This window comes from Zea mays, chromosome 5 (assembly GCF_902167145.1).
Source record: "Zea mays cultivar B73 chromosome 5, Zm-B73-REFERENCE-NAM-5.0, whole genome shotgun sequence".
In the NCBI taxonomy this organism is placed as follows: Eukaryota; Viridiplantae; Streptophyta; class Magnoliopsida; order Poales; family Poaceae; genus Zea; species Zea mays.
The window spans coordinates 32,420,224-32,492,312 of record NC_050100.1 but is presented as its reverse complement, the minus strand read 5'-3'; the positions used below and the strand labels follow the sequence as shown (position 1 = coordinate 32,492,312).

The 72,089-nt window shown below is 46.2% G+C and overlaps 1 protein-coding gene across 2 annotated transcripts; it reads left to right on the top strand.

Moving 5' to 3' along the window:
* Window positions 1–29,857: 29,857 nt before the first annotated feature.
* On the top strand, window positions 29,858–33,978 carry LOC100274263 (uncharacterized). 2 transcript variants are annotated; one of them, XR_004858143.1, is made up of 14 exons: window positions 29,858–30,318; window positions 30,472–30,548; window positions 30,920–31,004; window positions 31,118–31,244; window positions 31,338–31,436; window positions 31,522–31,589; window positions 31,694–31,801; window positions 31,926–32,003; window positions 32,121–32,253; window positions 32,335–32,431; window positions 32,650–32,773; window positions 32,862–32,970; window positions 33,416–33,607; window positions 33,722–33,959. XR_004858143.1 is itself a non-coding variant. In NM_001349932.1 (14 exons), the coding sequence occupies exons 1-14, from the start codon at window positions 30,232–30,234 to the stop codon at window positions 33,829–33,831; spliced, it is 1,386 nt and encodes a 461-aa protein (NP_001336861.1). In that variant the 5' UTR covers window positions 30,037–30,231; the 3' UTR covers window positions 33,832–33,978. The 2 variants fall into 2 exon arrangements, 1 of the variants encoding a protein (NP_001336861.1); NM_001349932.1 differs by having other exon boundaries at window positions 30,037–30,318; window positions 33,524–33,607; window positions 33,722–33,978.
* Window positions 33,979–72,089: the final 38,111 nt, after the last annotated feature.

Genomic DNA, 72,089 nt, shown 5'->3' with positions numbered 1-72,089 from the left:
ACTAGATGGAACTCTACATACATCATGATTAGAGATGCCATTTACTATAAGAATGCTTTTGATCGTATTGCTAAAAAAGATAAGGACAAATATGTTCATATCAATCCTTCAAGCATTGAGTGGTTGAATGTTGCAAATATCAGTAAGTGTTTGAAAATTTTTTATGATGTCACGTTGCTTTTTTCTGGCACTTCATATCCTACTGTAAATCATTTCTTTCGCAAGTTTTCTGAGATTAAAATGGCTATTGCAAGATGGTGTCATAGTAGTGATCTGATGATTTACACAATGGCATTTTCTATGAGAGCAAAGTTTGATAAATATAGGAAAATGAACAATGTAGCTTTTGCAGTGGGGGCATTTCTTGATCCTAGATATAAACATAGGATGGTTGAGCTATATATGTCTAAGATGTATGATAGTGATAAAGCTGAGTTAGAGTGAAAGGAAAATGTGTCCTTGGGCAATTTCTATTATGTTTTGGTGATTAAATGCCCAACACATTTAAATAAGTTCTTATGTTCTAAATGAAGAGAGAAGTGCAAATCAAAGAGAAGGTATAAAAGGTGACCGTCTACAGTGACTGTCCGGTGGCGCACCGGACTGTCCGGTGCGCCACCCGACAGAAGGCAAGGATAGCCCTCCTTGTTGGCCTCCAATGGCTCCTAGCTGCCTTGGGGCTATAAAAGGGACCCCTAGGCGTATGGAGGAGTCACCTAAGCTTTCACTAATCATTCTAAGGCATCCAGACTCTGCTCCCACACATTCGCTTTGTTGTGTTAGAGATTTGAGCTCCATTCGAGTCGAGAACTCCCTGTGTGTCATTTGAGCTCAAGTCTTCACTTGTGTGCGTTGGTGTGCTGCATTTTTGAGTCTTGTGTGCATTTCTCTTCCCAACCTTACTCTTGTGCGTTCTTTGTGATCAATCTTGTAAGGGCGAGAGGCTCCAACTTGTGGAGATTCCTCACAAACGGGAAAAGATATAAGGAAGAAAAGCCATGGTATTCAAGTTGATCATTAGATCACTTGAAAGGGGTTGAGTGCAACCCTCGTTCATTGGGACGCCACAACGTGGAAGTAGGCAAGTGTTACTTGGCCGAACGACGAGATAAAATCGCATGTCTCTTATGATTGTTCCTTCTTTAATTGTCTGTGTTCGCAAGAGCTCGTCTCATTGACTTGATTAACCCGCACTAATATTTTTATAATCAAGGTTGTTGGAATTTAGTGTTGAATTTTACAGGATCACCTATTCACCCCCCTCTAGGTGCTCTCAATTGGTATCAGAGCTGTTCTCTTCATCTAAGGGACTAATCGCCCGAAGAAATGGATCATAAGGGAAAGGGGATGGTGGTCAACGACAAGGAGAAGGAGTCCTTCCTCAATGAGCCTAGAGACGACAAGCCTACCGACTCAGGCTCAAGTCACAAGAAGAGAGATGGGAAGAAGAGGCACATCAAGAAAATCGTCTACTACGACAGCGATGCTCTTCATCTTCACCAAGAGACGACGATGACGACGACTCTTCATTGAAAAAGAAAACGGTTAATCAAAATTATTCATTTGATTATTCTCGTATTCCATTCAATTCTAATGCTCATTTACTATCAATTCCACTTGGGAAACCTCCACACTTTGATGGAGAAGACTACTCATTTTGGAGTCACAAAATGCGTAGTCACCTATTTTCTCTCCATCCTATTATTTGGGAGATTATTGAAAACGGAATGCATTTTGATAATACTGACAATCTCGTTTTCATAAATGAGCAAATTCATAAGAATGCACAAGCTACCACTGTTTTGCTAGCATCTTTGTGCAGGGATGAATACAACAAGGTGAGCGGCTTGGACAACGCCAAGCAAATTTGGGATACCCTCAAGATATCACACGAGGGAAACGACGCCACCATGATCACCAAGATGGAGTTGGTGGAAGGCGAGCTAGGAAGGTTCACGATGATCAGGGGAGAGGAGCCAACACAAACATACAACAGGCTTAAGACCCTGGTCAACAAAATTAGAAGCTATGAAAGCACAAGATGGACGGACCACGACGTCGTTCGACTAATGCTAAGGTCATTTACGGTAATTGACCCCCATCTTGTCAACCTTATTCGTGAGAATCCCAGGTACACCAAGATGACGCCCGAGGAGATCCTTGGGAAGTTTGTGAGCGGACGCATGATGGTGAAGGAGGCTCAATACGTGGACGATGCTCTAAACGGTCCACTACCCCTCCACGAGCCTCAAACCATTGCCCTCAAAGCAACTAGCAACAGGGAGACGCTACCAAGCAAGGTGGCACAAGTGGAGGCCGCGGGCCTCAACGAAGATGAGATGGCGCTTATCATCAAGCGCTTCAATACCGCATTGAAAGGACGCAAGGAGTACCCCAACAAGAGCAAAGCAAGGGGAAAGCGCTCCTGCTTCAAATGCGGTAAAACTGGTCATTTCATAGCACAATGCCCTGATAATGATGATGACCAGGAACAAGAAAAGCATGGGAAGAGGGAGAAGAAAAAGGTTTACAAGAAGGCGAAGGGCGAGGCACACCTTGGCAAAGAGTGGGATTCGGACTGCCCTTCATCCGACTCCGACGATGAAGGACTGGCAGCCTCGGCCTTCAACAAGTCTTCGCTCTTCCCCAACGAACGCCACACTTGCCTCATGGCCAAGGAAAAGAAGGTGAGTGTTCGAGATTCCCCTAAGTATACTACTTCTAGTGATGATGATTCTAGTGATGATGAAGTAGATTACTCTAGCTTATTTAAAGGATTAGATAGAGCTAAAGTAGAAAAGATTAATGAACTAATTGATGCTTTAAATAAAAAGGATAGACTTTTAGAAAAGCAGGAGGATATTTTGTATGAAGAGCATGATAAGTTTATTAGTGTTCAAAAAATCTCTTGCTCTAGAAATTAAGAGAAATGAAATGCTATCTTCTGAGTTATCTGCTTGCCATGAAGCTGTGTCTAGTTTAAAAAGTGTAAATGATGATTTAAATGCTAAGCTAGACAAAGCAAATAAATCTAGTTCATGTGCAGAGCATGTTAGTATTTGTAATAGATGTAAGGATTTTGATGTTAATGCTTGTAATGAACACCTTATGTCTATTACCAAATTAAATGATGAGGTGGCAAGTCTTAATGCTCAACTTAAGACTTGCAAAACTAATTTTGATCAATTAAAGTTTGCTAGGGATGCCTACACCGTTGGTAGACACCCCTCTATTAAGGATGGACTTGGTTTTCGAAAGGAAACCAAGAACTTAACAAGCCATAGGGCTCCCGTTCTCAACAAGGAGAAAGGAAAGGCCCCTATGACTAGTAGTCCTCAAAGGAACCATGCCTTTATCTATAATGAAAAGTTGCTAGTCGTTCTCATTATAATAGAAATTATGCTCATACTACTTATAATGATTCACATGCTATGTTTGCATCAAGTTCTACTTTTATGCATAGTAGAAGTAGGCCTAGGAGAAGTAATGTTGCGCATCATGTGTCTAGGAGAGTACGTAATGAACTTTCTACTATTTACCATGCTTGCAATACTTCTTTTGCAATTTTTTGTAAGAATGAAAAAGTAGTTGCTAGGAAGTTGGGATCCAAATTCAAGGGAGATAAGGCTTGTATTTGGATTCCAAAGACTATTGTGACTAATCTTGTAGGACCCAACAAGAGTTGGGTACCTAAAACCCAAGTGTAAATTACCTTGCAGGTTTATGCATCCGGGGGCTCAAGCTGAATTATCGACAGCGGATGCACAAACCACATGACGGGGGAGAAGAAGATGTTCACCTCCTACGTCAAGAACAAGGATTCCTAGGATTCGATCATCTTTGGAGATGGGAACCAAGGCAAGGTTAAAGGATTGGGGAAGATAGCCATTACATCCGAGCATTCTATCTCAAATGTGTTCTTAGTTGAATCGCTCGGGTACAACTTAATGTCTATGAGTCAATTATGTAACATGGGTTATAATTGTCTATTTACAAATATAGATGTTTCTATCTTTAGAAGGAGTGATGGTTCATTAGCGTTTAAGGGTGTATTAGACGACAAACTCTACTTAGTTGATTTTTTGAAAGAGGAGGCTGATCTAGATGCATGCTTAATAGCTAAGACTAGCATGGGCTGGCTGTGGCATCGCCGTCTAGCACATGTTGGGATGAAGAACCTTCATAAACTTCTAAAGGGAGAACATGTGTTAGGACTAACCAATGTCTGCTTCGAGAAAGACAGACCTTGTGTAGCTTGTCAGGCAGGGAAACAGGTGGGAAGCACTCATCACAGCAAGAATATGATGACAACATCAAGACCTCTGGAGCTTCTTCACATGGACCTCTTCGGACCCGTCGCCTACCTTAGCATCGGGGGAAGTAAGTATGGTCTTGTAATTGTAGATGACTTTTCCCGCTTCACTTGGGTGTTCTTTTTGCAGGATAAATCAGAAACCCAAGGGACCCTAAAGCGCTTTCTAAGGAGGGCTCAAAATGAATTTGAGCTCAAGGTGAAAAAGATAAGGAGCGACAACGAATCCGAGTTCAAGAACTTACAAGTTGAGGAGTATCTTGAGGAGGAAGGTGTCAAGCATGAGTTCTCCGCTCCCTACACACCACAGCAAAACGGTGTGGTAGAGAGGAAGAACAGGACGCTTATCGACAAGGCGAGGACGATGCTTGGAGAGTTCAAGACGCCCGAGCGGTTTTGGTCGGAAGCTGTTAACACAGCTTGCCACGCCATAAACCGGCTCTATCTGCATCGTCTCCTCAAGAAGACCTCCTATGAACTCCTTACCGGTAACAAACCCAATGTCTCTTACTTTCGTGTATTTGGGAGCAAATGCTACATTTTGGTGAAGAAAGGTAGTGTCACACCCGGCTTTAAGGAACAAAGCCAGGTGCATCTCATACATGCGCCAAGAAGACAACATATATAATAACAGAGTGTATAGAGAAAAATGTCATAAAACATCAGAGTATTTATTACATAGCGGAAGACTTATTACAAAATAAAAGAATAAACATAAAACGAACTAAGGATCGTCGGCGCCAATGTCAACTGAGAAACGCCACCTAGATTAGATCATACTCCTCGCCTTGTGGCTCCTCCTGAACCACCTGCTCTTCTCCTGTGGGGGGTGTGAGACAGCAAGGGTGAGCTCACACATGATCATCGCTCAACAAGTTGTGGGGAATAATGTGACATGAACTCACCAAAGGTGGGAGCTCATGGAGTGTAAGGCTTATCAAAGAGAATGGTTAAAGCTGAGCATTGCTTTTAATGTTGGTCAAAATTTTATTAGCAATTACTAGATGTAAGTAAATACCAAACCTTAATAAATAATAGAACAAAATTAATAATAAACCCATGCATATGCAAATGACAAAATTGAATTTAAGTTCCATAATTTAATCATCAGAGAGTCCTGAGCTGCTCATGACCGTGAGCTCGGCTAGTATACCAGTTTTACACTCTGCAGAGGTTGTACCCTTTACCCACAAGTCATGTTACCCATCTACCAAGGGGTCGCGACTCCCATACACCTCTACCTATGAAGCGCGGCAGGGCAACACTACGAGGCCTTTACAAAGTTCCACTAGCTTCCGAAAACCCGCTACAGTTTATAGGAAGCTCCAATGCAGGGTTCTTGCCTGACCGCCATCGCAGCAAAATCAACCAAGGACCTCCCTACACTAACCACTCCCCTACTGCCCTTGCCCCTTTCGGGTAAGGTAGTCTTCCACTAGCTTTCCTAATTAGTCAGCCAAGGGCGTCCCATTAAACCCTTGTGGTGGCACGTGTTTCTCAAGTTAAGCTCTATGTTCCAATTAACATTAATGATCTTAACATGAACATAAATAGAATAACAAAAGAATTGGAACATAGATATGATAAATGATTATCCCAAAACCATGTAAAGCAATAGCAAACTACCCAAGTGATTCAGGGGTAAACAAGGTAATGAAATAAACAATCTAGGGTAACCTATTGGGTCCCATCAAAATTAACCTATGCATGAATAAATGATATTAAAGAACATTATTGGGTAAAAAGTGGTCAAGGGCACAACTTTCCTTCAATGAGCTCATGCTCAGCTACTTCTATCTGCTGCTCACCAGGATCCTCAGGCACGGGCTCTTCTACTCGCCACAATACAAACAAGCACAATACGCAGGGAAAAATTAACGTCACACCAAGCATGTGAACAAAATACACAGAAATATTCTACATATTAAAATAAAAACCTAGGAACAGGAATCATAATTTTTCGAGTTATATATTTTAAGTTATGGATTTTCAAAGGTTTTATGTGTTTAAAATAGGATTAAGTGTGGGATTAAATTTCTTACTGTTGTCATGATAAAACAGAGGCTCTAAGTGATAGAGAATTAAATTACAAGAATTTATAAAGTGGAATGGATTAATTTGGACTAAAAATGGATTTTCTATGATTTAAACAAGTTCTAGGGTTTATTTTCATATTAAAAATCCAATTTTTAATTCATTTAATCCACTTAATTCAATACTAGACTGGGCCTCATTTACAAAGAAGTGCAGGGGCGCTTGTGAAAAAGAGTCCAAGACTCAGGCTGACACAGGTCTGGACCGCGGGATCTATTTTGTCACTTAGTAAGGGCTCGTTAACAAAAGTGACCCGCGAAGGGGTATCGCGAGATCCTAGCCGTCCGATCAAGTACGAATGGCCCAGATTAGATCCTCTCTCGCTAAAATCCCGCGCGCAATCGAGAGCCCACCGATGCAATACCAACGCTCAAATTTTAAATACCAGAAGTCCACCCCGAGCCATCCGATCGACATCTAACGGACGCGGACGATGCGCTACCCAGATCTAATCCTATGCGTTGGCAACAGATCCAATGGCCAGAAGCATTTCCCCCAATCCCAGTCAGTCCGCGGCTGCGCCCAGGCTTCCAGCGGCGGTGCCATTGCCGGCGCACCTCCCACTTCGTGAACAGGTGCACAACTCCGAAATATTCTCGGTTCGAAACAATGTGGAGGCAACTACGAACACGATAGAGGGGTTACTTTGTGAGGATTATGGTGACTACCATGCCATCCGCGACGCGAAGCGGAACTGCGGCGAACCAAAGCTCCGGTGAGCAATTCCTGGGCACATGGGCATTATCTTTGGTTCGAGTAGATGCTACACGATGAGCGTATGGAACTAACACGAGGAGTGTGGTATTTACCGAGGATTCGGCTGTGTTGAGTCTTGCCCACGGCGAGTCACGTCCACGGCGGCCCGCGAATGTGCGACGGCGGAGGCAAATTGGGCGCGCTCCGGTCACCCTCCTGCCCCGCAACCGCCACCAACGCGAACCGGAGACCCGGCGAAGCCTCCTGGCCTCACGCAAGGCTCCAATTTAGCGCCGAGCTCTACGGACGACGGTGGTACACGGATCCGGTGCAGCGGCGGGTTACAGCTCCCACGGCTCACGGCGATTGTGCTCAACGAGGTAGGGAAAGGGCGGAATAGTGGATGGGCGAACGAGTCCACGGCCACATAGGCTTTATACTCGCGGAGGCGGTCAACCGAGCTGGCAGGATGCGCGACAATGGCGGAGCGCCCCGCCAAGCGCGGAGGTTCGTTCGGGATGTGCAACAGCGACTGCGCGGTTGGGCCCACACGTCAGTGCGCGTGAAGAAACTGAGGCGCGAATGGGAGACTGACGACCGGGACCCAGGTGTCGGCGCGGAAGCACCACGACAGCGCAGTGGCCGGTAAGCGAGCGCGCGCGGGTGGGCTGCGCGGGGTATATTGGCTAGGTGGGCTGAAATGAACGTCTGCGGCCCATGTAAGGTTTTATTCTTTTCTCTTTTATTTTCTGTTTTCTTTTTTCATTCATAATTATTTTGAATCCAACTTTGAATTTGAATATGAGTTTCAGCTTTGGGTTAATTATACAAATTCAAAATCTAGTCTTGGAATAATATATTTTTAATTACTTATTTTATCCACACAATACTTATTTTCTTTTCCCTTCTAAATTCTAGAATTTCTTTCAAATCTTAAATTCCCATTTGGGTATTAATATATTTATTTTTCACATTATTCTATGTTGTCACAAAATGCACACAAAATAAAATACCGGCATGATGCATGTATTATTTGAGTGTCTTTTGTTAACTATTTATTTGTTTAAATGTTATTTTCACATGAAATGACGAATATAGGTGACACACATATATGTAAGGGAAAACTCTTTTCTCCTTTTACACCTTCTTACAATTTGAGTATTACAAATCCTACCCCCTTAAAAATAATCTCGTCCTCGAGATTTAGGAAGATCTAGGGAAAAGGTAGGGGAAATCTATGCGAAGCTCTTCTTCTCTCTCCCACGTAGCTTCATCTTCTCCGTGGTGACTCCATTGTACTTTAAACATCTTTATCACCTTATTTCTTGTAACTCGAGTCAATGTATCCAGAATCTTGATCGGGTACTCCGTGTAAGTCAGATCACCTTGAACACTGAGCTCTTCCATTGGTAACTGTTGCTCGGGGACACGGAGACACTTCTTAAGTTGAGACACGTGGAACACATTATGCACATCTGATAGAGTAGCAGGTAACTCGAGTTGGTATGCCATCTCTCCAATACTCTTAAAGATCAAGAATGGTCCAATATAGCGAGGTGACAATTTGCCCTTAACTTTGAATCTCCTCATTCCACGAAGTGGTGACACCTTGAGGTACACATAATCTCCTTCCTCAAATTCCAGTGGCCTCCTTCTATTATCAGCATAACTCTTTTGCCTGGTTTGAGCCACCCTCAAATTCTCTCGAATTATACGGACTTGTTCTTCTGCTTCTTGAATCAGTTCAGGCCCAAAGAACTGTCTTTCTCCAGTCTGATCCCAATATAGAGGAGTCCTGCACTTCCTTCCATATAGAGCCTCGAACGGTGACATCTTCAGACTGGCCTGATAACTATTATTATATCAGAACTCAGCATAAGGTAGACTCTTGTCCCACTACTACCATGCTGAAGGGCACAAACTCTCAACATGTCCTCCAATACTTGATTAGTCCTTTCAGTTTGTCCATCAGTCCGACGATGGTAAGCCGAACTAGAATTCAACTTCGTATCCATATTCTCATGAAAACTTTTCCAAAATCTGAAGGTAAACTGTGATCGTCTATCCAAAATGATCTTCTTCGGTACTCCATGTAAACACACAACCCGAGCCATATATAACTCAACCAATTGAGATCACTTATAAGTAGTCTTGACCGGAATGAAATGAGCCACTTTGGTCAGTTTATCCACAATAACCCATATAGAATCATATCCTTTCGGGGTGCGAGGCAATCCAGTAATGAAATCCATACCAATCTCTTCCCACTTCCATTCGGGTATGTTTAATGGGTGCAGTAGTCCAGCTGGCCTCTGGTGTTCAGCCTTAACTCTTTGACACACATCACACATAGCCACATGTGCAGACACATCTCTCTTCAATCCATACCACCAATATTTTTGCTTCAAATCTTGATACATCTTGGTACTACCAGGATGAATAGAATAATCTGAGTCATGGGTTTCCTTCAGCATAGTCTCACGAAGGCTTTCAATATCAGGAACTCATATCCAATCCTTGAACCATATTGTGCCTTGTTCATCTTCCGTGAATTCCGGACCTCGACCTTCAGTAATCAAATCCTTAATCTCTTGTATTTTAGCATCACCAATCTGTCCTTTGCGGATTTCTTGCTCCAAAGTAGGCTCCACATCAATAGTAACTCCTTCAGTGTGAGCAACTATCCCCAGGTTAAGTCTCCTGAAATCCTCAACAATCTCATCAGGTAGCTGGGCAACAATAGCTGAATGAACATGCTCCTTGCGCTCAAGGCATCGGCAACCAAATTTGCCTTGCCCGGGTGATAGTGAATCTCCAATTCATAATCCTTAATAAGCTCCAACCAATGGCGTTACCTAAGGTTGAGATCCTTCTGAGTGAATATATACTTCAAACTCTTATGATCCGTGTACACTTGACACTTGGTCCCCATGATATAATGTCTCCAAATCTTAAGCGCATGTACAACGGCTGCCAGTTCTAAGTCATGTGTGGGGTAGTTCAATTCATGTTTCCGTAACTGACGAGACGCGTAGGCAATCACATGTCGTTCTTGCATGAGCACACATCCTAAGCCTTGGCCACATGCATCACAATAAATATCAAATCCTTTCTGTAGGTCTGGCATAACCAACACTGGTGGCGACATCAATCTCTTCTTCAATTGATCAAAGCTGTCTTGGCACTTCTCGTCCCACTTAAATTCTCTTCCTTTCTCCAAAAGCGAAGTCATAGGTTTAGCAATCTTAGAAAATCCTTCAATAAATCTCCGATAATAGCCTGCTAATCCCAAGAAACTCCGAATATCAGTAACTGTAGTGGGTACTCTCCACTCCATTATCTCCTTAACCTTAGCAGGATCCACTAAAATTCCTCCATTAGAAATGATATGACCAAGAAATGGCACCTCGCCAATCCAAAACTCACACTTGCTGAACTTGGCATATAGTTGATTATCTCGTAGCTTCTGTAGCACCAATCTCAGATGTTCTTCATGATCACTTTCACTCTTAGAATAAATAAGAATATCATCGATGTACACCACAACAAATCTATCCAAATACTACATAAACACCTTATTCATCAAATTCATAAAATAAGCTGGTGCATTGGTTAGTCCAAACGACATAACAGTGAACTCATATAATCCATATCGGGTTGAGAAAGCTGTCTTAGGAATATCTGATGGTCTAATCTTCATCTGATGGTATCCCGATCGGAGATCAATCTTCGAGAATACCCGTGCACCTCCCATCTGATCGAATAAATCCTCAATACGGGGTAACAAATACTTGTTCTTCACAGTAACATCATTAAGAGATCTATAATCCACACACATCCGTTGTGAACCATCCTTCTTCTGTACAAATAGAACTGGCGCTCCCCCAAGGTGAAGACTCGGACGAATGTACCCAGCCTCTTGCAACTCCGTTAAGTGCTTCTTGAGTTCTTTTAACTCTTCTACAGACATCCTATATGTCCATTTAGAAATAGGAGCAGTTCCAGGTAAGAGATCAATGACAAACTCAACTTCCGTATCTGGTGGCATCCCTAGTAACTCCTCTGGAAAGACATCCGGAAAATCCTTAACCACACAGATGTTGTCACCAACGAACTTCCCATTGACTAAGAACGCCGCTAGTCTGGTGGCGGTAGTTACTGCAATTCCATCTTCAAATCTTTCTCCTTTGGAACTGGTGAGTTCTATGGTTCCTTTAGCATAGTGTATAAACTGCATTTACCTTTCTTAACCATGACATACCAAGGATCACATCTATAGTGTTCCCTTCTAACACTATAGGGGTAGCTCATCTGGGTTAGAAATACAGGGTAAGAAAGGAAGAATTGTAGACAAGGCGAGTAATTACGAGAAATGTTACTGCGGGGGATTTATTAACTAAGTAGATTAGTGTGTCACCTACTAAAGTTAATTCATTACCTTATGGTGGTACATGCTAAGATGCCCGTCTATACTATTTCAATCAATCAAAGAAGCAAATCAGGCATTGATCATCAGAACAATCAACCAACATTTTTAATAGAGAAAATAATTTTAATTTCGTCTTAGGTTCCCTATCTCTTAAGAATGTCATAAAGGTAGGATTCCAAGGTGCGAAATCCATCTTGTCTTAGAGTAGAAAAGATAAGAGTAATCAGAGTAGAATAGCAAAAGGTGAGACAAGATCAAGATGAGATGAGTATGGAATGAATCAGAGTAAGGTAAGTAGGAAAGGTTTGTCCATTTCTATCTAGGTTTCGTCCTACAGTCAACATTTCCTCTGATACCACTTCTGTCACACCCGGCTTTAAGGAACAAAGCCAGGTGCATCTCATACATGCGCCAAGAAGACAACATATATAATAACAGAGTGTATAGAGATAAATGTCATAAAACATCAGAGTATTTATTACATATCAGAAGACTTATTACAAAATAAAAGAATAAACATAAAACGAACTAAGGATCGTCGGCGCCAATGTCAACTGAGAAACGCCACCTAGATTAGATCATACTCCTCGCCTTGTGGCTCCTCCTGAACCACCTGCTCTTCTCCTGTGGGGGGGTGTGAGACAGCAAGGGTGAGCTCACACATGATCATCGCTCAACAAGTTGTGGGGAATAATGTGACATGAACTCACCAAAGGTGGGAGCTCATGGAGTGTAAGGCTTATCAAAGAGAATGGTTAAAGCTGAGCATTGCTTTTAATGTTGGTCAAAATTTTATTAGCAATTACTAGATGTAAGTAAATACCAAACCTTAATAAATAATAGAACAAAATTAATAATAAACCCATGCATATGCAAATGACAAAATTGAATTTAAGTTCCATAATTTAATCATCAGAGAGTCCTGAGCTTCTCATGACCGTGAGCTCAGCTAGTATACCAGTTTTACACTCTGCAGAGGTTGTACCCTTTACCCACAAGTCATGTTACCCATCTGCCAAGGGGTCGCGACTCCCATACACCTCTACCTATGAAGCGCGGCAGGGCAACACTACGAGGCCTTTACAAAGTTCCACTAGCTTCCGAAAACCCGCTACAGTTTATAGGAAGCTCCAATGCAGGGTTCTTGCCTGACCGCCATCGCAGCAAAATCAACCAAGGACCTCCCTACACTGACCACTCCCCTACTACCCTTGCCCCTTTCGGGTAAGGTAGTCTTCCACTAGATTTCCTAATTAGTCAGCCAAGGGCGTCCCATTAAACACTTGTGGTGGCACGTGTTTCTCAAGTTAAGCTCTATGTTCCAATTAACATTAATGATCTTAACATGAACATAAATAGAATAACAAAAGAATTGGAACATAGATATGATAAATGATTATCCCAAAACCATGTAAAGCAATAGAAAACTACCCAAGTGATTCAGGGGTAAACAAGGTAATGAGATAAACAATCTAGGGTAACCTATTGGGTCCCATCAAAATTAACATATGCATGAATAAATGATATTAAAGAACATTATTGGGTAAAAAGTGGTCAAGGGCACAACTTGCCTTCAATGAGCTCATGCTCAGCTACTTCTATCTGCTGCTCACTAGGATCCTCAGGCACGGGCTCTTCTACTCGCCACAATACAAACAAGCACAATACGCAGGAAAAAATTAAAATCACACCAAGCATGTGAACAAAATACACAGAAATATTCTACATATTAAAATAAAAACCTAGGAACAGGAATCATAATTTTTCGAGTTATATATTTTAAGTTATGGATTTTCAAAGGTTTTATGTGTTTAAAATAGGATTAAGTGTGGGATTAATTTTCTTACTATTGTCATGATAAAACAGAGGCTCTAAGTGATAGAGAATTAAATTACAAGAATTTATAAAGTGGAATGGATTAATTTGGACTAAAAATGGATTTTCTATGATTTAAACAAGTTCTAGGGTTTATTTTCATATTAAAAATCCAATTTCTAATTCATTTAATCCACTTAATTCAATACTAGACTGGGCCTCATTTACAAAGAAGTGCAGGGGCGCTTGTGAAAAAGAGTCCAAGACTCAGGCTGACACAGGTCTGGACCGCGGGATCTATTTTGTCACTTAGTAAGGGCTCGTTAACAAAAGTGACCCGCGAAGGGGTATCGCGAGATCCTAGCCGTCCGATCAAGTACGAATGGCCCAGATTAGATCCTCTCTCGCTAAAATCCCGCGCGCAATCGAGAGCCCACCGATGCAATACCAACGCTCAGATTTTAAATACCAGAAGTCCACCCCGAGCCATCCGATCGACATCTAACGGACGCGGACGATGCACTACCCAGATCTAATCCTATGCGTTGGCAACAGATCCAATGGCCAGAAGCATTTCCCCCAATCCCAGTCAGTCCGCGGCAGCGCCCAGGCTTCCAGCGGCGGTGCCATTGCCGGCGCACCTCCCACTTCGTGAACAGGTGCAGAACTCCGAAATATTCTCGGTTCGAAACAATGTGGAGGCAACTACGAACACGATAGAGGGGTTACTTTGCGAGGATTATGGTGACTACCGTGCCATCCGCGATGCGAAGCGGAACTGCGGCGAACCAAAGCTCTGGTGAGCAATTCCTAGGCACATGGGCATTATCTCTGGATCGGGTAGATGCTACACGATGAGCGTATGGAACTAACACGAGGAGTGTGGTATTTACCGAGGATTCGGCTGTGTTGAGTCTCGCCCACAGCGAGTCACGTCCACGGCGGCCCGCGAATGTGCGACGGCGGAGGCAAATTGGGCGCGCTCCGGTCACCCTCCTGCCCCGCAATCGCCACCAATGCGAACCGAAGACCCGACGAAGCCTCCTGGCCGCCCGCAAGGCTCCAATTTAGCGTCGAGCTCTACGGACGACGGTGGTACACGGATCTGGTGCAGCGGTGGGTTACGGCTCCCACGGCTCACGGCGATTGTGCTCAACGAGGTAGGGAAAGGGCGGAATAGTGGATGGGCGAACGAGTCCACGGCCACATAGGCTTTATACTCGCGGAGGCGGTCAACCGAGCTGGCAAGATGCGCGATAATGGCGGAGCGCCCCGCCAAGCGCGGAGGTTCGTTCGGGATGTGCCACAGCGAGTGCGCGCTTGGGCCCACACGTCAGTGCGCGTGAAGAAACTGAGGCGCGAATGGGAGACTGACGACCGGGACCCAGGTGTCGGCGCGGAAGCACCACGACAGCGCAGTGGCCGGTAAGCGAGCGAGCGGGTGGGCTGCGCGGGCTATATTGGCTAGGTGGGCTGAAATGAACGTTTGCGGCCCATGTAAGGTTTTATTCTTTTCTCTTTTATTTTCTGTTTTCTTTTTTCATTCATAATTATTTTGAATCCAACTTTGAATTTGAATATGAGTTTCAGCTTTGGGTTAATTATACAAATTCAAAATCTAGTCTTGGAATAATATATTTTTAATTACTTATTTTATCCACACAATACTTATTTTCTTTTCCCTTCTAAATTCTAGAATTTCTTTCAAATCTTAAATTCTCATTTGGGTATTAATATATTTATTTTTCACATTATTCTATGTTGTCACAAAATGCACACAAAATAAAATACTGGCATGATGCATGTATTATTTGAGTGTCTTTTGTTAACTATTTATTTGTTTAAATGTTATTTTCACATGAAATGACGAATATAGGTGACACACATATATGTAAGGGAAAACTCTTTTCTCCTTTTACACCTTCTTACAATTTGAGTATTACAGGTAGACATTCCAAATTTGCTCCCAAAGCTGTAGAAGGGTTTTTACTAGGGTATGACTCAAATAAAAAGGCGTATAGAGTCTTCAACAAATCATCGGGTTTGGTTAAAGTCTCTATCAACTTTGTATTTGATGAGACTAATGACTCTCCAAGAGAGCAAGTTGATCTTGATGACATAGATGAAGATGATGTTCCAACGGCCGCAATACGCACCATGGCGATTGGAGATGTGCGACCACAGGAACAAAAAGAGCAAGATCAACCTTCTTCCTCAACAATGGTGCACCCCCCTACTCAAGATGATGAACAGGTTTCTCAAGAAGAGGCGCATGATCAAGGGGGAGCACAAGAAGAACAAGTTATGGAGGAAGAAGCACAAGAAGAACAAGTTATGGAGGAAGAAGCACCACTGGCCCCTCCAACTCAAGTCCGAGCGACGATTCAAAGAAATCACCCCATCGATCAGATTCAGGGTGACATAAGCAAGGGAGTAACAACTCGCTCACGTTTAGCTAATTTTTGTGAGCATTACTCATTTATATCTTCTATTGAGCCTTTCAGGGTAGAAGAGGCCTTGCAACATCCGGACTGGGTGTTGGCCATGCAGGAAGAGCTCAACAACTTCAAGAGGAATGAAGTTTGGAGCCTGGTGCCATGTCCAAAGCAAAACATTGTGTGAACCAAGTGGGTGTTCCGCAATAAGCAAGACGAGCACGGGTGGTGACAAGAAACAAGGCTCGACTTGTGGCAAAAGGTTATGCCCAAGTTGCAGGTTTGGATTTCGAGGAGACTTTTGCTCCTATGGCTAGGCTAGAGTCTATTAGAATATTATTAGCCTATGTCGCTCACCACTCTTTCAGGTTGTTTCAAATGGATGTGAAGAGCGCTTTCCTCAACGGGCCAATAAAGGAGGAGGTGTACATAGAACAACCCCCTGGCTTTGAGGATGACAGGTATCCCGACCATGTGTTTAAGCTCTCCAAGGCGCTCTATGGACTTAAGCAAGCCCCAAGAGCATGGTATGAATGCCTTAGAGATTTCTTAATTGCTAATTCTTTCAAGGTCGGGAAAGCCGATCCCACTCTTTTCACTAAGACTTGTGACGATGATCTTTTTGTGTGCCAAATTTATGTCGATGACATAATATTTGGTTCTACTAACCAAAAGTATTGTGAGGAGTTTAGCAGGGTGATGACTCAAAAGTTTGAGATGTCAATGATGGGCGAGTTGAACTACTTCCTTGGGTTCCAAGTGAAGCAACTCAAGTACGGCACCTTCATCTCCCAAACGAAGTACACTCAAGATCTTCTCAAGCGGTTTGGTATGAAGGACGCCAAGCCCGCGAAGACACCTATGGGAACCGACGGACATGTCGACCTCAACAAAGGAGGTAAGTCCGTTGATCAAAAGGCATACCGGTCTATGATAGGGTCATTACTTTATTTATGTGCTAGTAGACCGGATATTATGCTTAGCGTATGCATGTGTGCTAGATATCAATCCGACCCAAGGGAATGTCACCTTGTGGTCGTTAAGCGGATTCTTAGATATTTAGTTTATACGCCTTGCTTCGGGATCTGGTATCCAAAGGGGTCTACCTTTGACTTAATTGGATATTCAGACTCCGATTATGCTGGATGCAAGGTTGATAGGAAGAGTACATCAGGGACGTGCCAATTCCTAGGAAGGTCCCTGGTGTCTTGGAGTTCAAAGAAACAAACCTCAGTTGCCCTATCCACCGCTGAGGCCGAGTATGTTGCCGTCGGACAGTGTTGCGCGCAACTACTTTGAATGAGGCAAACCCTCCGGGACTTTGGCTACAATCTGAGCAAAGTCCCACTCCTATGTGACAATGAGAGTGCAATCCGCATGGCGGATAATCCTGTTGAACACAGTCGCACTAAGCACATAGACATCCGGCATCACTTTCTGAAAGACCACCGGCAAAAGGGAGATATCGAGGTGTTCCATATTAGCACCGAGAACCAGCTAGCTGATATCTTTACCAAGCCATTAGATGAGAAAACTTTTTGCAAGCTGCGTAGTGAGCTAAATGTCTTAGATTCGCGTAACTTGGATTGATCTATAGCATACATGTGTTTTATGCCTTTGATCATGTTACTTTATGCATTTATGAAATCTGTTGCTTATTTATGGTGCTCAAGTTGTGCAAGGGATCCCCGGACCTCACAAGTCCATGTGTGGATGATGCACATATTTAGGGGGAGAAGTGCTACAACTTGACCCTTTGAGACTAACCCTTGTGTTTGAGTTACTTGATGTAGTCTCAAAGATGCATTGATAGGGAAAGGTGAACTTGGACCATGCAAAGACTTCCACTGCACTCCGGTATTAGTGTACTCACCTCCAAGTTCATTCTTATGCTCTTATTACCTTTTTGCTCTTAATTGACATTTTTGGTGAGGCAATGGGGTTAAAGGGCCAAAAATAATCCCGTTTTGGTGCTTGATGCCAAAGGGGGAGAAATTAAGGCCAAAGCAAATGGATCAGCTACCACTTGAGAATTTTGAAAATAGTAGAGTTAGAATTTTTGATTTGTCCAAAATACTCTTATTGCAAAATTTGGTCTCTTGTGGGGAGAATTTATGATTATGGGAAAAAGGAGGAGTTTTTGGATCTTGATCAATTTCACTCTTGGAATATCTCTCTTTGTGCCTAAACAAGTGTGTTTGACTTAGAGATAGGAAAATGATTTTGATTTGCAAAAACAAACCAAGTGGTGGCAAAGAATGATCCAAATACGTCAAAATTTGTGCAAATACAATTTTGTCCTCAATTGCATTGATGTTGCACTTCTTTTAGTTGCTTTTGGATGTGTTGGCATAAATCACCAAAAAGGGGAAGATTGAAAGGGAAATGTGCCCTTGGGCAATTTCTATTATGTTTTGGTGATTAAGTGCCAAACACATTTAAATAAGTTCTTATGTGCTAAATGAAGAGAGAAGTGCAAATCAAAGAAAAGGTATGTTTCTAGACTTAGTACATAGTTTTTAAGTACTAATATGTTTTATCTAAGTGCTAGAAACAATGAGAAGAAAAGAAGAAAAGAATTGCAAATGACTTGCCTTGGTGCAGCCGAAGTCCAGCTCGGTCTGGCACACCGGACTGTCCGGTGGTGCACCAGACAGTGTCCGGTGCGCCAGGCGAGCTTCCGGTGAACAGGCCACTCTCGGGAAAAATCGGCGGCGTACAGCTATAATTCATCGGACTGTCCGGTGGTGCACCGGACTGTCCGGTGAGCCAACGGTCGCCAGCGCAACGGTCAGTCGCGCAATCCGCGGGCGACGCGTGGCCCGCGCCAACGGTCGGCAGGGGGCACCGGACTGTCCGGTGCGCCAACTGGCCCGGAGATGCAACGGTCGTCTGCGCCAGAATAGGAAGGAGATCGGCACCAGACAGTCTACAGTGACTGTCCGGTGGCGCACCGGACTGTCCGGTGCGTCACCCGACAGAAGGCAAGGATAGCCTTCCTTGTTGGCCTCCAACGGCTCCTAGCTGTGTTGGGGCTATAAAAGGGACCCCTAGGCGCATGGAGGAGTCACCCAAGCTTTCACTAATCATTCTAAGGCATCCAGACTCTGCTCCCGCGCATTCGCTTTGTTGTGTTAGAGATTTGAGCTCCATTCGAGTCGAGAACTCCCTGTTTGTCATTTGAGCTCAAGTCTTCACTTGTGTGCGTTTGTGTGCTGCATTTTTGAGTCTTGTGTGCATTGCTCTTCCCAACCTTACTCTTGTGCGTTCTTTGTGATCAATCTTGTAAGGGCGAGAGGCTCCAACTTGTGAAGATTCCTCGCAAATGGGAAAAGATATAAGGAAGAAAAGTCATGGTATTCAAGTTGATCATTAGATCACTTGAAAGGGGTTGAGTGCAACCCTCGTCCATTGGGACGTCACAACATGGAAGTAGGCAAGTGTTACTTGGCCGAACCACGGGATAAAATCGCGTATCTCTTGTGATTGTTCCTTCTTTAATTGTCTGTGTTCGCAAGAGCTCGTCTCATTGACTTGATTAACCCGCACTAATATTTTTATAATCAAGGTTGTTGGAATTTAGGGTTGAATTTTACAGGATCACCTATTCACCCCCCTCTAGGTGCTCTCATAGAGAAGTTGGTATTCATGAATGTTATCAATGAATTATTTACATATTATTCTTTTGTCATCACTGCAAAATCACCACAAAAACCTTAAAAGGTGCTAGTTCAAAAGAGAGCGAGCTTGTTGCAAATAAAAATACTTGTTTGGTGGATGAGGAAGATGATGAGGTTTATCTTGATGAGTTGTATGCAACAACAAGCAATGACAAAAAGGTGTCCGAGTTGGATTTGTACATGAGTGAGGAGCTAGTGAAGGTCAATGGCAATGAAGCAACATTTGATGTCCTATCATGGTGGAAAGGGCAAGTGACAAGTTTTTCTATTCTTTTCAACCCTTGCTCGTGATGTTTTTTCTATGCAAGTGTTTACTGTTGCTTCGGAGTCTGCATTTAGCTCTGGTGGACGCATTGTTGATGCATTCCGTTCAAGGCTCAAACCAGAAATTTTTGAGGCATTTGTTTGTTGTGAAGATTAGAAGATTGCTAGAAAGGTATTGTTATATTTATAACTTTATGATTCACATCATCATTCATGACTAATAATATGTTTTATTTTAATTTTAGATTTGGAGGTTGAAATTAAAATATTAAGTGAAGCTATAAATGTCGTTGACTTGGAGGAGGATGCTGCAATTGAAACTTGAGATGTTCAAGTTCAAGTTACCATGGACTATTGTGTGGTTTGTTTGAACTTATCGTTATGAACTTATCATTAAGTTGTGGACTATTATTTTATTAGGGTGTTTCTATAATATTATTGTGATTATCGTTATTGACTTGGTCATAACACTTTTCATGCTTGCTATTTGGAACTAGAGGTGTGGAGGGTTTGCACTTCTTCTGCTGCTACTTGTTACTTATTGTTGTAATGTTGTGGACTTCACTTGATGTTTCGAACCGAAGCGGAGGCTTGCTGGCTGTTTGGTTGTTGGAACTATATTTTCTTGTTTGCATTTCTTCACTTATTGTGTTGTTCTGAACTGGACATGATCAAATGACTCTATCTATTGTGATTTGTGTTGTTTCATTTTTGTGATGTGACAGTGTTGAACACTTGAACATGTTAATTAATGTCAACTATTGAAAGGGAAATGTGCCCTTGGGCCATTTCTAAGTATTTTGCTGATTTAGTGTCCAACACAAGTGCTTAAGTGATAAACTATGTCAAAAGATGGATAAGGTGCAAATCAATACAAAGGTATGATTCTAGACTTAGTACATTGATTTTTGTGTACTAACATGCTTGTCTAAGTGTTAGAATCAGAGAAAATGCAATTGAAAAGAGTGGCTCAAAGCAGCCAAGAGTCTGCTCAGTCTGGGTGCACCAGACTGTCCGGTGGTGCACCGGACAGTGTCCGGTGCGCCAGGCTGGCTCTGGCGAACTGGCTGCTCTCGGGACTTCGTCGGCGGCGTACGGCTATAAATCACCGGACTGTCCGGTGAGCCAACAGTCGGCCGGGCCAACGGTCGGCCGCGGAATCCGCGCGCGACGCGTGGCAAGCGCCAACGGTCGGAAGGGGCACCGGACTGTCCGGTGCGCCAACGGCTCCAAAACTGCAACGATCGGCTTCGCCAAATAAGGAAAGAGATTCGCACCGGACAGTGTCCGGTGGTGCACCGGACTGTCCGGTGCGCCAGGCGACATAAGGCAAGAATTGCCTTCCTGGAATGCACTCAACGGCTCCTAGCTGCCTTGGGGCTATAAAAGGGACCCCTAGGCGCATGGAGGAGTACACCAAGCATTCTCTAAGCATTCCTAAGCACCAAGACTTTGATTCCGCGCATTTGATTCTTTGCGATAGCAATTAGAGCTCCATTTGAGTTGTGAACTCGCCGGGTTGTGTTGTGAGCTCTTGTTGTGACTTGTGTGTGTGTTGGTACTCTGATTTCGTGTCTTGTGTGTGTTGCTCATCCCTCCCTTACTCCGTGCTTCTTTGTGAACATCAAAGTGTAAGGGCGAGAGGCTCCAAGTTGTGGAGATTCCTCGCAAGTGGGATATAGTAAAGTGAAAGCAAAACACCGTGGTATTCAAGTGGGTCTTTGGACCGCTTGAAAGGGGTTGATTGCAACCCTCGTCCGTTGGGACGCCACAACATGGAGTAGGCAAGTGTTGGAATTGGCCGAACCACAAGATAAACCACTGTGCCATCTCTGTGTTGATCTCTTTGTGGTTATCGTGTTGTGCAAGTTCTCCTCTCTAGCCACTTGGCTTATTCGTGCTAACTCCTAATCAAGTTTTGCGGATTAAGTTTCAAGTTTTTACAGGATCACCTATTCACCCCCCTCTAGGTGCTCTCAATTGGTATCAGAACCGTTCTCTTCAAGAAAGGGACTAATCGCCCGAAGAGATGGATCCTAAGGGCAAGGGGATTGTGATCAATGATAAGGAGAAGGAGTCCTTCGTCAATGAGCCGAAAGATGACAAGCCTACCGACTCGGGCTCGGGCCACAAACGAAAAGATGGAAAGAAGAAGAAGACAAGGCGCATCAAGGAGATCGTTTACTACGACGACAGTGACGAATCTTCCTCTTCCCAAAAGGACGACGACAACGACTACGAGAAAAAGAAGACGGTTAACTCAAACTTCTCTTTCGATTATTCTCGTATTCCGCATAGTTCAAATGCACATCTGCTTTCCATTCCTCTTGGCAAACCCCCTCACTTTGATGGAGAGGACTACGGATTTTGGAGTCACAAAATGCGTAGTCACTTGTTCTCTCTCCATCCCAGCATATGGGAGATAGTCGAGAGTGGAATGAAATTTGATAGTACTGATAGTCCCATGTTCATTAATGAGCAAATTCCCAAGAATGCACAAGCTACTACTGTTCTTCTAGCTTCCTTGTGCAGGGACGAATACCATAAGGTGAGCGGCTTGGATAACGCCAAGCAGATCTGGGACACCCTCAATATCTCACATGAGGGGAACGACGTCACCATGCTCACCAAGATGGAATTGGTGGAAGGCGAACTTGGGAGATTCGCAATGATCAGGGGCGAGGAGCCAACCCAAACGTACAACCGGCTCAAGACCCTCGTCAACAAAATAAGGAGCTATGGAAGCACGCGATGGACGGACAACGACGTCGTCCGCCTAATGCTAAGGTCCTTTACCGTCCTTGATCCACATCTTGTGAACAATATTCGTGAGAATCCTAGGTACACAAAGATGACGCCCGAGGAGATCCTTGGAAAGTTTGTAAGCGGGCGGATGATGATCAAGGAGGCAAGATACGTCGATGATGCGTTGAATGGCCCAATCCAAGAGCCTCAAACTATTGCTCTCAAGGCAACAAGGAGCAAGGAGGCGCTACCTAGCAAGGTGGCGCAAGTTGAGGCGGCCGGGCTTAATGATGAAGAGATGGCCCTCATCATCAAGCGCTTCAAGATGGCGCTAAAGGGTCGCAAGGGGTAGCCTAACAAGAACAAGACGAAGGGGAAGCGCTCATGCTTCAAATGTGGTAAGATTGGTCATTTTATCGCTAATTGTCCCGATAATGATAGTGACCAGGAACAAGGGAACAAGAGGGAAAAGAAGAAAGCTTACAAGAAGGCTAAGGGCGAGGCACATCTTGGCAAGGAGTGGGACTCAGATTGTTCATCGTCCGACTCCGACAACGAAGGACTCGCCGCCACCGCCTTCAACAAATCGGCCCTCTTCCCCAACGAACGTCACACATGCCTCATGGCGAAGGAGAAGAAGGTATGTACTAGGAATACTACTTATGCTCTTCAAGTGAGGATGAATCTAGTGATGATGATGAAATAGATTATTCATGCTTATTCAAGGGCCTAGATAGAACCAAGGTTGATAAGTTTAATGAATTAATTGATGCCTTGAATGATAAGAATAGGCTATTAGAAAAGCAAGAGGATCTTTTGTATGAAGAACATGATAAGTTTGTAGAGGCACAAAAATCCCTTGCTTTAGAAATTAAAAGGAATGAAATGCTTTCTTTTGAATTGTCTACATGCCATGACTCTATTTCTAGCTTAAAGAGCATAAATGATGATTTGAATGTTAAGTTAGAAATAGCAAATAAATCAACATCTTGTGTAGAACATGTTACAATTTGCAATAAGTGTAAAGATTTTGATGTTGATGCTTGTAGTGAACACCTAGTTTGCATTTCTAAATTAAATGATGAAGTGGCTAGTCTTAATGCCCAACTTAAGACTAGCAAGAGTGAATTTGACAAGCTAAAATTTGCAAGGGATGCCTACACGATTGGTAGACACCCCTCAATTAAGGATGGTCTTGGCTTCAAGAGGGAAGTCAAGAACTTAACAAGCCATAAGGCTTCCATCTCCGCCAAGGAGAAAGGGAAGGCCCCTATGGCTAGTAGTGCTCAAAAGAACCATGCCTTCATGTATCATGATAGGAAACATCCTAGAAATGGTTATAGAAGTTATGATGCTTTTGAATCTCACGCCATGGTTGCTTCTAGTTTTTCTACTATGCATGATAGAAATGTGCCTAGGAGAAATGTTGCTCATGTTCCTAGGAAGACTAATGAACCTTCTACAATTTATCATGCTTGCAATGCTTCCTTTGCAATTTGTAGAAAGGATAGAAAGGTGATTGCTAGGAAATTAGGGGCAAAATGCAAGGGAGATAAAACTTGCATTTGGGTCCCTAAGGATATTGTCACTAACCTTGTAGGACCCAACAAGAGTTGGGTACCTAAGACCCAAGCCTAAATTTGCCTTGCAGGTTTATGCATCCGGGGGATCAAGCTGGATTATCGACAGCGGATGCACAAACCACATGACGGGGGAGAAGAAGATGTTCACCTCCTACGTCAAGAATAAAGATTCCCAAGATTCAATCATATTCGGTGACGGGAATCAAGGCAAGGTTAAAGGCCTAGGCAAAATTGCAATCTCAAATGAGCACTCTATTTCTAATGTATTCTTAGTAGAGTCGCTTGGATATAATTTGTTATCCATAAGTCAATTATGTAATATGGGATATAATTGTCTATTCACAAATGTAGATGTGTCTGTCTTTAGAAGAAGTGATGGCTCATTAGCTTTTAAGGGTGTATTAGACGACAAACTCTATTTAGTTGATTTTGCAAAAGAGGAGGCCGGTCTAGATGAATGCTTAAATGCTAAGACCAGCATGGGCTGGCTGTGGCATCGCCGCTTAGCACATGTGGGGATGAAGAACCTTCACAAACTTCTAAAGGGAGAACACGTGATAGGTCTAACTAATGTTACTTTCGAAAAAGATAGACCTTGTGCAGCTTGTCAAGTAGGGAAACAGGTGGGAAGCTCTCATCATGCCAAAAATGTGATGACAACTTCAAGACCCCTGGAGTTACTTCATATGGACCTCTTTGGACCCGTCGCCTATCTAAGCATAGGAGGAAGTAAGTATGGTCTTGTTATAGTTGATGATTTTTCCCGCTTCACTTGGGTATTCTTTTTGCAGGATAAATCTGAAACCCAAGGGACCCTCAAGCGCTTCCTAAGGAGAGCTCAAAACGAGTTTAAGCTCAAGGTGAAGAAGATAAGAAGCGATAATGGGTCCGAATTCAAGAACCTTCAAGTGGAGGAGTATCTTGAGGAGGAAGGAATCAAGCACGAGTTCTCCGCTCCCTACACACCACAACAAAATGGTGTGGTAGAGAGGAAGAACAGGACGCTTATAGACATGGCGAGGACGATGCTTGGAGAGTTCAAGACCCCCGAGCGCTTTTGGTCGGAAGCCGTGAACACGGCTTGCCACGCCATCAACCGGGTCTACCTTCATCGCCTCCTCAAGAAGACTTCGTATGAGCTACTAACCGGTAACAAACCCAATGTTTCGTATTTCTGAGTTTTTGGGAGTAAATGCTACATTCTAGTGAAGAAGGGTAGGAATTCCAAATTTGCTCCCAAAGCCGTAGAAGGGTTTTTGTTAGGTTATGACTCAAATACAAAGGCGTATAGGGTCTTCAACAAATCATCGGGTTTGGTTGAAGCCTCTAGCGACGTTGTATTTGATGAGACTAATGGCTCTCCAAGAGAGCAAGTTGTTGATCTTGATGATGTAGATGAAGAAGACGTTCCAACGGTCGCAATACGCACCATGGCGATTGGAGATGTGCGGCCACAGGAACAAAATGAGGGAGATCAACCTTCTTCCTCAATAATGGTGCATCCCCCAACTCAAGACGATGAACAGGTTCATCAAGAGGAGGCGTATGGTCAAGGGGGAGCACAAGATGATCATGTAATGGAGGAAGAAGCACAACCGGCACCTCCAACCCAAGTTCGAGCGACGATTCAAAGGAATCATCCCGTCGACCAAATATTGGGTGACATAAGCAAGGGAGTAACTACTCGTTCTCGATTAGTTAATTTTTGTGAGCATTACTCCTTTGTCTCTTCTATTGAGCCTTTCAGGGTAGAAGAGGCCTTGCTAGATCCAGACTGGGTGTTGGCCATGCAGGAGGAGCTCAACAACTTCAAGAGGAATGAAGTTTGGACACTGGTGCCGCGTCCCAAGCAAAACGTTGTAGGAACCAAGTGGGTGTTCCACAACAAACAGGACGAGCACGGGGTGGTGACGAGGAACAAGCCTCGACTTGTGGCAAAAGGTTATGCCCAAGTCGCAGGTTTGGACTTTGAGTAGACTTTTGCTCCTGTGGCTAGGGTAGAGTCCATTCGTATATTGCTAGCATATGCCGCTCACCATTCTTTCAGGTTGTTCCAAATGGATGTGAAGAGCGCTTTCCTCAACGGGCCAATCAAGGAGGAGGTGTACGTGGAGCAACCCCTGGCTTCGAGGATGAACGGTACCCCGACCACGTATGTAAGCTCTCTAAGGTGCTCTATGGACTTAAGCAAGCCCCAAGAGCATGGTATGAATGCCTTAGAGACTTTTTAATTGCTAATGCTTTTAAGGTTGGGAAAGCCGATCCAACTCTTTTTACTAAGACTTGTGATGGTGATCTTTTTGTGTGCCAAATTTATGTAGATGACATAATATTTGGTTCAACTAACCAAAAGTCTTGTGAAGAGTTTAGCAGGGTGATGACTCAAAAGTTTGAGATGTCGATGATGGGCGAGCTAAGCTATTTCCTTGGGTTCCAAGTGAGACAACTCAAGGATGGGACCTTCATCTCCCAAACGAAGTACACGCAAGACTTAATCAAGCGGTTTGGGATGAAGGACGCCAAGCCCGCAAAGACTCCAATGGGAACCGACGGACACACCGACCTCAACAAAGGAGGTAAGTCCGTTGATCAAAAGGCATACCGGTCTATGATAGGGTCTTTACTTTATTTATGTGCTAGTAGACCGGATATTATGCTTAGCGTATGCATGTGTGCTAGATTTCAATCCGATCCAAGGGAGTGTCACTTAGTGGCCGTGAAGCGAATTCTTAGATATTTAGTCGCTACGCCTTGCTTCAGGATCTGGTATCCAAAGGGGTCTACCTTTGACTTAATTGGATATTCAGACTCCGACTATGCTGGATGTAAGGTCGATAGGAAGAGTACATCGGGGACGTGCCAATTCTTAGGAAGGTCCCTGGTGTCGTGGAGTTCCAAGAAACAAACCTCTGTTGCCCTATCCACTGCTGAGGCCGAGTATGTTGCTGCAGGACAGTGTTGCGCGCAACTACTTTGGATGAGGCAAACCCTTAGGGACTTTGGCTACAATCTGAGCAAAGTCCCACTCCTATGTGATAATGAGAGTGCTATCCGCATGGCGGATAATCCTGTTGAACACAGCCGCACAAAGCACATAGACATTCGACATCACTTTTTGAGAGACCACCAGCAAAAGGGGGATATCGAAGTGTTTCATGTTAGCACCGAGAACCAGCTTGCCGATATCTTTACCAAGCCTCTAGATGAGAAGACCTTTTGCAGGCTGCGTAGTGAGCTAAATGTCTTAGATTCGCGGAACTTGGATTGATGTGTAGCATACATGTGTCTTATGCTTTGATCATGTTCTCTTATGCTTTTTGTTGTTTATTTATGGTGCTCAAGTTGTACTCATGATCCCCGGACCTCACAAGTCCAATTGCAAGTGATGCACTTATTTAGGGGGAGGCATGCTACAACTTGATCCTTTGAGACTAACTGTGTGCTTGAGTTTACTTGATTTAGTCTCAAAGGTGGATTGAAAGGGAAAGGTGAACTTGGACCATGCAAGACTTCCACTGCACTCCAATGAGAGGGTAACTCACCCCAAGTTCATCTCAATATTCTTATTGCCTTTGTACTCTTATTTGAAGATTTTGGTGAGGCAATGAGGTTTAAAGGCCAACATTGATCCCGTTTTGGTGCTTGATGCCAAAGGGGGAGAAAATAAGGCCAAAGCAAGATATGGATCAGCTACCACTTGAGAATTTTTATTTGTCAAAATACTCTTGTTTGTCTCTTATTGTCAAAAGTTGGTCTCTTGTGGGGAGAAGGCTTAATTATGGGAAAAGGGGGAGTTTTTGAAATCTTTGATCAATTTCTCTTGGAACAACTCTTGTTATGTCTCAACAAGTGTGTTTGACTTAGAGACAGGAAATTGAGGTTGATTTGCAAAAACAAACCAAGTGGTGGCAAAGAATGATCCATATATGCCAAATTTGATTCAAAACAAATTTGTGTTCTCATTTGAATTGATGTTGCACTTCTTTTAGTTGCTTTATGTTGTGTTGGCATAAATCACCAAAAAGGGGGAGATTGAAAGGGAAATGTGCCCTTGGGCCATTTCTAAGTATTTTGGTGATTTAGTGTCCAACACAAGTGCTTAAGTGATAAACTATGTCAAAAGATGGATAAGGTGCAAATCAATACAAAGGTATGATTCTAGACTTAGTACATTGGTTTTTGTGTACTAACATGCTTGTCTAAGTGTTAGAATCAGAGAAAATGCAATTGAAAAAGAGTGGCTCGAACCAGCCAAGAGTCTGCTCAGTCTGGGTGTACCGGACAGTGTCCGGTGCGCCAGGCTGGCTCTGGCGAACTGGCTGCTCTTGGGACTTCGTCGACGGCGTACGACTATAAATCACCGGACTTTCTGGTGAGCCAACAGTCGACCGGGCCAACGGTCGGCCGCGGAATCCGCGCGCGACGCGTGGCAAGCGCCAACGATTGGAAGGGGCACCGGATTGTCCGGTGTGCACCGGACAGTGTCCGTTGCGCCAACGGCTCCAAAACTGCAACGGTCGGCTTCGCCAAATAAGGAAAGAGATCCGCACCGGACAGTGTCCGGTGGTGCACCGGACTGTCCGGTGCGCCAGGCGACAGAAGGCAAGAATTGCCTTCCTGGAATGCACTCAATGGCTCCTAGCTGCCTTGGGGCTATAAAAGGGACCCCTAGGCGCATGGAGGAGTACACCAAGCATTCTCTAAGCATTCCTAAGCACCAAGACTTCGATTCCGCGCATTTGATTCTTTGCGATAGCAATTAGAGCTCCATTTGAGTTGTGAACTCGTCGGGTTGTGTTGTGAGCTCTTGTTGTGACTTGTGTGCGTGTTGGTACTCTGATTTCGTGTCTTGTGTGTGTTGCTCATCCCTCACTTACTCCGTGCTTCTTTGTGAACATCAAAGTGTAAGGGCGAGAGGCTCCAAGTTGTGGAGATTCCTCGCAAGTGGGATATAGTAAAGTGAAAGCAAAACACCGTGGTATTCAAGTGGGTCTTTGGACCGCTTGAAAGGGGTTGATTGCAACCCTCGTCCGTTGGGACGTCACAACGTGGAGTAGGCAAGTGTTGGACTTGGCCGAACCACGGGATAAACCACTGTGCCATCTCTGTGTTGATCTCTTTTTGGTTATCGTGTTGTGCAAGTTCTCCTCTCTAGCCACTTGGCTTATTCGTGCTAACTCTTAATCAAGTTTTGCGGATTAAGTTTCAAGTTTTTACAGGATCACCTATTCACCCCCCTCTAGGTGCTCTCAACTATCTACTATCTGTTATATACTTGTGGACTTGTGGATTATACCTAAAAGAGGGGTATGCTGCTAATTTTTTTTAATATTGTGGTGTTGGTTCCACAATGTTCTTGTGATTAGTAACTTTGAACTGTATGATGTCAATTTTATCGGTTTCTTTTCTTACATTCGATCTATCATATACATGATTATGTATTGCTTAATTTATGTGCTTGTTGGATTGTTGGACAATTAATATCATCGGGACGAACTACCCGACAACTTTTGGTACCTAACCGAGTAGTTTTCGTTATCCGTTTATTATCCGTTTGGATTATTACCCGATCCCGTTCTGTATATGTATCGAATTTTAATTACTCGTATAAGATCTCGTATCCGAGAAAAATATATTAGAATAGTATACATAATAACCTTTGTGTTTAGCTATATCCGACTCGTTTCCATCCTACTCACGTCTGCTCCGCGTGGAAAACGCTCTAGACCGCGACCGCGACCGCGACCAAGAGTCCAAGACTTCCCCGTCCGCCCGCTCCGTCCTCACAGGTCACGAGCTCACGGCCAACGACACAACTCACAGTAACGTTACCAGCCACGACACCTATGAGGCTATGACCCAACGTCCCAACCAAGAACCAACTACTCTGCCAGCCTACGCAGTAACGCAGCAGCAATCCCAACCCAAGCCTTCGCTGGCGCGCGGGTCCACCCCGACTCACGCCTCCCGTTCCCATACCACCAGGTCCGTCTCCGGCTTTCCGTCGGCCCTCCGCCCTCCGCCCCAAAACTTCGTGGTAAAACCTCCGCGATTTCCCTTCCCCACCCACCGCGGCAGTTGCCTCCCCTCCTACAAATAACCCCCGACCATCCACGAGGACGTACCTTCTGCAGCAAGTAGTGACCAGGAGCGAGCAGCCAAGGAAAGGAGCCAAGCAATGGAGAAGGCCGTCGACAGGCAGCGGGTCCTGCTGCGGCACCTCAACCCCGCCGCGGCGGGGAGCCCCGCCCCGCCCGCCATCTCCGTGAGGATCCCGTCCTTTACTCTCTCTCTCTCTCTCTCTCTCTCTGGTTCGCTCGGACCAAATCGGGCGTGCTGGTCCGACCGCTTCGGCGGCGGTATTTCTGGCCCCAGATCTGGTACTGAACGACGAGGGTGCTGTGTGGGTGCGTGGCAGGCAAGCGCGTGCGCGGCGGGGGACAGCGCGGCGTACCACCGGAGGCCGGCCTTCGCCGACGACGTCGTCATCGTCGCGTAAGTGAAATTCGGCTCCCTGCCCTTTTCTGCTTTTGATTGCGGCTGGACTCCTGTGGGAATCTCCTTTGTTTTCGGTCGTTCTAATATAGAGTCGAGCGCGCCCGTGGCTGCGACTGCAGTGATGCACACACTGCGGCGAATTTTTGTCTGCTAAGAAGTGATGCTAGACTCGTGTGCTGAACAGGAGACCGCTAATAAAAACTGCAACGGTTCAGACAGACAAACCTAGTAAATACCTATTGGATCTTACCGTTAGGTTCTGATAGTCTGAGATAATCTGTAGATACAATTGTGTTTTTTTTTTTCGTTACTTGTTTCTTCGAAACATGGAAGAAATACGATTCATTGCGTACCCTTTCTGCCTCCAGTGCTTACAGGACGGCAATTTGCAAGGCCAAGAGAGGGGGTTTCAAGGATACCTTTGCTGAGGACCTCTTGGTTCCTGTCTTCAAGGTTTGTGCTTTTCGTGTTGCTCCACTCTATGCAGCTTAGTGTCAAACCAGTGAATTGATCGCTTGTCTTTATCCTTGGGACTTTACATATATATTCTTGTTTCTCAACAATAGGCTTTGGTAGACAAGACGAAGCTGGACCCAAGTGAAGTTGGCGACATTGTTGTTGGTACTGTCTTAGCTCCTGGTTCCCAGAGGGCAATCGAATGCAGAATGGCTGCACTGTATGCTGGTTTCCCTGGTAATGACATTTCCAATGTTGCATTTTCCTCCTGTGGTGTAGGACAACCATCATCCCAACCTTGATCTATTTGTTGGTTCAAATTGGATGCAGACACCGTTCCTCTTAAGACTGTAAACAGGCAGTGCTCTTCTGGCCTTCAGGCAGTTGCAGATGTTGCCACTGCTATTAAAGCAGGGCTCTATGACATTGGTAGGATTTGTTGCTGTCTTGTTTTGGCTTACTTTGTTTTGTTTTGGATTGGTTGATGAATTGGGTTTTATTTTCTCCATTCAAGGTATTGCTGCTGGTTTGGAGTCCATGACAGTGAACAAAGTTAGTCTTGATGGCCAAGCGAATCCCAAAGTAAGCCTAACATGTTGGTCAATATGGCAAAACTGCATATTTAGAAACGTGTGCAAGCATCTTTGATCTGATTAAATTTGTCTCGAGTCTTTCTACTGTTTTAGGTTGAGCTATTTTCTCAAGCACGTGATTGTCTTCTCCCAATGGGCCTCACATCTGAGAATGTTGCACACCGTTTTGGCATAACACGACTGGAGCAAGATCAAGCTGCTGTAAGTTGCCTGACTCCCATTCTGTGGTTTGTTTTTTTTGTGTGTATATATATGAGACCTTCGTTTGCTGTCTCACAATATGCTTCCTGCTTTAAAGTCTTATAATCTTTATTCTGTTGTGTAGGTTGAGTCACATAGAAAGGCTGCTGCCGCAGCAGCTGCTGGTAAATTCAAAGAGGAAATTGTGCCAGTTCATACAAAGGTTATGTCGTTTAATTTACCTTTGTAAAGTAACTATGCTAGCTATTGATGATTTCCGACATATTAAAAAGGTGAAATTTTCATGAGTTATATGCTAACACAATGTTACTCTATAAAGATTGTTGATCCAAAAACTGGTGAGGAAAAGAAGATCGTAATCTCTGCAGATGATGGAATCCGAGTGGATACTTCTCTTGCAGTCCTGTCAAAACTCAAACCAGCATTTTCAAAGGATGGCAGCACTACTGCTGGTAATTAAAAGTGAATTCTAACTGCTTTGTGGTTGTCCATTAGTAGTATCCATACAAAAGTTCATTGTCATTTAACTGTAGGGAATGCAAGCCAAGTGAGCGATGGCGCTGGGGCCGTCTTGCTAATGAGACGGGATGTTGCTATGAAAAAGGGTCTTCCAGTTCTTGGTGTCTTTAGGTATCATTATTGTCCCTGTTTGTTGTGCAGCACATGTGAAATCAATCTGGTGATCTAGTCCTTGCGCTGTTTTGCTGCTAGTACCAAAAGCAGTTAAACATCTTAGTTTCACTGAGCAATTCCAGTGGTTGACACAATCATTGTTAGCCTATGATACCATTAATTATTGTAACTTTCTGTCAAGAGGCTGAGCGATATGTCTGAATGTGCAAATGTAGGACCTTTGCCGCTGTTGGAGTTGATCCAGCTGTAATGGGTATTGGTCCTGCCGTAGCAATCCCCGCAGCAGTGAAAGCTGCTGGCCTTCAGATGGATGATATCGATCTTTTCGAAATCAATGAGGTACATTTTGATCTGTCTCTCGAGTTCTTTCTCTAGACAACATCATAAAACTAGAACTGCCAGATAATATTTACTCTCTCGTCGATAGGCTTTTGCATCTCAGTATGTCTACTGCTGCAAGAAGTTGAAACTTGATCCTGCTAAAGTCAATGTTAATGGCGGTGCAATGGCCCTTGGACATCCGTTGGGTGCTACAGGTATTTGCCTTTTGCTATTCCAGATTCTTATGTCCCGCAGATTCATTTCATCTGACTGTGTGTCCGTGCCTTGGACTAACTAACATCGAGACCCGCAATCTGCCTGATTTAGGGCCTGATTGGCAGGGTTTCAGCCCCAGCTTTTCCTTCGAAAAAAGCCAGAGCCGTGATAAACATCGCTTTTTAAAACGTTGAAAAGCTAGAGCCGTTTTTGTACTAGACTGGAGAAGCCACAAAATGTGGCTCAACCGGCTGTCGCTTCTCCATTTTTTATTGCAAAATATCCTCGTACCACTAACTCATCCTTTGTTTAGGTCCTGTACCCCTTCACTATTCGCTTCTGTCCCTTAACTGTAATAGAGGGGCTCATTTACAAAAACAGGAGAGAAACCACTTTTTTTTTGTTAAACGACTGAAAACAGCTTTGCCTTCTCTGAAAAAGCAGTTTTACCAGAGAAGCTAGAGCCGAAGTTATTTTTAAAGAAGCCAAAGCCCTACCAATCGGGAATATTTTGAGTGATGATGACAATAGCATTGGTGTCTACTTGGCCAGGTGCACGGTGCGTCAGTACTCTTCTCAATGAGATGAAGCGCCGCGGCAAGGATTGCCGGTTCGGAGTGATTTCTATGTGCATAGGTACATAACTTAACCGAAGTATTCCGTTTGCCTGCATCAATCAAATGGACGCTTCAGAGCATAAATTGTAACAGAGACCTTCTCACCTTCACCTGTACTGACGATGGAGAACAGGTTCTGGGATGGGTGCTGCTGCTGTGTTCGAGCGGGGAGACGGCGTTGATGAGCTCACCAATGCTCGGGGAATCTCGACCCACAACTGGCTTTCCAAGGACGCCATGTAAAGCTACACCCACCAAAATTTGCCGGAACTGGTAGCATTGTTTCCAGATCGCTGTAGGGAGCGAATTGGGGAATAAAATGATTTTGTATTTGTCGCCCCTGCTGGGGATTTAGGAAGATTTTTACGCCACTGGTATTTGAACTTGCTTACCTGGAAAGATGCGTGAATAACTCAATAGTCTGCTGCAAGGATCATACGTGCACCCGCTTAATTTTAAAATCGACAGAACCCACACCATCTATTTGGCGAAGCTTTGCCTTAGCCTATATTATACACACACACAAACGAGCCACGCTCGACACAAACGAGCCACGCTCGAGCGAGCCTAGCACCCCAAGCTCGAGCTCTACAAGATAAACAATGAACCAGCGAACATAATTGACCGATATATAAAGTAATTCAAATACAACATCTTATACGTGTCAATTGTATTAATCAAACGCTACAAAATGCTAGAAAACCTTCCTCAATAGCACGGCAAGTCTATGTATCTGCGCACTACCGGTCACGTAGTTTGTCCTTAGCGTGCAAGTATAGCAATAAGTAATACTCCAGTCTGCAGCTGTGTTTGGGAGCTGAGGGAATTGGAAGGGGTTGATGGCTCAATGGCTGGCTGTGTTTGATTGAGGAGTGGGTTAGGCTGGCTCCAACAGCCAATAGGTAAAATGGGCAGGCAAAAAGTCTTTTGCCTTGCGTATGGAAAAATACCTGCCCTCTTGTTTTCAACAAAGAAGGCAAAATAGCTGGATAGAGAGGAGTGAATGATAAGAGACAAACATAAGACCAGATGTCAGAGGCACAAGAAAAAATGCCTGACTTGAAAACGTGTAGCACAACATAGAGAGGCAAATTGGCTTTGGCTGGCCATTTGCATGGCATGTTGGAGCTAGTCTTAGAATAGAGTGGCTTCATTCCAATTTTCTGGATGTTTGGTTTCCAACAAAATAAGAGTAGAGCGGCTCCTGGATCTCCATATGAAAATTTACTATAAGTAGTTGGAATGCTCCCGCTCCATAAAAATGACCGGATGCAAGTGTTCTACCGGACGTGAGCGCTCTCCCTCCTCTCCTCTCCTCTACACTCACACGGCTCTCGAACCAAACAAAGAATGGAACGGTTCCGCTCTATTCTACTCTTCAACCAAACAAAAAATGAAGCGGCTATGTTCTTCTTGCCAAACACAGAATAGAGCGGTTCCATTCTCAAATACCGGAATGGAGCCACTCTATTTTATTTGACTCTCCAACCAAACACACCCTAGTTGGAGAGTTAACTAGAATAGAACGACTCCATTCCCGTTTTTAAGAATGGAGTCATTCTATTCTGCGTTTGGCAAGTAGAACAGAGTCGCTCCATTTTTTGTTTGATTGAAGAACAGAATAGAGCGGAGTCATTCGTTCTTTGTTTGGTTGGAGAGCCATATTAGTGTAGATGGGAGGAGATGGAGGAGAGCACTTGCATCCGGTTATTTTGGTGGAGCGGTATCATTTCAACTATTTATGGTAAATTTCTATATGGAGACTCTATGAGCCACTCTGCTGCTCTTTTGCTGGAAACCAAACATCTAGAAAATAGGAATGGAGCCGCTTCATTCTCTTCTACTCCTCAACCAAACACACATAGTGATAAGTAAATTGGAGGAGATCTATAGGAAGGAAATATCTTGCTATTCAATGGTTTCTCTCTCTCATAGTTCCACTTCAATTCTTTTGTCACTAAACTAGTTCCTAGGGGCCAAAATCTAATTCTGAATAGAAAGGGGATCCCCTTCAATCCCCTCTAATTCTGCCTTTGAGGAAAAAATAGATGGAAATCAAGAAATTCAAAAACTAGATATGCGAATGAATATTCAAAGATACTGCAGGATTATTTTGGAATGGATATTCAAGAAGAACGAAAAATGACATGAGAACATTGGGGAGATCCGTAACTGAAGCTGGAAATTACAACGGGAGATTGAAAACAGGATGCCGATGGCCACTACCTTCTGACCTTCATCCGTATGCTGAGATCGAGCGTGATTTGTATAAGATGGAGGAGGAGAGAGAGGAGAGAGGAGAGAAGGGAGAATATGTAAACTTACAATCTACTTAGACATAAGAATTAAGAAATTTTATGAGAGAAACACATGGGTCATGCATTATTATTGAAGAACTAACGAATATATAGATGGGCTAGGCTATAAAGATTCTTACAGCCACCCATCGGCTATATTATTAATCTTGCTCTTAGAAGGGACAATCGAGAAAGAAAAAATGCAAGAGAATCTTTAGGGTTTGTTGGGTTAAGAGTGAATTATATTAAAGAGGATTAGAATGGATTAAATCAATTCCTATTTCAAATTAAATATAAAGGGATTTAACCTGCTCAATCCCCTCCAATCCACTTACAAATGGACAATGCCTTAGGCACCTTAAAACCCCGTGGATCTAGGGGATTTGGACCCTCGGCGGTGGTAGAAGCCACGATCGCACAACACAGGTATGGGCCTGTTTGGTTTGTGGCTAAATGTGTCACACTTTGCCTAAGGTTAGTCGTTCGAATTGAATAACTAACCTTAGGCAGAAAAGTTAGGCAAAGTGTGGTAACTGAGGTAGTGAACCAAACAGGCCACAATGGCCGGGCAAAAAACGACACATCGTGCTCCCGTCTCATGCTTCTAAGGGTTACAGGCCATGCTAACAGTCTAGATATGACACTACGTGTCTTTTTTTACCGGGCCAATTTGTAAAGTATGAACAAAGTTGTAAGTCGTGTCACCCATAGCTTGATAGCGTGTCTCTAAATTTTTTTCTCATCTACCTTATAAAAAATAGATTCATTCTCAGATTCAAATATTCATAAATTTATTTAGAGATCATAGATTCAAATTAGTTGAACTCCTTAGTCTTGGCTTAATCAGACGAGAAGACAACTAGAAAAGAACCAAAATCAATTGTTAGTCACTTGTTCTCAGATGCTATGAATCAAGAACAAGGCAACACAAATGTTAAGTATTAAAGACCTTCGTCTTCCAAAGCATTATCTCCTCATGGACATAATGATCATTAGACGAAGGTCGTGAAAGACATGCCTTCATCATCTTATAGATAAACAAGAATGTAAGAGATAAACACAACAAATTTAACTCATTGATTCATTCTTATTTGTATTCCATAAAACATGTATGAATATCAACATAATTCATATTACATTGATAACTTCGGCTTGCTCGAATGTGAAGACGCGAGAGAGTGATTGCAATTCAGCGTGAACAGTACGGTGCTACTGTTCATTTATTTATAGACAAGAGACACAACCCGAGTAAAAGTACATTTATGTCCCTGACATTTACTTATGATCGTAACATAAATTGTTAAGAACTATGCAGTCTTTTTTCCTTTCGATCAACATCATCACCAGTCTTCATCACCAGTATGAGTCGAAGTTGTCACTCTTGGCAATAGCTTCGGCGTCATCCTTAGATCATATCTTCGTCTCGTACGCCTTCATCATGGGGAAAGACTTCCATCCTAAAGACGAAGCTCTCTATAATAATTCATGTCATTCTGAAAACATATGGTTAGTCATGTTTTTGAGGACCTTCGGAAGAGGAAGGCCCCTAACACCAATATTTTAAGTCTTCAATACAACAAATATTTAAGTCTTTGAACAAAACCAAAGCCAATAGATAAGACAAACAACAAAAACTATAACTGCGCCGTTTTGTGCAACACTAGCTCATAAAACACCTTTCTAGGTAAAATTACATCTTATGAGAAACCCTAAAAATAAAAAAGAGTGCATTTGAGTCCACGAACTCACATACTTCATTCAGACTCATGAACTCATAGACTTCATGATCGCATAAAGTACCAGCAACAACTTCATCTTCACCAAGATACAAGTTTTTAAATGAATCTTCAAGTTCTTGATTCTCAACAACATGTTATTCCATTATTTCTTCTAACTCCTAGTCCTTCATGTTGGTCAAAATCTCCATAGTTTTAGGCAACAAGCATTGTTGCCGCTCTTCAATTAACGTGTTAGTCAAGCTAAAACAGGATTTTAAAGAGATAGTAGGTACATGAATTAACATGATAGCCATTATACACAGTATTGGATATGTTAGATTATGCTCACACCACTAGATAAGAATGTCAGATCATCGTCATAAGCAGTCACATTGTCACTATCTTGATAAACCAAGGCTCAAAAATAGTAGATGTAGATAATGAAGATAAATTAGGGGTAGAGATACATGAAGATCCAACAACACCTATTACATGGCCTCTAAAGATTTTTTTCATGCCTGCTTTTTTACCTATACGACATTTTGGTTGTACAACACTTTGAGCCCTAATTACACCAAACATGTTCTCATATTTGTGAAACATGTTATATAATTAAGATTTTACCTCAACGTAGTATGAATTGTATCAGTAACTGTGCATTCACCATGCAATGAACATTAAATAAATCTCTAATCTTAGCTCTAGGCTAAAGAATGAATGCATATGAATATAATAGAGCTATATACTACAAGTACTTGAAGAATTTAAACTTCATAGGAAATGTAGTAGCGCTTAGATTTTGACAAATGGAGCGGTTCCATTTAGTTTCAAATGAGAAGAAATCTCTAGAATATGATGCGGAACAAGTGGACTTGAGAGATAATAAACACCAGATAGAACAACATTGAGTTACAGAAGAGTTCTAGGAACTCTAGTATCTTTCGGGAACATACTAACGATTTTCAAACAATAGTCGTAAGCCATAATGAGAATTAATGAACACGGAAATCATGCTCCTATGCAGAATCAAGTGTTTTAGCATAAGGTATGTTGCATCCCATGTAACATCCATATCCAAACCAAACTTTTGAGGGCGAACACCCTTAGCGATATAACAGTTCTTGAACAAAGCAATACATTGATTAGAGGATAAATCATTTGTGAAATGATTCAACCTCTTTAAGCCAGACTTTATAATTAGATTAACGATATGATAAGTACAATACTAATGCATAAGACAACATCTACAATTATGAGGATCAAAAGAAGTTGGTGAAGGATCAAGACCAAATTAACTAGCAAACATAGGTGTCAAAGTGTTCATAGAAGATGAACTAGAAGAAACATTGTCTAGAGTTATAGAGAATATCTTGTCAACTAGACCATATTCCATAACTCAGCAATGATTCTTTTGTCTATATTAGTACTAGGAATAGGACATCTCAACTAGCCTAATACCATAATTATTTTATGTAACTCCTAATCAACATTGACAAAGTGAGCACCAAATGTTTGAAGTCAAAGCAATAGAAGAACCAACATATAAGGCATAATTCTTAAGCACATCACGACATTCATAAAAATCAACTTATCAAGATCTCTAGTTGTGATCTGCCTATGATTAGGAGCACAAACAATCTTGTCCTCCTAGGACTCTATCGCACCTACACCTAATGGAAGATCAAGCCAACAAATAACTGACAAAAGTTAGATAAAGCCATGTAAGGAAAATGCACCCGACCCATTTGACTAAGTGATTTTGGTGTTTGATGATCAACATAACCGATGAACTAATGTGCTTCAAGTGTTTGTGTTTTGTAGTTCATATGACGTGAAGTGGATTGGACTAAGGCTCTAAGGATGCAACACCTCAAAAGAAGACCTAAAAGACACATAGAAGACTTATAAATACTCAGCACAAGTCCAAGACACATGATCAAAAGAGTCTAAGCAAAGAAGATAGAAGAATCAATAAATGGGTTGTCAGCTGGCGCACTGGACTGAGTGCGTAGAGAGCTCTGCAAATAGCTCTCGGACAGGTAGATATTTGGACAGGTCTGGTGGTGCACCGGACCAAGGTCCAATATCTAGTTGCCAACGGCTATCTCATGTGGCAGCACCGAACTGTGCGGGTCGCACACTAGACCATTAATGTAGGAATAGGGAATCTGTTAGATGCCAACGACTAGCTGACATGGAGGGTCCGGACAGGCAGTTCGGTGTGCACCGGACCAGTCTAGTGCTGTGCAGACAAAATGTTGATGTTTTTCTCTAATGCCTAGTTTTAGATGGGGGCTCTATAAATACCCCTAGTCAAACATTTGAAGGTGTGGGAGCCCAAACAACATACCAACACATGTGATACACATCTCCAAGGTTTCAAACACCCAATTGCTTAATAGAACCACTCGTTGATTAGTGTAGGTATTTTGCGAAGTGCTTAGGTTAGTTAGACCACTTATGCGCTTGCTTTAGGTTGTTCCTAGTTAGTTGAGTGAGTTTTGTCGGGGACCATAATTAGGGGTACCCCCAAGACTCCTAATCTCAGCTGGTAACCCCCATCAGCACAAAGATGCAAAGGCCTGATGGGTGCGATTAAGTCAAGGCTCAGTCCACTCAAGGGACATGATCTCGCCTCGCCCGAGCCTAGCCTCGGGCAAGGGCAGCCGACCCCGGAGGATTCATGTCTCGCCCGAGGGCCCCCTCAAGCAACGGACACACCTTCGGCTCGCCCGAGGTCCAGTCTTCACCAAGAAGCAACCTTGGCCAGATCGCCACGCCGACCGACCGTATCGCAGGAGCATTTAATGCAAGGATCGCCTGACACCTTATCCCGACGAGCGCTCCTCAGTCGACAGAGCCAAAGTGACCGCAGTCACTTCGCCGCTCCACTGACCGACCTGACAAGAAGACAGCGTCGCCTGCGTCGCTCCGACTGCTGTGCCACTCGACAGAGTGAGACTGACAGCAGCCAATTCCGGCCTCGGGCGCCATAGGAAGCTCCGCCTCGCCCGACCCCAGGGCTCAGACTCATTCTCGGCTCCGGAAGACGATGAACTCCGCCTCGCCCGACCCCAGGGCTCGGACTCAGCCTCGGCTCCGGAAGACGACGAACTCCGCCTCGCCCGACCCCAGGGCTCGGACTCAGCCTCGGCTCCGGAAGACGACGAACTCCGCCTCGCCCGACCCCAGGGCTCGGACTCAGCCTTGGCCTCAGACGACGGTCTCCGCCTCGCCCGACCCGGGGCTCGGACTCGACCTCGACCTCGGAAGACAGACTCGACCTCGACCTCGGAGGAGCCTCTGCCTCGCCCGACCTAGGGCTCGGACCGACCACGTCATAGGGGGGGCCATCATTACCCTACCTCTAGCTAGCTCAGGCTACGGGGAACAAGACCGGCGTCCCATCTGGCTTGCCCCGGTAAACGAATAATGATGGCGCCCCGCGTGATCCATGACGATGGCGACTCTCAGCCCCTTACGGAATCAAGGAGACGTCAGCAAGGACTCGACAGCCCCGACAGCTGTCCTTCCGCAAGGCTCCAGCGCTCCTCCGACGGCCACGACATCACATGAACAGGGTGCCAAAACCTCTTCGGCTGCCACGACGACATGTACTTAGGGCGCTAGTTCCTCTCTGCTAGACACGTTAGCACACTGCTACATCCCCATTGTACACCTGGGCCCTCTCCTTATGCTTATAAAAGGAAGGTCCAGGGCTCTCGTACGAGAAGGTTGGCCGCGCGGGAGAACGGGCCGACGCGCAAGTCCCTCGCTCTCTTCCACGCAGACGCTTGTAACCCCCTACTGCAAGCGCACCCAACCTGGGCGCAGGACAACACGAAGGCCGCAGGTTCCCCCTCTTTTTGCCTGTCTCCTCTCCCCCCTTCGTGCTCCATCTCGCGCCGACCCATCTGGGCTGGGACATGCGGCGACAATTTACTCGTCGGTCCAGGGACCCCCCGGGGTCGAAACGCCGACAGTTGGCGCGCCAGGTAGGGGCCTGCTGCGTGTTGACGAACAGCTTCCCGTCAAGCTCCAGATGGGTAGTCTCCAGCAACCTTTTCAACCCGGGACGATTCTCCGTTTCGGGAGTCTTGAGTTCATGTCCCTCGATGGCGGCTACGACATGATACTCCTTCCTCCGCCGCTCGACAGCGACAATGGCGGCCATCGGCCCGCCCGCCGGCGGCGGAATCAACGACGTCTTCCCCACGTGGCGGAAGAGCAACATCCAGGTCTGTCCCATCACCTTCCCCGCCGACAGAGGAGGAGGCGCGGCAGACATGGCCAAGCAGGAGATGGCACCTCGTCGGCTGTCGAGCGAGTCGACGGCGCCGGCGCCCCGACGGGGGACACGTCGGGCTTCGACCTCGCGTCTGAGATGAAGACGAGTGCCGTTTCCCCGCAACACGCCAACTCCAAGCGAACAAACGACGCCAGCACGCTCGCGAGGGACTTGCTGGGCGTCACCCTCGTACCTGAGACGACGGAGCAGTCCGCCCCTGACGCGACTTCGACATCGCCTGTCGACCAAGAGGTACCGACCGATTCCCATCTCGTGCCTTTTAGATCCAGCTGCGACCCACCGAGCGACCCCGCTTTGGTGGACGCTTTTATAAAGGCATGTTCAAACCCTCCGGGGTATCATATGCGGTCACCCTGGGACCGGCTGACGGCCATCTCGACCTACGGACCCTCGGGTTCCGAGGAAGATGACGAGCCCGACTTTTGTTGGGATTTCTCCGGGCTCGGCAACCCTAGTGCCATGCGGGACTTCATGACCGCATGCGACTACTGCCTCTCCGATTGTTCCGATGGTAGCCACAGCTTCGGCGACGAGGACTGCGGCCCAAGTCGTGAATGTTTCCACGTCGATCTAGGGGGTCCCGGCGAAAGCAACCATCTTGGTATGTCGGAAAACGGCGATCCCCCTAGGCCTGCGCCTCGCGTTGACATCCTTCGGGAGCTAGCTGTGGTCCCAGTCCCTGCGGGGGGTTAGGACGCACAGCTCGAGCAAATCCGCGAGGTGCAGGCCAGGCTCGACGAGGGAGCAGGAACACTTGAGCAGTTCTGGCGGAACATCGGGCAGGAATGGGCAGACCGAGCTCCGGCCGGAAATGCGCGTCATCTGCCCCAGGGCATCCAGCTCCGCATTGCCGACGACGTCAGGGCAAGGCCGCCACCGGCTTCCAGTGGGGTCGGCCAGAACCTGGCTGCAGCAGCAATACTTCTCTGCGCGATGCCGGAACCATCGACCACCGAAGGGCAGCGTATCCAGGGAGAGCTCAAGAATCTCAGGCGTGGGGGACGCTACAACAGCGGGGAGGATCAGAGTCCCTCACCCGAACCACCCGGTCCACAGGCTTTCAGCCGGGCCATACGACGGGCGCCGTTCCCGACCCGGTTCCGAACCCCGACTACCATCACAAAGTACTCGGGGGAGACAAGGCCGGAACTGTGGCTCGCGGACTACCGACTGGCCTGCCAGCTGGGTGGAACGGACGATGACAACCTCATCATCCGCAACCTCCCCCTGTTCCTCTCCGACACCGCTCGAGCCTGGCTGGAGCATCTGCCTCAGGGGCAGATCTCCAACTGGGACGACCTGGTCCAAGCCTTCGCCAGCAACTTCCAGGGCACGTACGTGTGCCCTGGGAACTCCTGGGATCTCTGAAGCTGCCGCCAGCAGCCGGGAGAGTCTCTTCGGGACTACATTCAGCGATTCTCGAAGCAGTGCACCGAGCTGCCAGTCACCGACTCGGATGTCATCCGCGCGTTCCTCGCCGGCACCACCTGCCACGACCTGGTGAGCAAGCTGGGCCACAAGACCCCCACCAGGGCGAGCGAGCTGATGGACATCGCCACCAAGTTCGCCTCTGGCCAGGAGGCGGTTGAGGCCATCTTCCGGAAGGACAAGCAGCCCCAGGGCCGCCAGCCGGAAGATGTCCCCGAGGCATCCACTCAGCGCGTCATCAAGAAGAAGGGCAAGAAGAAGTCGCAAGCGAAACGCGATGCCGCCGACGCGGACCTTGTCGTCGCCGCTGAGTACAAGGACCCTCGGAAACCTCCCGGAGGCGCCAACCTTTTCGACAAGATGCTCAAGGAGCCGTGCCCCTATCATCAGGGACCCGTCAAGCACACCCTTGAGGAGTGCGTCATGCTTCGGAGCCACTTTCACAAGGCCGGGCCACCGACGGAAGGTGGCCGAGCCCACGACAACGACAAGAAGGAGGATCACAAGGCAGAGGAGTTCCCCGAGGTCCACAACTGCTTCATGATCTACGGTGGGCAAGTGGCGAACGCCTCGGCTCGGCACCGCAAGCAAGAGCGTCGGGAGGTCTGCTCGGTAAAGGTGGCGGCGCCAGTCTACCTAGACTGGTCCGACAAGCCCATCACCTTCGACCAGGGCGACCACCCCGACCGCGTGCCGAGCCCGAGGAAGTATCCGCTCATTGTCGACCCCGTCATCGGCAACGTCAGGCTCACCAAGGTTCTCATGGACGGAGGCAGCAGCCTCAACATCATCTACGCCGAGACCCTCGGGCTCCTGCAGATCGGTCTGTCCTCGATCCGGGCCGGTGCGGCGCGTTTTCACGGGATCATCCCCGGGAAACGCGTCCAACCCCTCGGACAACTCGATCTGCCCGTCTGCTTCGGGACTCCCTCCAACTTCAGAAGGGAAACCCTCACGTTCGAGGTGGTCGGGTTCCGAGGAACCTACCACGCAGTGCTGGGGAGGCCATGCTACGCCAAGTTCATGGCCGTCCCCAACTACACCTACCTCAAGCTCAAGATGCCGGGCCCCAACGGGGTCATCACTGTCGGCCCCACGTACCAACACGCGTACGAATGCGACATCGAGTGCGTGGAGTACGCCGAGGCCCTCGCCGAATCTGAGGCCCTCATCGCCGACCTGGAGAGCCTCTCCAAGGAGGCGCCAGACGTGAAGCGCCATGCCGACAACTTCGAGCCAGCAGAGACGGTTAAGTCCGTCCCTCTCGACCCCAGCAACGACGCCTCGATGCAGATCCAGATCGGCTCCGAGCTCGACCCCAAATAGGAAGCAGTGCTCGTCGACTTTCTCCGCGCAAACACCGAAGTTTTCGCGTGGAGTCCCTCGGACATGCCTGGCATACCGAGGGACACTATAACAAGGAAAGCCTCCGATCTCCTTTCCGACCTTGAAACGACATTCCGGTGTCTCAAGGCGAAAGGCGTGAAACTCAATCCCGAGAAGTGTGTCTTCGGAGTCCCCCGAGGCATGTTCTTGGGGTTCATCGTCTCCGAGCGGGGCATCGAGGCCAACTCGGAGAAAATCGCGGCCATCACCAACATGGGGCCCATCAGGGACTTGAAAGGCGTACAGAGGGTCATGGGATGCCTGGCGGCTCTGAGCTTCTTCATCTCGCGCCTCGGCGAAAGAGGCCTACCTCTGTACCGCCTCTTAAGAAAGACCGAGTGCTTCACTTGGACCTCCGAGGCCGAGGAAGCCCTCGGGAACCTGAAGGCGCTCCTTACGAACGCGCCCATCTTGGTGCCCCCCGCTGCCGGAGAAGCCCTCTTGATCTACGTCGCCGCTACCACTCAGGTGGTCAGCGCCGCGATCGTGGTTGAGAGACGAGAAGAAGGGCATGCATTGCCCGTCCAGAGGCCGGTTTACTTCATCAGTGAGGTACTGTCCGAGACCAAGATCCGCTACCCACAAATTCAGAAGCTGCTGTACACGGTGATTCTGACGCGGCGGAAGTTGCGACACTACTTCGAGTCTCATCCGGTGACTGTGGTGTCATCCTTCCCCCTGGGGGAGATCATCCAGTGCCGAGAGGCCTCGGGTAGGATTGCAAAGTGGGCGGTGGAAATCATGGGCGAGACGATCTCGTTCGCCCCTCGGAAGGCCATCAAGTCCCAAGTCTTGGCGAACTTTGTGGCTGAATGGGTCGACACCCAGCTTCCAGCAGCTCCGATCCAACCGGAACTCTGGACCATGTTTTTCGATGGGTCGCTGATGAAAACAGGGGCAGGCGCGGGCCTGCTCTTCATCTCACCCCTCGGAAAGCACCTTCGCTACATGCTGCGCCTCCATTTCCCGGCGTCCAACAACGTGGCTGAGTACGAGGCTCTGGTTAACGGGTTGCACATCGCCATCGAGCTAGGGGTCCGACGCCTCAACGCTCGTGGCGACTCGCAGCTCGTCATCGACCAAGTCATGAAGACCTCCCACTACCGTGACCCGAAGATGGAAGCCTATTGCGATGAGGTTCGGCGCCTGGAGGATAAGTTCTCTGGGCTCGAGCTCAACCATATCGCCCGATGATACAACGAGACTGCGGACGAGCTGGCTAAGATAGCCTCGGGGCGGACAACGGTTCCCCCGGATGTCTTCTCCCGAGACCTACATCAACCCTCAGTCAAGACCGATGACACACCCGAGCCCGAGAAGGCCTCGGCCCTACCCGAGGCACCCTCAGCTCAGCTCGAGGCACCCTCGGCCCCCGAGGGTGAGGCACTGCGCGTCGAGGAAGAGCGGAATGGGGTCCCGCCTAATCGAAACTGGCAGACCCCGTACCTACAATATCTCCACCGAGGAGAGCTACCCCTCGACCGAGCCGAAGCTCGGCGACTAGCGCGGCACGCCAAGTCGTTCGTCTTGCTGGGTGACGGGAAGGAGCTCTACCACCGCAGCCCCTCCGGCATCCTCCAGCGATGCATATCCATCGCCGAAGGTCAGGAGCTCTTACAAGAAATACACTCGGGGGCTTGCGGTCACCACACAGCGCCTCGAGCCCTTGTCGGAAACGCTTTCCGACAAGGTTTCTACTGGCCGACCGCGGTGGCCGACGCCACTAGAATTGTTCGCACCTGCCAAGGGTGTCAATTCTACGCAAGGCAGACCCACCTGCCCGCTCAGGCTCTGCAGACAATACCCATCACCTGGCCGTTTGCTGTGTGGGGTCTGGACCTCGTCGATCCCTTGTAGAAGGCACCCGGGGGCTACACGCACCTGCTGGCCGCTATCGACAAATTCTCCAAGTGGATCGAGGTCCGACCCCTAAACAGCATCAGGTCCGAACAGGCGGTGGCGTTCTTCACCAACATCATCCATCACTTTGGGGTACCGAACTCCATCATCACCGACAACGGCACCTAGTTCACCGGCAGAAAGTTCTTGGACTTCTGTGAGGATCACCACATCCGGGTGGACTGGGCCGCCGTGGCTCACCCCATGATGAATGGGCAGGTAGAACGTGCCAACGGCATGATTCTGCAAGGACTCAAGCCGAGGATCTACAACGACCTCAACAAATTCGGTAGGCGATGGATGAAGGAACTCCCCTCGGTGGTCTAGAGTCTGAGGACAAGGCCGAGCCGAGCCACGGGCTTCACACCGTTCTTTCTAGTCTATGGGGCCGAGGCCATCTTGCCCACGGACTTAGAATACGGTTCCCCGAGGTCGAGGGCGTACGACGACCAAAGCAACCAGACCAATCGAGAAGACTCACTGGACCAGCTGGAAGAGGCTCGGGACATGGCCTTACTACACTCGGCGCGGTATCAACAGTCCCTGCGACGCTACCACGCCCGAGGGGTTCGGTCCCGAGACCTCCAGGTGGGCGACTTGGGGCTTCGGCTGCGACAAGACGCCCGAGGGCGGCACAAGCTCATGCCTCCCTGGGAAGGGCCATTCATCATCGCCAAGATTTTGAAGCCCGGAACGTACAAGCTGGCCAACAGTCAAGACAAGGTCTATAGCAACGCTTGGAACATCCGACAGCTACGTCGCTTCTACCCTTAAGATGCTTTCAAGTTGTTCGTACACCTCGTTCACATACAAACTCTAACCATCAAGGAAGGGTCAGCCTTGCCTCGGCAAAGCCCGACCCTCCCTCGGGGGCTAGAAGGGGGCACCCCCTCTGCGTCAAAATTTTCCTCGGAAAAAGTTTTTCTGCCAGAACGTCTTTCGTGCTTTTTGACTACTTCGAAAAGTGGGATCCTGAAAACGACGGAGTACACATAAGCAGCCAAGGCCGACCGAGCCGAGGGACTCCTACGCCTCCGGGATACAGATACCTCACTCATCACCTTCTGCGATAAGTAACTCACGCTCGGATAAGCGATTCCGCTGACCGAACAAGTCTTAATGCTCGGAAACCTTTCTGCCGAAACGGGTTTTCGGGTTTTCTCGGCCACATCGATAGCAGAATCCTACGGACGAGTAAAGAGTACACATAAGCGGCAAGGCCGACCGAGCCGAGGGACTCCTACGCCTCCGGGATACGGATACCTCACTCATCACCTTCCGCGAAAAGTAACTCTCGCTCGGACAAACAATTCTGTTACCGACAAATAAGTCCTGATACTCGAAACAAGAGGAAAAGAAACGCAGTTTTACAACACAACGACGATATGTTTGGGCCTCGGCGGCCGTAGAAAACATACGCACACTACAAGATAAACCGATCCTGCAGGCTCAGACCTTGACGGAGGGGGACCAGCAACACCCTCGGCGTCAACTCCACCTTCGGCGAAGTCCGACCGAGCCTCGGACGGCAACACGGCCAGAGGATCTCCGCTCCGAAGGACGACGTCAGCACCACGCCCCGGCCATCGCCGCCAGGGTCTCCTTTAGGAATCCGGCTCGAGCAGACGGCTCGGCCGGCTGCCCCGAAGCCTCAGCCAGCTGTCCCCCGAGGACATCAGCCTGGCTCATGGCCTCGGCAACTCGACTCCGGCGCCGGTCCCGCCAGTGGACGGCCCGGCCAGGCTCTGGCCGACGAAGTCTTCTTTTCGAGCCAACTCTGCCTCTGTCCACACTGATACCGCTGCCTCCGGCTCCGGCTCATTGAAGAGCGGCCGAGGGTTCCTTTAACTAAGCAAGAGAAGCCTTGGGCGGCAAGGCCGACCGAGCCGAGGAACTCCTACGCCTCCGGGATACGGATACCTCACTCGTCACCTTCGCACGAGGCAACTCACACTTGATGAAGCGGTTCAGTTAGCCGACAGGCGAGTCCTAGTGCTCGAAATGAGGAAAAAACATGGCTTCATGCCAAAAATACATACATGTTCAGGCCCCGACAGCACAATGAACAAACACCGGCACTCAAGGTGCCATTACAAACGGAACTCCGGTTCCACCCCCGCAGGTACGAACAACCCCCCACATTGGAGGGCCTGCGGGGCGATGAAACCCCTGGTGGCTCGCCGACGCCCGCTCTGGCAGCAGCGACAACGACCTCTGGTCCAGGTGGCCAAACAGCAGCAGCGATGGCCTCAGGGTGGACGCTGCTGCAACAAGGCCCTCGCCCGCGTCCTCGCCCAAGGGGCGAGGACATGCAGAAGGTCGTGGAGTTGGAGGTCAGTCCGCGGGTGGCGCCGGCTATCTCGTCGGCGGAGAAACCTCTTCCGGCTGCCTCGGTGGGAGGTGGCACCGGAAGCAGCGCCGAAGCCGCTCAGGCCGGAGAGCCGAACACGCGGCAGCTGCCAGCGCCACGAACGGAGAACGCCCTTCCCCCCGATCACTGAGGGAAGGAGCGGGCCACTGCCCGCGCGGAGACCGGCCCCAACTTGGCGCACTCCCCTCCCTAGCACTGATGATGAAAATCCTTGAAGCTGAGGGAGGGGCAGAGGCCGCAGCCCGGTTTGCTTCTCCCCACCATCGAACTGGTGGTCACCGTCTTAGGTGACCACCGGCGAGGGGATGCAGCTGGGCTGCCTGATGAAAATCCTTGAAGCCGAGCAATGGCTGAAAGGTACCAACTTTCACGAAGTTGCGTTCCTCCAACGACAGCAAGACGAAAGCGACGCGAGTGTTCCCCATCCGGGGGCTCGGAAGGTGGAAGGATGCGATGCATGAAGGGAGTACGAAGACATGGTTGCCTTCCAGCAACTCTCCCCACTTGCGTCCTCAACCGGCACGAACCGAGTCTTCTCCAACACGCTCCAAGGTCCTCCCCCTACGACCCGGGGGCTGGGTCCCACGCGTCATGCAAGCTGGCCCAGGGCAGAAGAAGCCAAACCGCCACACGCGGTGCGCGTAACTGCCCAGCGGTTACAAGCGTTCCTCCACTTTCGCCCAGACCAGCGGGTGAAAGAGCGGACCGCCATGCAGGCGGCATGCAACCGCACCAAGGGGGCGCACCCTTTCGACTTCGGCGCATCCAGCATGGAGGCCTAGGCCCACACGTCATGTAACCGGCGCGCCGGTTACTACGTGCGAGAAACTGCACCACCACTCGCGCCACTACCGCGCCTTCTCGACTACGGAACCAGTGCCGCGACTCGAGGCGACCCTGCGCATGACCCGACAGTGCCAACCGAGCACATCGGTCACGGGTCAGTCAGCCGCGGGAAAAGGCGCGACGGTCGATACGGCCAGAAGTGGGCCGACAGTAATGGCGGTGGCAGGCGGGCGGAAGCAGCAGTCAAGTCGTCAGCAAGCTCACGTCCCCTCTTGGGACAGTGAGGAAACCTTCTCCCACGGCGTGAAGACGACGCGCCTGTGTTCCGTTCCTCGAATGGCTCGCGCGCGCACAACGGCTGCCCCGCGAACCACTCGTCCCGTCGCATTAACTCCGCGGCAGGGCAGGCGGCACCTTTGGCAGGCGAAGCAAGCGACGCTTCACCCCCGCCATGATGACCGCGTCAAAAAAAGGTGCGCCACGTCATTCGATTTCGTATCCTTTTCCACTTCCTCTTTCTCTCTCTTGCCACAGGGACCGGGAAAGGGGATACTCCGAAAGGGATCCTTCTCCGCGAAGGAAGCGGGCCCCGAGCCCCCTACTGATCAGAGGTTCGAAGGCTGGTCCCTCGGAAGGGTTCAACAGCCGCCTCAGAGCACTCGGGCTCCGCGCCCACTACTGGTCAGAGGTTCGAAGGCTGGCCCCTCAGAAGGGTTCAACGGCCGCCTCAGGCCACTCGGGCTCCGCGCCCACTACTGATCAGGGGTTCGTAGGCTAGCCCCTGAAGGGTTCTAACAGCCGCCTCAGAGCACGCAGAGCGAGGGATGACCCTGGGTACGTTCGATACATAACCAAGGCTCGGGCTACGCTCCCGAGGTACCCTAGGACATTTTCGAGACCGACGGGAATGATTTTGTAACGGAATCCCACCAGAGGGAGGCATCAAGCCCTCGGACCCTGTCAAAAGGGGACCGGGTCCGGCAAATCACCCGCAGGTACTTTTGGAGCGCGCCTCTGGGCCACTAGCCGACCCCTAACGAATGGGGCACGGGCGTCCACTCGGATTACCCGTTAGCAACTCACTGGAGACACCATGTTCGGCGCCCTCCGAGGGCAACATGGCGCTTTCCCCCTCCTCCTTGCGGAAAGGCGACGCAGGGGCGTATGTAAAAAGCTGAGTCTGTCCTTGACCATCCTCTCGCTCTGTGCGGAGGCTCGGGGGCTGCTCTCGCAAACCCGGCTCTGGCCAAACTGTTGACAGCGTCAACATACCAGCCCGAGAACTTGGGACTCGACTATGCACCCGGGCTATGGCCAGTTCGCATGAGGGAACAACCAGACCGACCGAAGCATCACGAAATGCGCTAAGACCGCAAAGGAGTCAAATCACTCCTCCGAGACCTCGGGGGCTACACCCGGCGGTTGCGCTCGCGCGCACCCACCGGAATGAAACGCAACCGAGAAAGGCCGGTCCGTTGCAAAAAAGTGTGACAAAAGCCTCCAAGCGAGTATCAACACTCCCTGAGGCTCGAGGGCTACTGTCGGGGACCATAATAAGGGGTACCCCTAAGACTCCTAATCTCAGCTGGTAACCCCCATCAGCACAAAGCTGCAAAGGCTTGATGGGTGCGATTAAGTCAAGGCTCAGTCCACTCAAGGGACATGATCTCGCCTCGCCCGAGCCCAGCCTCGGGCAAGGGCAGTCGATCCCGAAGGATTCACGTCTCGCCCGAGGGCCCCCTCAAGCAACGGACACACCTTCGGCTCGCCCGAGGCCCAGTCTTCACCAAGAAGCAACCTTGGCCAGATCACCACGCCGACCGACCGTATCGCAGGAGCATTTAATGCAAGGATCGCCTGACACCTTATCCTGACGAGCGCTCCTCAGTCGACAGAGCCAAAGTGACCGCAGTCACTTCGCCACTCCACTAACCGACCTGACAAGAAGACAGCGCCGCCTGCGTCGCTCCGACTGCTGTGCCACTCGACAGAGTGAGGCTGACAACAGCCAAGTCCGGCCTCGGGCGCCATAGGAAGCTCCGCCTCGCCCGACCCCAGGGCTCGGACTCAGTCTCGGCTCCGGAAGACGACGAACTCCGCCTCGCCCGACCCCAGGGCTCGGACTCAGCCTCGGCTCCGGAAGACGACGAACTCCGCCTCGCCCGACCCCAGGGCTCGGACTCAGCCTCGGCTCCGGAAGACGACGAACTCCGCCTCACCTGACCCCAGGGCTCGGACTCAGCCTCGGCTCCGGAAGACGACGAACTCCGCCTCGCCTGACCCCAGGGCTCGGACTCAGCCTTGGCCTCAGACGACGGTCTCCGCCTCGCCCGACCCGGGGCTCGGACTCGACCTCGACCTCGGAAGACAGACTCGACCTCGACCTCGGAGGAGCCTCCGCCTCGCCTGACCCAGGGCTCGGACCGACCACATCACAGGGGGGGCATCATTACCCTACCCCTAGCTAGCTCAGGCTACGGGGAACAAGACCGGCGTCCCATCTGGCTCGCCCCGGTAAACGAATAATGATGGCGCCCCGCGTGCTCCATGATGACGGCGGCTCTCAACTCCTTACGGAAGCAAGGAGACGTCAACAAGGACTCGACAGCCCCGACAGCTGTCCTTCCGCAAGGCTCCAGCGCTCCTCCGACGGCCACGACATCACATGAACAGGGTGCCAAAACCTCTCCGGCTGCCACGACGGCATGTACTTAGGGCGCTAGTTCCTCTGTGCTAGACACGTTAGCACACTGCTACATCCCCATTGTACACCTGGGCCCTCTCCTTATGCTTATAAAAGGAAGGTCCAGGGCTCTCGTACGAGAAGGTTGGACGCGCGGGAGAACGGGCCGACGCGCAAGTCCCTCGCTCTCTCCCACGCGGACGCTTGTAACCCCCTACTGCAAGCGCACCCGACCTGGGCACAGGACAACACGAAGGCCGCGGGTTCCCCCTCTTTTTGCCTGTCTCCTCTCCCCCCTTCGTGCTCTGTCTCGCTCCGACCCATCTGGGCTGGGACACGCGGCGACAATTTACTCGTCGGTCCAGGGACCCCCGGGGTCGAAACGCCGACAAGTTTAGAAAAAAACCCACCAAACCCCTCGACTCTTGCGTGAGCCACTGTAATATTGTACCGAGTGGGGCGAGAGTCTTGCAATACCACACCAACCAAGTTTGTGGTCTGGTCGCCAGCATGTACCGGAGGGAATGAGGCCCATGGTGTTTCAGCCGGAAGCTTGATAGTGAAGATGGTGGGAAGTGTCTGAGAGGAGGCTAGAAATGCAGCACCACCCGCGCCTGGAGAAGGCCCACGACTCTCTACGGTGTTATCTGTCCCGCTGCTTGACCCTCGCGTGGGCTTCCGTTTGCGTAGTGACACCAACGAGAATTATCTAGAACCTTGAGCAGTTCTAGATACCTCAGTAAAATATCAGTGCATCCACAAGGGTTTGCAATCTCTATGTCTGCTCTTTAGCTTCTACATTTACATTGATTACTTAAGTTGCAATCTTTACTATTATTAGTTTATAATATAGGATTGGAACTTAGATTGCATAACTCTTTTGCGGTAGAGATAGCAACACTTAGACAAAACCTAGATTGCACATTTTTGTTTGTTATTTGCATAGGTTTTGTTTAGGAGATTTATTTGTGGCCTGGATTAGAGATATTTTTAGAAGACCTAGTTCACCCCCTCTTAGGCACCTGTGTTCCTTTCAATTGGTATTAGAGCCCGGTTTGGCTCGTTAGGAATCTTTTAGCTTAACTGCTAATTGAGCCAATGCTTTTAGTGGAGAAGGATGGATATCCATAGGCCACCACACTTCGACGACACTAATTTCCTTATTATAGTGTTAGAATGGTTTGTTACCTAGAAGAGGTTGATTTATGTGTTTGGAGAGTCACTTGTGATGGGATGAAATCACCCAATAATCCTGAGAAACTCATCGCGGGTGACGAAAAATAAATTCATTTGAATGGTAGAGCTAAAAATTGCTTATATGCATCTCTTAGCATGGAAATTTTCAATCAAGTATTTACTTTGAAAACTACTAAAGAGATTTGGCTAAAATTGCATGAGCTCTATGACGACACATCAAATGTTCATGAGCAAAAACATTGCCTAGTTTTGAATGAATATAGTTCTTTTACAATAAAAGAAAATGAGCTTGTTAGAGATATGCATTCTTGATTGAATCTTATCATTTATGAACTTAATTCTATTGGAACTAATAATCTAGGTGATAAGGACATTGTGAGGATGATCATCTCCCTTCTACCGCAACGAAAATATGGGAGCATCATCACCATCTTTCACAACCTGGAGAACTTGAGCCAAATGACCCTGACACTCGTCATCGGAAAGATTGTGGCATTTGAGACGTCACGGAAGATGGGTCAAGAGGAGGCCACTTCATCAAAGTCATATGATTTTGCATGTGATGAAAAGAATAAAGGCAAGAAGAAGGCTCCTAGCCCAAGTTCCTCAAGTGTAAAAGAAGAGGAATATTAATAGGAAGATGAAGAAGAAGAAGAATATGATAAACCCTCTACATCATCCGAGAGGATGAAGAGACGGTCTCACACGTCGAAAAGGTAATGAGGATGATTCGCCAGAATAATCTAAAGGGTGTGCCCCTGCATGTCGATGATCTTCTCTTTAACATTGACAGAAAAAAGCAAAGAAAGAGAGGATGCTTCACGTGTGGGGAGAAGGACCATTTCCAGGATAATTGCTAAATACGGTCGAACCCAAGAAGGGGACGAGCAAAGGCAAAGTGCTCACAAGTGTCAAGACTTGGGGTGATTCTTTAAGCGAAGATGAACCTCCAAGGAGCCGCGCCCATCACTGTTCATCATGCGCTTCATGCTCTTCATCACATAAATGTCTTATGGCAAGAGATAACTCAAGTATCCCATCCTCTAGTGATGATAGTGATAGTGATGATGAAGATTGAAAGTTGCCTAGAGGGGGGTGGATAGGCGGAAACTGAAATTTACAACTTTAAACACACTACAAGCTAGGGTTAGCGTTAGAATAAAAGTTAAGTCCGGGAGAGAGGGGAAAAAAATCAACCAAGAAAATAAAGTGGATGACACAATGATTTGTTTTACCAAGGTTCGGTTCTTGAGAACCTAGTCCCCGTTGAGGTGGTCACAAAGACCGGGTCTCTTTCAACCCTTTCCCTCTCTCAAACAGTCACTTAGACCGAGTGAGCTTTCTTCCTTGATTTCCCGGGTCACTTAGACACCGCAAGGACCACCACACAATTGGTGTCTCTTGCTTCGCTTACAAGGCTTTGAGAGTAAGAATGAGAGAAAGAAGAAAACCAACCAAGCAACAAGAGCAACAAAGAACACAAGACGATCTTCTCACAAGTCCTAAAATACTAGAGTTGAATTGTGGACTTTGATTGGATCGAAGGCTTTGATTTGTGTCTTGGAGTGTTGTATTTTGCTCTTGTATTGAATGAGGAGTAGTGAATACTTGGATGGTTGGAGTGGAGGTGGTTGGGGGTATTTATAGCCCTCAACCACCAATTCAACTGTTGGGGCAGGCTGCTATCAATGGGCGCACCGGACAGTGTCCGGTGTGCCAGTCACGTCACCCAACAGTTAGGGTTCTGACGGTTTCGACCGTTGGAGCTTTGTCTTCATGTGGCACCGGACAGTCCGGTGCCGCACCGGACAGGCACTGTTCACTGTCCGGTGCGCCTTCTGGCGGCTGCTCTGACTCTGCGCGTACTGTCCGTGCACTGTAGCTTCTGCAGGCGATTGTTGGAGCTGACCATTGCGCTGCCTAGTCGGTGCTCCGCTGGCGCACCGAATAGTCCGGTGGCACACCGGACAGTCCGGTGAATTATAGTGGAGCGCGGCCTCAGAAACCCGAAGGTGAAGAGTTTGAAGTCGATCGACCCTGGTGCACCGGACACTGTCCGGTGCACCAGACCAGGGTTCTCTTCGGTTTCTTTTGCTTCTTTCTTTTGAACCCTAACTTTGTTATTTTATTGGTTTGTGTTGAACCTTTGGTACCTGTAGAATATATAATCTAGAGCAAACTAGTTAGTCCAATTATTTGTGTTGGGTATTCAACCACCAAAATTATTTATAGGAAAAGGTTAAACCCTATTTCCCTTTCAATCTCCCCCTTTTTGGTGATTGATGCCAACACAAACCAAATCAAATATATAAGTGCAGAATTGAACTAGTTTGCATAAGGTAAGTGCAAAGGTTGCTTGGAATTAAACCAATTTATACTTCTATTAGATTTGCATGGTTGGTTTTCTTTTATTTAACATTTTGGACCACACTTGCACCACTTGTTTTGTTTTTGCAAATTCTTTTGGAAAATCTTTTCAAAGTCTTTTTGCAAATAGTCAAAGGTATATGAATAAGATTTGTGAGAAGCATTTTCAAGATTTGAAATTTTCTCCCCCTTTTCAAATGCTTTTCCTTTGACTTAAACAAAACCCCCCCTGAATAAATTCTCTTCTTAGTTTTCAAGAGGGTTTCTGAAAGTCGCCTAGAGGGGGGTGGATAGGCGGAATCTGAAATTTATAAACTTAAGCACACACTACAAGCTGGGGTTAGCGTTAGAATTAAATCCGAGTCCGAAAGAGAGGGAAAACAAATCAACCAAGAAATAAAGCAGATGAACACGGTGATTTGTTTTACCGAGGTTCGGTTCCAAAGAACCTAGTCCCCGTTGAGGTGGTCACAAAGACCGGGTCTCTTTCAACCCTTTCTCTCTCTCAAACTGTCACTTAGACCGAGTGAGCTTTCTCCTTAATCAAACGGGTCACCTAGACCCCGCAAGGAACACCACACACTTGGTGTCTGTTGCTTTGATTACAAGTCACTTGAGAATAAGAATGGGAAAAGAAGAAAGGACGATTGCAAAAGCCAAGCGACAAGAGCGACAAATAACACACGGATCACTCTCTCTCTCAAGTCACTAATCACTAATGATCACTTGTCTCAATTGTGGAACTTGGAGAGATTGGAAGCTTTGATTGTGTCTTAGAATGGATTGCTAGCTCTTGTATTGAATGTGAGAGATTGGAATGCTTGGGTGAGGTGAATGGAGGTGGTTGGGGTTGTATTTATAGCCCCCAACCACTTCCTAGCTGTTGCTCCCTTTCTGCCGACCGTGGACGGTCCGCGCCCATGGTCCGGACGGTCCGCCCCTGCACATCAACGACTGAAATCGCAACGGTCAGCAGTAACGGCTATATCAACGACTATATAACATTTAATGCGTCATAAGATGTCAGATAAAGGCAATCGCGGACGGTCCGGTCGTGCACTCCGGATGGTCCGCGAGGACGCTAAAAATACATTTTACCGAACCCGTCACCTTCGGGTTTTTCTGGTTTTCACCGACCGGACGGTCCGCGCCTGAGGCCAGACGGTCCGCACTTGGTCTCGGACGGTGCTCGCTTCTCCGTCGGACGGTCCGTAGTGTAGACTTGTGTTTTTGCAGTGTTCCTGTCCGAGGGTCACCTTGGTGCTGTGGACGGTCCGCTGCAAGGGCCCGGACGGTCCGTGCGTAGGTGTTTTTCCAAAAAGCTTCTCCTGTTCGGATAGTCGATTTAGAGTGGTTGTAGATGAACTTATGCACCTGTGAAATGATCAACTAGGCAAACTGGTTAGTCCACAAGTTTTGTGATGGTCGTCAAACACCAAAATCGATTATAGGAAATATTGAGACTATTTCCCTTTCAGTTTCAATAGATATCAATTGGAACTTATACTGTAGATACTAGTTTAGAAATTATACCAATTGAAAATATCATACCAGTTTGAAATATATTAGCAAGATACCAATTGAAAACTCTATTTTGAAAATTTTGAAATTTGGGTGGTGGTGCGGTCCTTTTGCTTTGGGCTAATACTTTCTCCCCTTTGGCATTAAGCACAAAAAACGGAGACTTTTGTGAGCCCTTTTACTTTCTCCTCATTGGTACAAGTAAATATGAGTGAAGATTATACCAATTTGGAGAGTGATGCGGAGTGACGGCGAAGGGTGATAGAGTGGAGTGGAAGCCGTGTCTTCGTCGAAGACTCCATTTCCCTTTCAATCTATGACTTAGCATAAAAATAGGCTTGAAAACACATTAGTCGTAGTCATGAAAGAGATATGATCAAAGGTATATAAATAAGCTATGTGTGCAATGTTTCAATCAAAATTCCGAGAATCAAGAATGTTTAGCTCATTCCTAAATTTGGTAAAGGTATCAGCTAATTGTTCTTTGGTGCTAACATAAGCTATCTCGATATCCCCCCTTTGTTGGTGATCCCTCAAAAAGTGATACCGAATGTCTATGTGCTTAGTGCGGCTGTGTTCAATAGGATTATCCGGCATGCGGATTGCACTCTCATTATCACATAGGAGAGGGACTTTGCTCAATTTGTAGCCATAGTCCCTGAGGGTTTGCCTCATCCAAAGTAATTGCGCACAACAGTGACATGTGGTAATATACTCGGCTTCGGCGGTAGAAAGAGCTACTGAGTTTTGTTTCTTTGAAGCCCAAGACACCAAGGATATCCCTAGAAACTGACAAGTCCCTGATGTGCTCTTCCTATCGATTTTACACCCTGCCCAATCAGCATCTGAATATCCTATTAAGTCAAAGGTGGAACCCTTGGGGTACCAAAGACCAAACTTAGGTGTATAAACTAAATATCTCATGATTCTTTTCACGACCCTAAGGTGAACTTCCTTAGGATCGGCTTGGAACCTTGCACACATGCATACGGAAAGCATAATATCCGGTCAAGATGCACATAAATAGAGTAAAGATCCTATCATCGACCGATATACCTTTTGATCTACGGATTTACCTCCTGTGTCGAGGTCGAGATGCCCATTGGTTCCCATGGGTGTCTTGATGGGTTTGTCATCCTTCATTCCAAACTTGTTAAGTATGTCTTGAATGTACTTTGTTTGGCTGATGAAGGTGCCATCTTGGAGTTGCTTGACTTGAAATCCTAGGAAATACTTCAACTCCCCCATCATAGACATTTCGATTTTTTGTATCATGATCCTACTAAACTCTTCACAAGTATATTTGTTAGTAGACCCAAATATGATATCATCAACATAAATTTGGCATACAAACAAATCTTTTGCAATAGTTTTAGTAAAGAGAGTAGGATCAGATTTACCGACTTTGAAGCCATTAGTGATAAGAAAATCTAGCAGGCATTCATACCATGCTCTTGGGGCTTGCTTGAGCCCATAAAGCGCCTTTGATAGTTTATACACATGGTTAGGGTACTCACTATCTTCAAAGCCAGGAGGTTGCTCAACATAGACCTCTTCCTTGATTGGTCCATTGAGGAAGGCACTCTTCACATCCATTTGATAAAGCTTGAAGCCATGGTAAGTAGCATAGGCAAGTAATATGTGAATTGACCAAGCCTAGCTACTGGTGCATAGGTTTCACCGAAATCCAAACCTTCGACTTGTGAATATCCTTTGGCTACAAGTCGGGCTTTGTTCCTTGTCACCACACCATGCTCGTCTTGCTTGTTGCGGAACACCCACTTGGTACCTATAACATTTTGGTTAGGACGTGGAACTAAATGCCATACCTCATTTCTCGTGAAGTTGTTGAGCTCCTCTTGCATTGCCAACACCCAATCCAAATCTTTTAGTGCATCCTCCACCCTGTATGGCTCAATAGAGGACACAAAAGAGTAATGTTAACAAAAATGAGCGACTCGAGATCGAGTGGTTACCCCCTTATGAATATCGTCGAGGATGGAGTTCACGGGGTGATCACTTTGAATCGCTTGGTGGACTCTTGGGTGTGGCGGTTTGACCCTGAATTTCTTGCTCATCTTCCTTGTCTTGATCAATTTCATCTCCCCTTGATCATTGTCCTCCTCTTGAGGTGGCTCATCCTATTGATCTTCATCTTCATTGTCTTGAGCCTGATACTCATCTTGAGTTGGTGGGGATGCTTGATTGGAAGATGATGGTTGATCTTGTGCTTGTGTAGGCTCTTCGGATTCCTTAGGACACACATCCCCAATGGACAGTTCCTCAGCGCGACGCACGGAGCCTCTTCATCATCTAGCTCATCAAGATCAACTTGCTCTACTTGAGAGCCATTAGTCTCATCAAACACAATGTCACAAGAAATCTCAACTAATCCAGTGGATTTGTTGAAGACTCTATATGCCCTTGTGTTTGAGTCATAACCAAGTAAAAAGCCTTCTACAGCCTTAGGAGCAAATTTAGATTTTCTACCTCTTTTAATAAGAATAAAACATTTGCTACCAAAGACTCTAAAATATGAAACATTGGGCTTTTTATCAGTGAGGTGTTCGTAAGATGTTTTCTTGAGGATTTGGTGAAGGTAGAGCCGGTTGATGGAGTAGCAGGCGGTGTTAATCGCCTCAGCCCAAAACCGGTCTGGAGTCTTGTACTCATCAAGCATGGTCCTCGCCATGTCCAATAGAGTTCTATTCTTCCTCTCCACTACACCATTTTGTTGAGGTGTGTAGGGAGAAGAGAACTCATGCTTGATGCCCTCATCCTCAAGAAAGCTTTCAATTTGTGAGTTCTTGAACTCCGTCCCGTTATCGCTTCTTATTTTCTTGATCCTTAAACTGAACTCATTTTGAGCCTGTCTCAGGAATCCCTTCAAGGTCTCTTGGGTTTGTGATTTTTCCTGCAAAAAGAATACCCAAGTGAAGCGAGAATAATCATCCACAATAACAAGACAGTACTTACTCCCGCCGATGCTTATATAAGCTATCGGGCCGAATAGATCCATGTGGAGTAACTCCAGTGGCCTGTTCGTTGTCATGATGTTCTTGTGTGGATGGTGGGCACCAACTTGCTTTCCTGCTTGACATGCGCTACAAACCCTGTTTTTAACAAAATGAACGTTTGTTAGTCCCAAAATGTGCTCTCCATTTAAAAGTTTGTGAAGATTTTTCATGCCAACATGGGCTAGTCGGCGATGCCAGAGCCAACCCATATTAGTCTTAGCAATTAAGCAAGTATCGAGTTCAACTCTATTAAAATCAACTAAGTATAGCTGACCCTCTAATACTCCCTTAAATGCTACTGAATCATCACATCTTCTAAAGACAGTAACACCTATATCCGTAAAAAGACAGTTGTAACCCGTTTTGCATGATTGAGAAACTGAAAGCAAATTGTAATCTAAAGAATCTACAAGAAAAACATTGGAAATGGAATGGTCAGGTGATATAGCAATTTTACCAAGTCCTTTGACCAAACCTTGATTTCCATCCCCGAATGTGATAGCTCTTTGGGGATCTTCGTTTTTCTCGTAGAAGGAGAACATCCTTTTCTCCCCTGTCATGTGGTTTGTGCATCCGCTATCAATGATCCAACTTGAGCCCCTGGATGCATAAACCTACAAAACAAATTTAGGCCTTATTCTTAGGTACCCAAACGGTCTTGGGTCCTTTCACATTAGAAACAAGCACCTTGGGTACCCAAACACAAGTCTTGGAGCCCTTATGTTTGCCCCCATCATATTTGGCAACTACTTTGCCTGATTTGTTAGTTAAAACATAAGATGCATCAAAAGTCTTAAATGAAATGTTAGGTTCATTTGATGGAGTAGGAGTTTTCTTTTTAGGCAATTTAACATGGGTTGATTGCCTAGAGCTAGATGCCTCATTCTTATACATAAAAGCATGATGGGAAACTGAATGAGACTTCCTAGCATGAATTCTCCTAATCTTGTGTTTGGGATAACCAACAGGATATAAAATATAGCCTTCATTATCCTAAACAATGGGAGCCTTACCCTTAAAAAAGTAGACAATCTTTTAGGGCATTAAGTTTGACATTGCTTCTCTGTTGGAAACCAATGCCATCCTTGATGCCAGGGCGTCTCCCATTATAGAGCATGCTTCTAGCAAATTTAAAATTTCCATTTTCTATCTCATGCTCATTGATTTTAGCAGTTAATGTAGCTATGTGATCATTTTGTTGTTTAATTAAAGCAAGGTGGTCATGGATAGCATCAACATTTACATCTCTACATCTAGCACAAATAGAGACATGATCAACAGTAGATGTAGATGGTTTGCAAGCATTTAATTCTTCGATCTTAGCATGTAAAATAGCATTCTCATTTCTAAGATTGGAAATAGAAACATTGCAAACATTTAAATCTTTAGCCTTAGAAATTAACTTTTCATTCTCAATTTTAAGGCTAGCAATTGATTCATTCAATTTATCAATCTTAGCAATTAAACTAGCATTATCATTTCAAAGATTGGTAATTGAATCATCACAAGCATTTAACTTCTCAACCTTAGCAAATAAATTAGTGTTCTCAGTTCTAAGGTTGGAAATAGTGTCATGGCAAATGCTAAGCTCCTTGGTCAATTTTTCATTTTTCTCTACTCCCTGAGCATAAGCATTCTTCACCTTAACATGCTTTTTATTTTCCTTAATAAGGAATTCCTCTTGGCTATCCAAGAGTTCATCCTTCTCATGAATAGCACCTATTAATTCATTTAATTTTTCTTTTTGTTGCATGTTAAGGTTGGCAAAAAGACTAAGCAAGTTATCTTCATCATCACTAGAACTACCCTCATCACTAGATGTAGTATACTTGGGGGTGGTTCTAGTTTGTACCTTCTTTTTCTTGCCTTCCTTTGCCATGAAGCATTTGTGGCCGATGTTGGGGAAGAGAAGTCCCTTGTTGACGGTGATGTTGGCGGCGTCCTCGTCGGAGGAGTCGGTGGAGCTCATGTCGGAGTCCTATTCCCGACACACATGGGCATCACCGCCCTTCTTCTTGTAGTATTTCTTCTTCTCCTTCTTCCTCCCCTTTTTGTCGTTGTCCCTGTCACTATCACTAGACATAGGGCATTTAGCGATAAAATGACCGGGCTTACCACACTTGTAGCACACCCTTTTGGAGCAGGGTTTGTAGTCTTTCTCCCTCCTTTGCTTGAGGATTTGGCGAAATCTCTTGATGATGAGCGCCATTTCCTCGTTATCGAGCTTGGAGGCGTCGATGGGAATTCTACTTGGCATAGATTCCTTCTTTTCTTCCCCCATCGCCTTGAATGCGACGGGCTGCACCTCGGGTGTGGAGGTGCCGCCTTGCTCCAAGTTGACGATTTGTTTGGAGCCTTTGATCATCAATTCAAAGCTCACAAACTTCCCTATAACCTCCTCGGGAGACATTAGCTTATATCTAGGATCACCACGTATTAATTGAACTTGCGTAGGATTACGAAAAACGAGTGATCTTAGAATAACCTTGACCATTTCATGGTCATCCCATTTTGTGCTCCCGAGGTTGCGCACTTGATTCACCAAGGTCTTGAGTCGGTTGTACATCGCTTGTGGCTCCTCTCCTTGGTTGAGGACAAATCGACCGAGCTCCCCCTCGATCGTCTCCCGCTTGGTGATCTTGGTCACCTCATCTCCTTCGTGCATGGTCTTTAGCACGTCCCAAATCTCCTTGGCGCTCTTCGATCCTTGCACCTTATTATACTCCTCTCGACATAGAGAGGCAAGGAGTATAGTAGTGGCTTGGGAGTTGAAGTGCCGGATTTGGGTGACCTCATTCGAGTCATAGCCTTCGTCCCCTACGGATGGTAACTGCGCTCCAAACTCAACGATGTCCCATATGCTAGCATGGAGTGAGGTTAGGTGATGCCTCATTTTATCACTCCACATACAATAATCCTCACCGTCAAAAACCGGTGGTTTGCCTAATGGGACAGAAAGTAAAGGAGTGCGTTTAGAAATGCGGGGATAGCGTAGGGGGATCTTACTAAACTTCTTGCGCTCATAGAGCTTAGAAGTGACGGACGGTGCGTCGGAGCCGGATGTGGAGGGCGACGAAGAATCGGTCTCGTAGTAGACCACTTTCTTCATTTTCTTGTTCTTGTCGCCACTCCGGTGCGACTTGACGCGGGGAGGTGATTCCTCCCTTCCTTTGGTGCCAGACGCGGGGAGGTGATTCCTCCCTTCCTTTGGTGCCAGCCTTCCCGTGGCTTGTGCCCATTTGCATCTCCCTCTTGGCGGATCCTCCCAACATCACTTTGAGTGGTTAGACTCTAATGAAGTACCGGGCTCTAATACCAATTGAAAGTCGCCTAGAGGGGGGTGGATAGGCGAAAACTGAAATTTACAACTTTAAACACACTACAAGCCGGGGTTAGCGTTAGAATAAAAGTTAAGTCCGGGAGAGAGGGGAAAACAAATCAACCAAGAAAATAAAGTGGATGACACGGTGATTTGTTTTACCGAGGTTTGGTTCTTGAGAACCTAGTCCCCGTTGAGGTGGTCATAAAGACCGGGTCTCTTTCAACCCTTTCCCTCTCTCAAACGGTCACTTAGACCAAGTGAGCTTTCTTCCTTGATTTTCTGGGTCACTTAGACCCCACAAGGACCACCATACAATTGGTGTCTCTTGCTTCGCTTACAAGGCTTTGAGAGTAAGAATGAGAGGAAGAAGAAAGCCAACCAAGCAACAATAGCAACAAAGAATACAAGACGATCTTCTCACAAGTCCTAAAATACTAGAGTTGAATTGTGGACTTTGATTGGATCGGAGGCTTTGATTTGTGTCTTGGAGTGTTGTATTTTGCTCTTGTATTGAATGAGGAGTAGTGAATGCTTGGATGGTTGGAGTGGAGGTGGTTGGAGGGTATTTATAGTCCTCAACCACCAATTCAACCGTTGGGGCAGGCTGCTGTCGATGGGCGCACCAGACAGTCCGGTGTGCCAGCCACGTCACCCAACCGTTAGGGTTCTGACGGTTTCAACCGTTGGAGCTTTGTCTTCATGTGGCACCAGACAGGCACTGTTCACTGTCCGGTGCGCCTTTTGGCTGCTGCTCTGACTCTGCGCGAACTGTCTGCGCACTGTAGCTTCTGCAGGCGACCGTTGGAGGTGACCGTTGCGCTGCCTAGTCGTTGCTCCGCTGGCGCACCGGACAGTCCGGTGAATTATAGCGGAGCGCGGCCTCCGAAACCCAAAGGTGAATAGTTTGAAGTCGATCGACCCTGGTGCACCGGATACTATCCGGTGCGCCAGACCAGGGTTCTCTTCTGTTTCTTTTGCTCCTTTCTTTTGAATCCTAACTTTGTTCTTTTATTGGTTTGTGTTGAACCTTTGACATCTATAGAATATATAATATAGAGCAAACTAGTTAGTCCAATTATTTGTGTTGGGCATTCAACCACCAAAATTATTTATAGGAAAAGGTTAAACCCTATTTCCCTTTCAAACATAAGCCTTCCGTAGATTAACTTGTGCATGCCATTTTTTTGAGGATGTTTGCACTGAACAAAAAACTCAATTAAAAGTTCTAAAATCTAAGTTGGTTATCTCTCAAAATGACTATAAATGTTGGCTAGAAAAATTTGAAACATTTGCAAATTTGAACTGTGAGCTAACAACTAAAATTGAGCAACTAGAATCTAAAACTCCATTCTAACATACCGATGATAGTTTGATTAAAAAGAATGAAAAATTTAAGGTTAAGTTAGCTAGCTCTCAAGATTCTATTGAAAATTTGCTAGAGAAAATGGAAATTCTTATCATTCATAATAATGAGCTAATTGCTAAGCTGGAAAGCATCGATAGTACCCCAGGAGCATCTTTAGTTGAAATCTCTGAAATTACTAAATAGGATTCTTCTACTTCTTGCTTAGATTTACTTGATGATTCTAATCCATGCAATCAAGTTCTTGTTAAGGTCTTTATTTTAGAAACTTGTTCTAATTAGATTGCTATGGAGAATGATATGTTAAAGCAAGAGGTGGCTCGCCTTGGTAAAGCCTTATATGACAAGAAAGGCAAAGACAACAAACCCAACCTCCTCAAGATAATACCACTGAGGGAGTGAACAAGCCTATGGAGGGAGAAATTGTGGTTTGTTGGCTGTTACAAAGAAGGACATAAGACTTACCTATGCAAGGCGAAGGCTGGAGGAGATAAAAAGAAAAAGCCAACAAGCAAGATCTCCAACAACTACATCAACAATTAAGGTGAATAAAAAGGCGGCTACACCGTACTTAATCAAGAAGAAGAACATAAAGGTGATAGCCATCAAGGCCAACAAGCAAGCCAACAAGGGAAAGAGGGTCAAATGCATCCGGGTACCGAAGGAGATTATTTCAAACATGAAGAGCACCAAGAAGGTTTGGGTCCCGAGAGGGAAGTGAGAAGCCTGAAGGACTTCGGGGAATTTGGAGACTTGGCAAATTAGGATGTATATCGTGGGATGCATCATATTGGATCAAATCTATTGTCATGTGGGTTAGTGGACATTATGGACCCGAATTCCCTGCCCATGACTAAGGTAACTATATTTATTGCAATTCCTTGTTTTTAGATATACGTATGTACTTTCTTGTATCTAGTTTACCATTCATGCATAGTAGTTGCTTTCAATTGATATTCTTTCAATTTAGTATTATTCATGTCTTTTCAATTTGTATTTAGTTTCAATTGGATTGCATGCATACTAGGTATATCAAATGGTAGGAATGCTCGGTTTAAATTCATACTTGTTAAGCAAACATACATGGTATTAAAATCTTTTAGTAAAGCAATGCACACAACTTAATTAAAACTCCTAGATAAATAATAATTTACTCGCACCATTCATTCAATACCTTTCAATTCGTATCATGTTGATCTATATATGCCAAAGTTCGGATTATAGATAATATGCCCCTACTTGATCTCAAAAGTCAAGTGCATGTCTCCTGCAAGTATTCAAAACTTGTATACACTTTTAGGGGGAGGTTACTCTATAATCTGAGTCTTTGAGACTAACACCATTTTTCAAGACTATTATGTGTGTAGTAGTCTCATTGAAGGAAAATGGAGTCCTCGGAGAACAACAATAAGATTCCACTAGAAATCTACAAGTTGTTTCATTCCACATTCGGTATCATTTACATGTCTTCTCCACATTTGAAACTAAGTCAGTTTTCATCTTATGCCCCCATGTTGCTAAATATGCATATGTTTTTTATAATTCTTCAATTGGTATCAATAGAATATCTTTTATTATTTAACTATGCATAGTTTAAGAGGGAGTTGGTCTATTAAATCATGTCTTGTTTTCTCTGGTTTTTGAATATATTATGCTTTTCCTAAGTAGGAGAGTTTTCTGATAGGGGGAGTATGTATTTTTCCTTCAAAGGGGAGAACTTTCTTTTAGCGGGAGTAATCTTTTTAGGGGGCAAGTCTTTATTGCTTCCTATATACTTTAATATGTCTTCCTTTTCGGTGTTTGATTCTAAAGGGGGAGAATTTTGTGGACCAAAGCAATTCAAAGTATATCAAATAAAAAAACCACCTATTTAAATTTTTTATGGAATTTCAATTGGTTATGATCGTTCAAAGTGGTTGCTTTTGATTGGTGAAAGGGAATTAGGCTTACACCTTTTCCTAAATGATTTTGGTGGTTGAATTGCCCAACACAAATAATTGAACTAACTAGTTTGCTCTAGATTATAAGTTTTACAGGTGCTAAAGGTTCAACACAAACCAATAAAAAGTCCAAGAAAGGGCTCAAATAAAAAGAGCAAAAAGACAACCGAAGGCTGCCCTGGTCTGGCGCACCGACTGTCCGGTGTGCCACCGGACAGTGTCCGGTGCACCAGGGAGATCAACTCTGAACTTGCCACCTTCGGGAATTCTGGGAGCCACTCCGCTATAATTCACCGGACTGTCCGGTGTGCGAGCGGAGTAACGGCTAAACAGCGCCAACGGTCGTCTACAAAGGAACAGTGAAACGCTACAGTGCGTGCCTGCGCGCGCAGAGTCAGAGCAGACGTCAGATGGCGCACCAGACAGTGAACATGACCTGTCCGGTGGCTCAGTTGTCAGAAGCTCCAACGGTCGGAACCCAACGGCCTGGTGACGTGGCTGGCGCACCAGACAGTGTCCGGTGGCGCACCGGACTGTCCGGTGCGCCATACGACAGAAGCCCTCACCAACGGTCCTTTTGGTGGTTGGGGCTATAAATGCCCCCCAACCACCACACTTCAATGCATCCAAGTTTTCAGCCATCAAACCTCATACAAGAGCTATAGACTTCATTCCAAGACACAAACAAAGAGATCAAATCCTCTCCCAAGTCCGAAATCAATCCAAACAAATTAGTGACTAGAGAGAGAGACTTTTGTGTTCTGTTGAGCTCTTGCGCTTGGATCGCTTTTCTTCTTCCTCCTTTCTTGTTCTCAAGATCATTGTAATCAAAGCAAGAGACACCAAGTTGTGGTGGTCCTTGTAGTGGACTAAGTGTCTCGTTTGATTGAAGAGAAAAGCTCACTCGGTCTAAGTGACCGTTTGAGAGAGGGAAAGGGTTGAAAAAGACCCGGTCTTTGTGACCACCTCAATGGGGAGTAGGTTTGCAAGAACCGAACCTCGGTAAAACAAATCACCGTGACAAGAAGGGAAAGATAAGAGAAAAGAGGAGATACTACAAGAAGAAGGGCGGCGATGCCCATGTTTGCTGGGAGTGGGACTCCGACGAGAGCTCCACCGACTCCTCCTCCGACGAGGACGCCGCAAACATCGCCGCCACCAAAGGCTTTCTCTTCCCCAACGTCGGCCACAAGTGCCTCATGGCAAAGGACGGCAAGAAGAAGAAGGTAAAATCTAGATCCTCCACTAAGTATGCAACTTCTAGTGATGAGGAAAATTCTTGTGATGATGAAGATAACTTGCTCACCCTTTTTGCCAACTTAAATATGCAACAAAAGGAGAAATTAAATTAATTGATTAGTGCCATTCATGAGAAGGATGAACTCTTGGATAGCCAAGAGGACTTCCTTATTAAAGAAAATAAGAAGCATGTTAAAGTTAAAAATGCTTATGCTCAGGAGATAGAAAAATGTGAAAAATTAACTAGTGAGCTAAGCACTTGCCATGACACTATTTCCAACCTTAGATTTGAAAATGATAAATTGATTGCTAAGGTTGAGAAATTAAATGTTAGTGATGATTCACTTGTCAACCTTAGAAATGATAATGCTAATTTGATTGCTAAGATTGACAAATTGAATGCATATCTCTCTAGCCTTAAAATTGAGAATGAAAAATTAATTGTTAAGACTAAAGATTTAAATGTTTGCAATGTTTCTATTTCCAATCTTAAGAATGAAAATGCTATTTTACATGCTAAGATTGATGAATTAAATGCATGCAAATCTTCTACATCTAGTGTTGATCATGTTACTATTTGTACTAGATGTAGAGACATTAATGTTGAGGTTATCCATGATCACCTAGCTTTAATTAAACAACAAAATGATCACATAGCTCAACTTAATGCTAAAATTAATGAGCATGACTTGGAAAATGAAAAATTTAAATTTGCTAGAAGCATGCTCTATAGTGGGAGACGCCCAGGCATTAAGGATGATATTGGCTTCCAAAAGGGAGACAATGTCAAACTTAATGCCCCTAAGAAATTGTACAACTTTGTTAAGGGCAAAGCTCCCATGGTTCAGGATAACGAGGGTTACATCTTATACCCTGCCGGTTATCCCGAACACAAAATTAGGAGAATTCATTCTAGGAAGTCTCACTCTGGCTCTCATCATGCTTTCATGTATAAGAGTGAGGCATCTAGTTCTAGGCAATCAACCCATGTTAAATTGCCTAAAAAGAAATCTCCTATTGCATCAAATGAACATAACATCTCATTTAAGACATTTGATGCATCATATGTTTTAACTAACAAATCAGGCAATATAGTTGCCAAATATGTTGGGGGCAAACACAAGGGGTCAAAAACTTGTGTTTGGGTATCCAAGGTGCTTGTTTCTAATGTCAAAGGACCCAAGACCGTTTGGGTGCCTAAGAACAAGGCCTAAATTTGTTTTGTAGGTTTATGCATCCGGGGGCTCAAGTTGGATAATTGATAGCGGGTGCACAAACCACATGACTGGGGAGAAAAGGATGTTCTCCTACGAGAAAAACCATGATCTCCAAGGAGCTTTTACATTCGAGGATGGAAATCAAGGTTTGGTCAAAGGACTGGGTAAAATTGCTATATCTCCTGACCATTCTATTCCCAATGTTTTCCTTGTAGATTCTTTAGATTACAACTTGCTTTCTGTTTCTCAATTATGTAAAATGGGCTACAACTGTCTTTTTACAGATTTAGGTGTTACCGTCTTTAGAAGAAGTGATGATTCAGTAGCATTTAAGGGAGTGTTAGAGGGTCAGCTATACTTAGTTGATTTTAATAGAGCTGAACTCGACACTTGCTTAATTACTAAGACTAACATGGGTTGGCTCTGGCACCGCCGACTAGCCCATGTTGGGATGAAGAATCTTCATAAGCTTCTAAAGGGATAGCACATTTTGGGACTAACCAATGTTCATTTTGAGAAAGACAGGGTTTGTAGCGCATGTCAAGCAGGAAAGCAAGTTGGTGTTCATCATCCACACAAGAACATCATGACGACCGACAGGCCGCTTGAGCTACTCCACATGGACCTATTCGGCCCAATAGCTTACATAAGCATCGGCGGGAGTAAGTATTGTCTTGTAATTGTGGATGGTTATTCTCGCTTCACTTGGGTGTTCTTTTTATAGGAAAAATCACAAACGCAAGAGACCTTAAAGGGATTCTTGAGACGGGCTCAAAATGAGTTCGGATTGAGAATCAAAAAGATAAGAAGCGACAACGGGACGGAGTTCAAGAACTCTCAAATTGAAGGGTTTCTTGAGGACGAGGGCATCAAGCATGAGTTCTCTTCTCCCTACACACCACAACAAAATGGTGTAGTGGAGAGGAAGAATAGAACTCTACTTGACATGGCGAGGACCATGCTTGATGAGTACAAGACTTCGGACCAGTTTTGGGCGGAAGCAATCAACACCGCTTGCTACGCTATCAACCGCCTCTACCTTCACCGAATCCTCAAGAAGACATCATATGAACTCCTAACCGGTTAAAAGCCCAATGTTTCATATTTTAGAGTCTTTGGTAGCAAATGCTTTATTCTTGTTAAAAGAGGTAGAAAATCAAAATTTGCTCCTAAGGCTGTAGAAGGCTTTTTACTTGGTTATGATTCAAACACAAGGGCATATAGAGTCTTTAACAAGTCCACTGGACTAGTTGAAGTTTCTTGTGACATTGTGTTTGATGAGACTAACGGCTCTCAAGTAGAGCAAGTTGATCTTGATGAGCTAGATGATGAAGAGGCTCCGTGCGTCGCGCTAAGGAACATGTTCATTGGGGATGTGTGTCCTAAGGAATCCGAAGAGCCTCCACAAGCACAAGATCAACCATCTTCCTCCATACAAGCATCTCCACTAACTCAAGACGAGGATCAAGATCAAGAGGATGAAAATGAAGATCAAGAAGATGAGCCACCTCAAGAGGAGGGTAATGATCAAGGGGGAGATGCCAATAATCAAGACAAGGAAGATGACGACGGTCCAAGACCGCCACACCCAAGAGTCCACCAAGCAATACAACAAGATCACCCCGTGAACTCCATCCTCGGCGATATTCATAAGGGGGTAACTACTCGATCTCGTGTTGCTCATTTTTGTGAACATTACTCCTTTGTGCCTTCTATTGAGCCATACAGGGTGGAAGACGCATTAAGGGATTCAGATTGGGTGTTGGCGATGCAAGAGGAACTCAACAACTTCACTAGGAACGAGGTATGGCATTTAGTTCCACGTCCTAACCAAAATGTTGTAGGAACCAAGTGGGTCTTCCGCAACAAACAAGATGAGCATGGTGTGGTGACAAGGAACAAAGCCCGACTTATGGCCAAGGGTTATTCACAAGTCGAAGGTTTGGATTTCGGTGAAACCTATGCACCCGTAGCTAGGCTTGAGTCAATTCGTATATTACTTGCCTATGCTACTTACCACCAATGGACGTGAAGAGTGCCTTCCTCAATGGACCAATCAAGGAGGAGGTCTATGTTGAGCAACCTCCCGGCTTTGAAGATAGTGAGTACCCTAACCATGTGTATAAACTCTCTAAGGCACTTTATGGGCTCAAGCAAGCCCCAAGAGCATGGTATGAATGCCTAAGAGATTTTCTTATCGCTAATGGCTTCAAAGTTGAAAAAGCTGATCCTACTCTCTTTACTAAGACTATCGAAAATGATATGTTTGTATGCCAAATTTATGTTGATGATATCATATTTGGGTCTACTAACAAATCTACATGTGAAGAGTTTAGTAGGATAATTGTTCAAAAATTCGAGATGTCTATGATGGGGGAGTTGAAGTATTTTCTAGGATTTCAAGTCAAGCAACTCCGAGAGGGCACCTTCATCAGCCAAAC

Excerpts from the sequence above, each read along its gene's own strand:
- LOC100274263 (NM_001349932.1), top strand. The coding sequence starts at position 30,232 with ATGGAGAAGGCCGTCGACAGGCAGCGGGTCCTGCTGCGGCACCTCAAC. Across the intron at positions 30,319-30,471 it reads CCGCCCCGCCCGCCATCTCC|GCAAGCGCGTGCGCGGCGGG; the intron begins GTGAGGATCCCG and ends GGTGCGTGGCAG. Across the intron at positions 32,971-33,523 it reads ACATCCGTTGGGTGCTACAG|GTGCACGGTGCGTCAGTACT; the intron begins GTATTTGCCTTT and ends CTACTTGGCCAG.